Raw genomic sequence first — 72,089 nt, forward strand, 5'->3', positions numbered from 1 at the left:
TGGTGCTAGGGATAATGTTGCTGCGCATAACCAGCAGACACCCATGCCAGGGATACATGGTTAATATACTTGGATAATAAACAAACAATAAATCACCCAGTTGACACTAGCACCGCCTCCAAGAGCAACAAATACAAATGGTATATAAACAAAGTTTGTTCTTGACAAAACAAAGGTTATTTGCTGTGGATCTTGGCATGACCAGCCGATTAATGAAGTTGGGCCTCCCTGATCACCCGTCTGGCTGAACTCCAGGCTAAAGTGGTGTGTTGCCAGAAAACATATCCGTAGATATGCTCCCAACTCAACCACCACGATCCCATCATCCAACATTATCACGGCCAACAAAGTGCCCCCATTAGCATTCTCATAGAGAATGTTTACCCCTGGGTGATGCACCTCACGGCCAACAAAGTGCCCACAAAAGGGGAAACCCGCTGTCGCCACTTTTCGATTAACAGCGACAGACCCTGACGGGGATGTACACCTTTGTTAGAGAAGGGAATACTTGGGGGGGACAGGTGTGGAATTAGATCTGTGGCATTGGCCACTGTTATGCCGAAGCCAACAACAAATACATGACTTGACTTGAACATGTTTACATGCTCATATACCACGAAGGTTACGAGCATGTCTGTCCCGAGTCCCGTTTCTGGATGCCAGTGGCCTGACTCGGGGCAGAAAACTTTAGGGGACAATTTTGATATTTAAATCTAAAATAACAAAAAGTGGACTTTAATATAAATAAATAATTTGTGTACGCTTTTCCAAAAAGGTATCACTAATAAATACAGAGCTCTAGAATTTTAATTTAAATTTAAAACTTTAGTCGCATTTGATTGGGCTTCCTAAAGATAAATTAATATACTATACTTAATTTTACCAATTAATTGCCCCGTAGTCTATCTGAAAACAATCTAATTAAAATTAGCTCCACTATTACATAATAGTGGAGCTAATTTTAATTAGATTGATCTGGGAAAAAAATGGGGGAGAGTTTACCATGAGGGGGGGGGGGGGTAACCCGCGCCCAGGAAGTTATGTTTAGTGGTTGGGTTATTAAAAGAAAACAAGGAGGGGTGTCAATCGTATCAGTAACCTTGGCCTGGGCGGAAAACGGGAGGGGGGGGGGGGGCGGGAGCCGTTCCCGGACAAACCTAACACTCCCTATGACCGAACCGCCTACGCCTAAGCGTCTACCACCTATTTCCGGTGACCCCCCATACAACCCCCCCAGTGCCCTCCATCTCGACACCCCCCCCCCCCTTATTAGGTAATAGTCCAACGGTGGTGTTGCTAGGAGAGCAACACAGATCAAGTCCATCGCTGGTATTGTTGAGAGAGGTGTAGTTGGAGGAAAGTTTTGCGTCTGGTGAGTCGTGGAGAGCGAAACGTATTCAGTCGATTCACATACAAATACATGAGCGATTTCGATCCCAACAAACTGGAATCTTATCTCATGTATTACGACGTGAATTCGTTATATGCGAAATGCATGACTGATCCATTTACACAGAGCGAGTTCATGTGGCTACCTCGTACCGAGGTAGAGCAAATCGACTGAACATCTCTCGATCCGGAGGGAGAATATAGGTACATATTGGAGGTAGATCAAGAGTACCTAAGGGAATTGCACAAAAATCACTCTACCTTACCCGTTGCTCCTACCCACGAAAGAATAATAGTATCATATTCTGATTTCTCCTCTTACCATAAACGTCTCTTAACTGAACTAAGGGTCAAAGAAGAGAAACCCACAGGGGCAAAATTATTTTCCACACTTAAAGACAAAGACAATTATGTTATCCATTTTGAAACTTTAAAATTGTATTTACATTTGGGTCTTCTGCTTACAAAAATCCACAATGTATTAAAATTTAGACAGACAAAATGGATGAAACCTTACATCGACTTCAATATTCAAAAAAGAAAAGAAGCGACAGACGATTTTTCTAAAAATTTGTTTTAAGCTGCTGTGCAATGCTGTCTATGGAAAACAACTTGAAAATTAATTGCATCAGAACATAGAACATCAGAACAAATTTTAAAAGTGTCAAAATTTTCTCTCAAAATCTTGTCGTTGTTAGCATGGAGTAAGTCAGCGTTACTTTAAATTAACACGTTTCGGTCGAATCGGTCTACAGGCTGGTAGGTACTGGGTTCGGATCCCAGTCGAGGCGTGGGATTTTTAATCCAGATACCGACTCCAAACCCTGAGTGAGTGCTCCGCAAGGCTTAATGGGTAGGTGTAAACCACTTGCACCGACCAGTGATCCATAACTGGTTCAACAAAGGCCATGGTTTGTGCTATCCTGCCTGTGGGAAGCGCAAATAAAAGATCCCTTGCTGCCTGTCGTAAAAAGAGTAGCCTATGTGGCGACAGCGGGTTTCCTCTAAAAACAGTGTCAGAATGACCATATGTTTGACGTCCAATAGCCGATGATAAGATAAAAAATCAATGTGCTCTAGCGGCGTCGTTAAATAAAACAAACTTTACAAACTTTGTTTCGGTCGAGTTTACGATTTTAGAACACGCCAAACGCATTTTGCTTTCTTTTCACAACGATGTCATGTGCAAGGATGTTTTAAAATAAAAATAAATTAACATTTTTATAAAGATTTATTGCTCCCAGAACATAGGCAGTGAACAGGTTGGGGAGCCGTGGTCACTGCCTTACAAAGTACATATTTAAACAATAGTATCTAAACAAAATATGCTATTTAAATATGTTAATGCTTTCTATGATATTTATAAGACGGAAAGGGCGAAAGAGAGAGAGAGAGAGAGAGAGAGAGAGAGAGAGAGAGAGAGAGAGAGAGAGAGAGAGAGAGAGAGAGAGAGGGGGGGGGGTGGGTGCAACAACAGCAGTAGATAAGTGTAAAGAAGTTGTGGGGATATTGAGAGAGTATAAGGAATGACATTTTAATTAGTACTCTATTTCCAAGTGAACTTTCAAAGCATTATTTTTAATTAAAACATTCTTTCAAAGAATGTTTTATAGGGTATCCATTACTTATGATAGTTGCAATTTTTGTAATGAATATATTTTTCTATTTCAAAATTATTTTGTAGAATATTTTTCGCGGCACTAACATGTAAATTTCTTATTTGGTATTTTCATACTGTAAATATAATATTTTATGTTGATAGTCAGCCAATTTACAAAATTACCTTTTGTCGTTGTTGATCATGCCTAACATAACGATGTCTCTACTTAGAGTAATATTAATTCCAGTTTCATTTCTTATCCATTTTTCTATTGCTTCCCACAAATAATGTACTAAACTACATTCAAATAGTAGGTGTTGTATGGTTTCAGGTGATTTGTTGCAAAACTGCAGGCATTGGAATCAATATAATTAATCATATTTAGAAATGTATTAGTTGTAAGAATTCTGTGTATGATTTTATACTGAAACCAAAATAGCGTTGTGCTTTTGACAGATCTAAAGGATAGAATGTAATATTTTCCCCAATCATACATATCGTAGATATATCCTTCTTTAGAATATGTTATTTATGATTTTGGAATGGTGGTTTGAGCGTTCCGTAAATCATATATATGTTTGCAACCGTTCTGATCTTTGAACAAAACCTTTAAGTTATATGGAAGAACAGGATTTTGTAATGCTACAAAAACATCATCATTTAAATTATCTAGGTTGTAAATGAATGATTTTATAACACTGACCAATGAAGCATATTCCAGAAAATTGGTAATTATGTCGTATTTCTCTGTGAACTGTTCATATGTTAGAAAGTCTCCTTGTTCATTCAACAAATCGTTAATAAAGATAATACCTTTTGAGATATATCGTTTTAGTATAAATGGCTTTTTATCTATACATATTTTACTGTTAAACCAGATATTGATCTAGAGAATCTCATCTACGTTTACTGGAATTTGTTTTTCTTGTATCCTTAACCAACTAACCAATGTGTCTCTCCAAAATGTATTTTTTATTGAACTTTTTTTACAGTATAGAAAATGGTCGCCATATGTAATTAAATCACGTGCTGATATATTTGTAGAAGCTGCGAACAAAACGGTCCATTTTGGGTTATTTAAAAATATCCGTCGGATCCACGAACTTTACAAAGCGGTCAAGGAATATGGCGACCAACTAAAACGTCATGAGCGACACAGATTCTGTTTTTTATCAGAACTCGTCCCCCGTGGGAACCCCTATTCGTGACCCCTATGATTACATGCAACAACATCTGTTTCGCTTTGACACTTCCATCTCTCCCCAAGAACATCCCCTGTATTTCAATGATAGAAAGAAATCTCTTGGCATTATGAAGGACGAAGCTCGCGGAAATATTATAAGAGAATTTGTAGTGCTTCGAGCCAAAAATTATTCTTATCTTGTTAACAAAACTCCAGGTGTCACAACAGAAACAAAAATAGCCAAAGGGGTACAAACAAATTATGTAAAGAAAAACCTTCATCATCAAATGTTTAAGGAATGTTTATTCGATTACAAACAACCAAACTTAGTCAAATTCGCAGTGATCATAACGAATTATATACAATTCGCGTAAACAAAATGGCTCTCACTCCATTGTATGACAAAAGGTATTTGTTAGATGATGGCATCTCACCGGTACCCTATGGATACAATCCCATCGCATAAAACGTTTAGACATTATCTAACATTTAAGAGACAAATACAATTTTATAAAAGTTTAAGTAAGGTGATTAGCAACATGAAAACCAGCTAGTGCTAGTGATGACTACCACAATCAACCACAAGCCATCTGCATCCTTGTCAATTCAAACCAGCTACATCAACGGGGACTCGACCATTTGTGATATTTATACTGCCAATATCGAGTAACTCAAAGGTATATGATATATTGCATGCATACTGTCAGAGGTAGTGTTAAGATGCGTCCATGCGTCCCTGAACGCATTCCAGACGCATGTTTATTCCACTATTTCATCATCACCACGTCCTAAGTGATCTGGACGCATGGAATCAGTTAGCCAAGTCCAACAATCCGTCACTCATAATCTCGCCATGATCTCCGCTATCGTTCCCACTATAAACCTATTGTAAAAAATGAGTGAAAATCACTTTCTTCTCCTGATCGTCTCATGAAATTGGCAAAACGAGTCTATATTTTGAAAGGTATACAGGACGCTTCGGTTGATTACGGTATATTCTCTCAGGCCGAAATGCCATCGGAAATCCTCGTGTGGCCAATCTACATCATAATCAATGGGGATTCCGTAAGCAGAATACGGGCTACGTTACTAACACTGAAGCCGTGTTAGCAGTCGATGTCTACCTTACTATAGTGGACAGGTGAAATGTCACAATAACTTAATTATTGCGGCCACTATATCATCAAACTACATCAATGTATCACTATGCGTCTGAACATTGATATAGTTTAGGTATTGTGTGGATTTGTTTAATTATTTATTTAAACCATTAACACGACTATCGAAATTAAAGTCTACAATCTGACGTCATTATGACAGATTGGCCACACTGATATTGGGCAATCGGAAATCCTCGTAACTTCTGTCAAAACAGAACCGAGTTTATTAACGTATTTGAATATTCCTACAAGCGGAGAGATTTTCCCGTACAAACAAAACAGTCTAAATTAGATATGCATCACTAATTGTTTATTATGATAACAAATAACTAAACTATAACAACATAATATCAATACGATAACCAAGAGAGTAACAAGCATCGCACCCCTATTTGTAAATTGAACTTGCCCGACATCAGACCAAGAAACAATCATGGCCACCAAAGTTGTTCACTTCGAACGATCTAAAACGCAATTTTTAAGATCATTAAAAAAATAAATAACGAACTCGTACAAGACGTGGATATAAAAGTTGTTAATTTTTCTAATTTGGAATGGTACTAGGACTAATGGATATGTTATATTTTTATTTATTGAGAAAACATCTAAAATTTACTTCTGGTAATAAAGTATCATGGGTGGACCAGTTTCGGTAAGCATGAGCATTCGATTCTAAATCATATCAATATTTATAAATAGATCATTGTTATTCAAATAGCTACCTTTTTATTAGTATTTCTACACTTCAAATGAGCACTAAACTGATCTCTATGTAGCAAAGATCACCGCACGTGCATCAAAAACTGTAGCATGCATCAGCAGTAAATATTATTAACTGCGTAACCTATTTCAGTGAGTGAAACGTTTAGTGGTATAGCTTACAGCCAAAACTTTCCAAGACAAAACTGTTCAGTGTTTAATCAAAACACACGTTGTTCAACAAAACATGTACTTATAATAATTTATAAAACAATATTTTAAATATTTTAAGACAAATTACAAAATGGAGTCCTCGAGAACCAATGTTAACTGACATTTTAGGAAAACGAATATAACAATTCTGATGTCTTGCAATTGTGTTAAAAGTGGAACAAATGAATAGTTATAATGGTAAAATTGTCTGGTTAAAAAATATAAGCTGCATTCTAAGTTTTAATAAATATAGAAACAGATATACAGAAATGTATTTATGTTAAAACATATAAGGACCCTATATTTTTGGCAAGTATCTGTAAAGAGAGTTTTGCCAGCAGACGCCGTGACAATCATGTGACTTCGATAACGAAATAACAGTACAGTTAAGAACAGACAAAGATAGTTTTTAAAAATACGTTTTCTTTCAAATATCAGTCGAAAATCATAGAAAAAAGGTATTAAGAAATGTGCAGTATTTATGAGTGGGCTAAGTTCGATCTTGCTTTCTTTGCTCGTTTTAACCTTATTTGTACGAACATTTCTGTGAATGTGACAGACATTTGTTTACTTTCCTCATGCAAAAGTCAACGACGTCAGAAATCTTCAAATGTATGTACTCTTAAAGGGACATTCTTGAGTTTGCTGCAACTTTTAAGGTATTATCGACTAACCGAGCCTTTTTAACGATTGTAATTACATATCAAATATATTTTTCTGCATAAAATATTAGTGGCTGTATATTAAACATGTTTCTGATCGTTCTAATATTTTTACTAGGTTAAATTTAATTTTATTTCCTAAAATATTATCTTTTCGTACGTACGAAATTATTTGAAAACAGAATCCAGTTTGGCTCCTTACAAATATTAAGACGACCAGAAACACATTATATGTACAGACATTGATATTCTAAACAAGAAAATATATTTAATTTGTAAGTTTAATCGTAGAAATATTTTATTAGTTGGAAACATCTTACAATGCAGCAAACTCAGGAATGTCCCTTTAAGCATAAACGATGAAACCGCCGAAACAAGGCCCTCACCGAAACAGGGCCACGGATGCACCTGTTTGCCAGTCATAATTATATCCATTTCCAGGAAAAAACAGTTCTAAAGTTAGTGAAGGTGATTGTCAAGCATCTCATGTTAGGTCAGGATGTGACTTTCAGATGTATAGTCAATAGTAGAGTAATTCACATTAATTATTTGTTCAATAAACCACTAGTAGGCCTATTTTACTTGAGTCCAATAAGTGTTACTTTTATTCTTTTTTCATGCCAACTCAGAACTGGTACATGATGAAATCAACTTTATTGACTGCACAACTGTTAAAGGGACACGCCCTAGTTGTTAACCATTACGCCGTTGTTTTTCGCTATTAAACCCATTTTTCACATAAAATTGCACTTTACTTACCGTTTATTATTTAGAATATACATTTCCATTCACCTGAAGTGTTTTTTGGTAATCCTGGTGTTTGTAATACCACAAAATGCATTTTTCGTATTTCTTAAAAAGGGACGTGCCTCTGAGAAAAAACCGTTGAACAGACAAGGTCTAATCTATTTTTAGAGGGGATATTCCCATTTCAATGTCACAGACGTTGGTATACCACGTGACAGTTATCATTTTGGTTCGGTTTTCTCGTGCACGGTTCGCGCAATCAACATCCGATTTGTTGTCGTTTGCTTGTTGCTCATTTGTGAGGTTTTTCTTCACAGTTCGTGAACATTTTCATTAACAATAAAGTTCACACACACACACACACACACACACACACACACACACACACACACACACGCGCACGCACGCGCGCACAAAACGTTTGTGTTTAATTATGAAATACTGGCCCCATAAGGGGTATGAGACTGTGTATATAAAAGATCCCTTGCTACTCATGGAAAAAATGTAGCGGGTTTTCTCTCTAAAACTATCAAAATTATGTTTTTCATCCAATAACCCATGATTCATAAATCAATGTCTTCTAGTGATGTCGCTAAACACAAACACACTTTCACGGTCAGTGTGCATACCATAGCAAATGTATTCTGCTACTTGAGACGGCACGCGTCGGTATGTCTTTTGCAGTTCACCTGGTTTCATAAACACTCGGAGAGGCGTAATAAAATGTCTTTGTATGAGGGCTGATGAAGAGGTCTGATAAAGTACTCCTCTATTATAAAGCGAATGAATGAATGGCTGAATGAATGGCTGAATGACGGCAACAAAGAAAACGTCGACAATGTGCTAAAGAAATACAAATGAATGAAAATCATCACACACGCATTTTGTCTGGCGACATGAAAGCCTCACTTTAAACCAAACAGTCAGCAAACAGTTACAGTCCTTCCCCACGATGATGATGATGATAACTAGTTTAACGTGCCCATATACCACTAGGGTTTCGAACACGCCCATCCCGAGTCCGACCTCCGATAAGATCGGTGGCCTGACTCGGGATGGAAGGGGGGGGGGGGGGGGGGTGTTTGAAACTGGGCAGAAATTTGAAAATAGCAATTAGTAAAGAAATTAATAGATAAAATAATAAAAATAAAAAGGTTACAAGCCAAAAATAAAAAAGAATTGACTGCTCGGTCGAATATTTATATAATTTGGAGCATTTTAGAAGGACAGTCCAAAATTAAATACGAGAAAGAAGAGAGGATCGGACTATTTAATAATAAAAAAAAAAAAAAAAAGTAATTTCGACATAAAATTTTGAACGCAGATCTAAACGTTTAAAGTCCGATCGATATGTCCACGCGAGTGGCCTCGCTAAGGCCGTTTGGGTGCACAGCATCTACGAGGAGGTGATGATGTTCCTCTCCTCAAAGTGAGGCACCAGTCTCCTGTAGCTGTGGGTGCTAAGGCAGTGGACCATCTGTGGGTACTGGGCGCCGGTGACGATCTTCATGATTCTGTGGATGGTGTTGTTATCCATGTCATGGCTGAGGAATCCCTGTCGGTAAAGATCATCCCGGCGCGACGTCACTACAATAGCTTCCACTCCCCGTAGTTTGACCGTGTGGATGGCGACCTGGTGGCCATCGGGAAACGTCTTGAAGTTTTCCTCGTAGACCCCGCCTGGTAGTCTGTCGGGGTCCGTGACGTCTCCCACCAAGTACTTAGAGTACTGGCCTTTGATCTTCCGCGCTGCCACTCTCCAGTCACTCGAAGAGGAAGTAGATGGCCGCGTCTTGGCTGGTTGGTCCCCCGGCGGGTGGGGGTCTCGACGCAGACGAACAACGAGCGGGAACAGGTGACGCTGGTCGCGGTGCACTGGTTGGCTGCTCCACTTCCCACATCTGCACAGTCGGTGTGGCTGGTTGGCGAGTCGCCTCCTGTCGCTCCGTCCGGATTGGTCGTGGTGGGGGCGGCGACGCAGACGGGACCGCCGCTGGCGGTTGAGCCGCCAGCTTTGTCCCCGCCTGAGCCGCCCCTGGCGCACGTTTCCTCTTCCTTGTTCTCTTCCTCTTGGCTGTAGCCGCGTCCCCATATACCAAAGTCACGGTTGCCCGTGACCCGGTGTACGCGACGCGGTACTCTAGCAGCAAGCCATAGCTAGCCATCAATCCCCCCAGATGGGGGGTGGGGGGGGGTAAGTCGAGAGCGCACGAAATTACGTCCAACTTCATTGCTAGTTCGACTGAGAGTTCCCACGAGACATATTTTAACGGCTATTATTTTGGGTTTCTAGAATAAAACACTGTGAATACAAAAATACAACAACACAATAGACGTTATACAATGAAGCCAAAACCAACACCAACGTCACTTACACCTGGCCTATACATATTATTATTATTAATTGTTGTTGTTTCTTTGCTTTTATTTGTTTGCCGACACCAATTTGTTTGGTAATATGCAATACATTGAATTGAATACACCATGTTCGCACACCTGCACCCAGACCATTGTTTCCTACACAAAGGCCATTGTTTTCCTATCCAGGTCAGACACCTGTACCATGCCCATTGTCTCCTACACAAAGGCCATTGTTTCTTACCAAGGTCAGACACCTGCACCCACCTATACAAAGGCCATTGTTTCCTACACAAAAGCCCATTGTCTCCTACCAAGGTCACGTGATCACGGGAAAGTAGGTCATGGCCCCATACAGGCCCTAATACTACTCACAGTGTCAGAATGACCATATGTTTGACGTCCAATAGCCGATGATAAGATAAACAAAAAAATCAATGTGCTCTAGTGGCGTCGTTAAATAAAACAAACAAACTTTACTTATTTTTAACAGGTATCAGACGACGACCAAACAAAACGAACTGCAAAACACGAACTGTAAACACGAAAAGCTACATCTGTGTGCACCACTTTGTACAGCTCCACTCGGATCTTGTCACAGCCAGCTGTATTTAATTAAGGTAACCACATTTTATTTTTATGTATTTTTTCCAGTTTGTCTTTCTTTCTTTATTTTTAATTTTTATTTATTTATTTATTTGTTTATTTATATAGTAAAGATAACGTGACAAAATATAAATTGATTCTTGTCTTTTCTTTTTACAGGTATAAGACTAGAAAGAGAGACCCCAAATGCGGTAAGCCCACAACAGCTGGTGGTGAATGGATGTGAGTACACAATACCCAGCGTGATGGTCGTCACGTTTAGTGAATGAACGTTATTCCACCATGTTATGTCATACTTTATGCAATAAACATGTTCTATCAGTGAAGAAACCAAAATAAACATCGACCATTGAATGGATTCAATGACAATAAAATAAAACATCTATATATTTTATACGGATGAAAAAGAACTGTGAAGATTCCATTATGGAAACGACTTGTGACATTGTCATTTTAAATAATAAGCAATTTACTTGTTTTGTGTATCATTTAAAATCAACATGTTGATAACATGAAATTAAAATAAACGATGTTTGATGCACAACAACAACAACAATGTACACTGTGTGCACATTTATTCAAGAATGATATTAAACTATACAAACAGCTTCCAATGGATGGACATTTATTAATAACTTTCAAGAGACATTAAATGTCTCTTTTTATTAAATGTCATCTTTCCAGGTGGGCCATGTGCGGCCTTACGTTTTAAATATAACGTATGATCTTTGAACATTTCGTTTTTGTTTTCTTTACCAGAACCAGTTTGTTCAGGTTTAAACATTGTTTTATGAACATTCACGTCTGTAATTAAATTCACAAAGTCTTTATATCTCTCGGGTTGCTTTTCTTAAAATTAGCTCTACTGGTCTCACCAGTAGATCTAACAGCATTGCGTGGACTCCCATGTCCAGGTGACATTTCATCTATAAATAGCAATTTAAGTATCGACCAATTACACTTCGCCTTTTAGAACGTTATTCGGGAGCATACAAATTCTAAAAATAACGGTCGAAACTATTTATTCAATAGGCGAACTTGTTGGTCTATTTCAACATTGGAAAAACAGGGGGGAAAAGTGCAGTAATAAACTCTGGATGGTATACTAGTATAAACAGATTTTATGGCTATACCATCACGTTTTTTTTTCGTTTTGAAACGAATTTTATATAAAATTTTATATTGAAATTATTTTCCGGCATACTTCGTAATTCACCCGAATCATTTCGTATACCCTCGGCATAATCCCGAATGTTTTCAAATTCTTTTCAAATCACTGGCATGATTTTGCAAGTAAGGTTTTGATTGGTTGAATGAAAGGTCAACTGGACATAAGCTCCAACGGGCTGCTGTTAGATCCACATGTAATAGTGGAACTAATTTTAATTAGATTGCTTTTCTTGCAATAAAATTTGTTTTAATAAGCCCGCTTCATCCGTCAATGTACTGTGGTATGCTTCTTTCATATGCTGTACTTCCATATTTTCACCTTTAGATGAACCAGTGTGATGGTATTAGTACTGACTTTATTTTCATTCGCTGACTGATTCTTCAAAAGTTTCCGGTATGTCTCCCTCGTTATCAAAATCATCGCCTTGCTCATTGTGAATAGGTTCCACACTTTAATCTTAGTTTAAACAATATTTATTGCCGTCAAAATGCGGTTTGGGATTGGCCAACAGGCAAGAGCCTATATTAAGGCCTCTCCCTACATTTATAAATACAAGTTTGATACATCAAGATGACAGAAATAGTATAATAATTTAAATAAATTCAAATTAGCTAAGATGAGAAGAATGGAAGAGAGAGAGAAGAAAGGAAAAATAAAAATAGATAGTTGATATGATATTATTTAGTCACAGTTGGGAAGGGAGAAGGAGGAATAATGAATGGTTAGTTATCGAAACGTTTGCTATTAATTATAAAGTCTTGAACAGATTTAAATATAACACTATTTTCGTGGGTAATAAAATTTGGGTCACCAAATAATAAAGTCTTGCAATTAAGATTGTGATATTTTGACAGATGAGTATTACGAATTACATTATATAGTGGACAATAACATAAGAAATGTTCTGCAGCTTCAATAAGAAGTCCACAAGTACAAAATGGACTGTCACTTACGTGTCTTGCAAATTTATGACCATTCAGATCGCTAGTTCCCAAGCGGAGTCGACTATGTAATATCTGTTGCCTTCTGTCACCATCGTAAAAGTAGCACGGTACAATTGGGTCTGATTGATTTAATTCTGATTTAAATCTATTTAACGATGAAGAATTCCTAATATCGGACGTTATATTATTCCATAATTTAACTGCGGAAGGAAAAAAGGAATTCGCGAAAAGTTTAGTTCGACAAAAGTATGTAAGGAGGCGATCTACATTACGAGTGTAATATGGTTTTTTTGCAGAAATGGGGCGTGGTAATTGTAATGTCAAGAATGTGGGGAGCAAGTTATTAGAAAGTTTATACATCATACATAGTTTATGGCGACTTCTCCTTTTTGATAAAGATATAAAACCAGTTTCGCTATATAGTAACTCATGTGATGTTCCCCGAACAGAACCACAAATTGTACGCAAAGCGTCCAAGTGTATATTTTCAAGATTGTATGCCTGTTGGAGACTACAATTATCCCAAAGAATATGGGCATAATCAAAAATGGGAAGAATAAATGATCTATAGATTTTTACTAATGATTTTCTAGATAATCTATATTTAAAGGATCGAAGACAATTTACCATTTTACTGGCCTTACTTACAATATTTTGTATATGGAAATCCCATTCCGCAGATTTCTGGAATGTAAGGCCCAAGTGTTTATGGACGTCAACCTCTGATACTTGTACGTTGTCTAAAAATAACTTAGGATTGCTGGGTTTTTTAATTTTTCGGCTAAACAACAAGGTTTCGGTTTTTTCGGGACTGAACTTAACAAGCCACCGTTTAGCCCACTTGTTAATATGCTCTAAGTCAGAGTTTAAAATATTACAACATAATTCAGGATTTTCAACAGTAATAAATAATGAGGTATCATCAGCGAACAATCTAATATTTGAAGTAATCTCATTAACAATATCATTTATATATACCAAAAACAAAATAGGACCAAGAACAGAACCTTGCGGAACACCTGCGGAAATGGGTTTAGTATGAGAGAAATGGTTTTGTAGTACTACACATTGTCTTCGATCAGATAAATAGCTTTCAAACCATAATAAGTGTTTTCCCGAAATCCCAACAGTTTCTAATTTATAGATCAGACCCTTATGCCAAACTCGATCAAATGCTTTGCTTATATCGCAAAATACTGCTCTAACTTCTTTCCCTTCATCCATAGAATGACAAATAAAATGATAAAAATCAATTAGTTGGTTAACAGTTGAATCGCCAGGAATAAAGCCAGACTGGAATTTTGTTATGGTGTTATTTATTCTAAAGAAATTGAAAATGTGCTTAAAAATGCATTTTTCGAAAAGTTTGGAGAGATTACTTGTAAGTGAAATGGGTCTATAATTACTTGGTTCATGAATACTACCCTTTTTATGAATAGGATTTACGTTAGCAAGTTTCCAATCTGAGGGGAAAATGGAATGGTGTAATGATAGATTAAACAAGCGTGTTAGAGGGTATGCAAGTTCTTTAGCTAGTAACTTAAGTAATCTATTACTAATAAAGTCGGGGCCGGATGATTTGGATGTATTAAGGGTGTTTATGATATCTTCTACTTCGGATTGTACTAGCTCTATTTCTATAAGTGGATCAACTGTAAGGTCTACTGTCGGAAGCTCTCCTTGCGGGCAGTGTAAAGTAGATTGTTTAATAAAGAATTCATTAAAAACATTGGCTATCTCCTTAGGATTATCAATAACGTTACCATCGACAAGCAGCGGTGTTATAATTAAACTAATACTCCCACGATTTTTAAAGTGAGAATTAACAAGTTTCCACCAATATTTTGTACCAATATCGGTTGAACTGTTAATTTTATTGTCTATTTTCTTAAAATATTCTGATTTGGCTTTGCGTACCTCCGATATTACCAAGTTACGTGTTTTCCTAAAGTTGGCCCAGTCATTAGGAGTATTATTGTTTTTAGCTTTATTGTGAAGTTTATGTCTTTGCCGCATTAATCTTCGAATGTTGCCATTCATAAAAGGTTTATCTCTAGGTCGGACAGTAACTATTTTATAAGGAATAAATGTTTTCGCTGAATTTAATAAAACGTTAGTTATATTTGTCGTTATTGTATCAATGGACTCCGATTGGAAAATGTTATCCCAGTTAAAACTTGAAATAAATGTTTTTAGACCACAAATATCGGCAGAATGGTAATCCCAGATAGTTCTTTGAAATGCATGTATTTTGTTCTCGTGAGGTCTAGGACCAATATGAAGCACAACTGGAGAATGATCACTACAGAAAGGAGTAAGAACATTGGAAGATACTATGTATAATGGACAAGAAACGAATATCAGGTCGAGCGTACTTTTACTATTTTCTGTAATTCGTGTGGGTTCTTTAACTAATTGGGACAATTGAAATCGGGCACACAAATGATCAACTTTAGGATGGACACGTTCGAAAACGTTTGCATTAAAATCACCAATCATAATGACTTTGTTAATAAGATCATCAATACCACTACTAAACGATTCTTCAATTAAAATCCACGATTCGGTAGTACTAGATGGTGCGCGATAAAAAGTACCTAATAGGATTTCACATTTATTACGGTTCAATTCCACCCAGAGAGCCTCCAGACCGGGGACATCCATATCTTCTCTATGTTTAGATATTATATTGTCTTTTACATAAACCGCTACTCCGCCCCAATTATTATATGTCATATCCTTGCGATATGGTTCATGAAATCCTTTAATAATAATATCTTGATTGGAGATGTTAGGGTTCAGATGGGTTTCAGTGATCGCAATTACATCAAAATCGCACATTTCCGTTTCAGTGAGATCTACTTTTGGCAGAAGTCCATTCGCGTTCAGGTGGGCAACAGATATACTAGATGACACCGTAATGGGTGGACCTGGATTCAAATGGACATCACCAGATAAAAACAATTGTAAAAGAACTAAAGTTATACCTCGTTTTCCTAACAAACTACAACATAAATAAAAATACAAACTCATCAGATCGGTAATCAGTTTGCCGCATCCAAAACTATGGTGCAACCCTACTCTTGCCCGGTACACAACTATATCAACCGACATCAAGTAACAATATTAAAAATAAACTGTGAATGGGCAAGGCAAGGGGTTCACCTAATATGAAGCAAAATATACTAATAGATATACATGGCAGCAAGCTTGACAAAATTCTGGTACATTAAACGTATCAAATACTATGTGCATTATCTTATAATCAGCAGCGACGCAAAACCCACCTGTCAATAAAGCAATCTTATCATAGACAACTTCATATGTGTTTTTTTATCTGTAACCATTCAAAAAGAAAGGGGAATTTAGAGTAGAAGATACGACAGAATAAAAAAGCAGATAATAAAAAGGGTAAAACAGTACGTATAACCACAATTATGAAATGGTGTGGTTCGTAGCATTTAATTTTAAACAATAATAACATTACTAATAAAAACAAAAATTATATATACGTGCGACTATAATCATAAATGCACGTAAACTCGCTCACACAAATCCTTTGGTGTAACGCAAGGGTATTTTCAATACATACAAGCAATGAACATGTGTAGTTGTAAACATGTATATACACACTTCCACGTGCTCGCACACCCACGTGCTCGCACACCCACGTGCACGAACCGTCAAAACGGTAGGACTTCACCAACCAGTCAAACAATAACCAAGTATCGATACACACACATACGCGCGAACGCACACATATACCCAGCATGTCGTTAGCACATATTGCGGATAATTATATCTGCAGTAAACAATATTTATTACAACAATATATCCTTTCACATCAATCAGAAAATTACCTTTGTTGTGACATTGATATTTGAAGTTACCAGATTTTCTAAATTAACTGCACGAGTTGCCAAGTGTGGATGGACAGAAGGACAAATGACAAGTTGACAAGCTTGACTGATAGACTGGTAGTTCAAACATATTTATCACCGTCTAGTCAGACACTACGCATACACGGACAAAACAAAACAAAACTCCACTCAGTGGCTCACGCGCTTTCATATACACATACTATTGATACGTGGTACTAATCGCTGTCAATTTAACAATACAACCTGCATACAGGAATATCCAGTGCAATAAAACTAAAAAATTAACACAAACGTAATAGTAGCCGATACATTTGGTATTGGATTAATTTATTATCCGAGTGTCATGACAAATTGTCTATTTACACCACACACTTAATACATGTATTTCAACTGTCACGTATCCCTCGTGTGTGCATACATCATCAGTATTTGAAAATTAGATTAATATTCGCAGATCATAGATAGGGCAACACAAATTAGTCAACAACTCGGGTGTTTGTGGGACTGTCGTTGCGACAGTGACCTACATGGTGAGACGAAAAACATGTCACTGCTGTTGGATCCAGGTAAGCATACTTTCACTTTCAGAAATTTTGTCAGCTGATCCAGGTTACGAATAATTTCTGGTTTTCCCGCTTCTGTATGCTTAACAAAGAGTTTGCCATCAGTTGACCAACATTGAAATAGTTTGCCTTCTCGTCGGAGCTTTACACTTTCCATGAAGAGATGATGTTTAGTTTTAGTCATATCTTCGTTAATGAAAATCTTGCTTCCTTCAGGAGTGGCGTAGTTTTTTAATGTGGATCGGGCTTTGTAGAAGCGTCTGCGTGCTTGGTACGATACAAACCGGACGATTATTACAAACCGGACGATTATTGCTCGGTGTTTAGTTTTTGAAGAGGGGCCCACCCTGTGGGATCTGTCAATCTCCCATTCCTGAAGATCAATTTTTAGTGTGTCATGGGCCAGGTCAATAATCAATTTATCAGTATTCTCCGATTCAGTTTCCTTTATACCGGTCACGCGTAGACTGTACCGACGGGTATATTGTTCCAAGTCATCTATTTTTGCCTCCAAATTGTTATTTTCATTAATAAGGTCGGAATTTTGTAAACGTAATTTTTCTATTTCGACTCGCAAAGGTTTATTCATTTCTTCCATTAATTGACGGATGTCAGGCATAATAACATTTCGAAGTTCTTGAGCAATGAGTACAATATCTGATTTTGTCAATACAGACTTTTCTAGGGTGGTCGTCTTCGAGGGCGGGGATGTATCCAGATCGGAATCCATATCAGTTATGTGTGGTTTCGGTCGTTTATCTTGCGAGAGCTGTAGTGGGCTTACATCTTTACGTTTTAGATCACCGCTGGCCATTAACAATCAACCTAGTCATACACAGAGCAGTGCACCGATGAGTGTAAACAAAGAGAAAGATCAGTCGGTAGTGGAGGCGTAACACTAATGCGCTGTGCACGTGTATTTTAGTGCTCGTGACGTCACCAATCTATTGTTATATCATTATTGCATTAAAACAAACGTTTTACAAACAAAACGAAGGCAACACGTATGCCATAGGAACGTAGGCAATATCCAACAAGTTTTAACAGCTACAAACCAGTCCTAGCTTAAAGTTAACAGTCACATTGTCTGTTCTTCATGGGAGCCAAAATCGACCATTCTTGTGTGTCCGCCATCTTGAAATCTTCACTTTAATCTTATTATTAGAATGTCATAAGTGCTTCTATATACAGAGGTAACAGAAAGTGATGTGATTTTATCAGCTGAATTTTAAGTTTCCTGTTCACAGCTTTGCTGATCTGTATCGACACAAGTGGTTTTTATCTCTCTCTGATATAGGTATCTTTCCACCTAAAATGTTGAAAATCACTTCAATTGTTCGGGAGATGCATGAGATAACAGTGCCTGTCTCTGTCTAACATTACCTTCTTTAAAGGAGACCGGACACCAAACCATATATACGGCGTAATGAATTGTTTGCCGTCATAAACCACAACACGCAACTACCGAGCTCCCCTTATTGACTAAGTTAAGCGTGCCAGTCTTGGTTGGGTTTTTTTTTCGCCGATCTCCGATGTTTGCCGAACACTGTCGACAATTGATGAGCTAGACCCGTGACGTCATCGATGAGAGGAAAACTGAAGAAACTACCAAGCAGCATGGACGAACTTAGCGATTCGAGTAACGAAGAATTGTGTCCAGCTTGTGCTAATGGCATCAAACCGTATCAGTTTGAACCACTTATCAGAGACTTTTCCCCAATCCTGGAAATGTTGTCTTAGACAAAATTCGGATGAATCAACTGCCGACGAAGACGAGGAAGCCACACGGTCATAGACTAGCATACAAGCATTTTTTTTAAATATATTTTTTTATGACATTTTTAATGTAAACTGAAGCAAATGGACCTAATTAGAAGAAAAGCACACACAATTTAATAATATTTCATCATAAATCTTGTTCAGCATAGATGTAAATATGACACGTCAGTGGATATTCCATAGGCCGATTTCGCAAATTTGCAAAAAGCGTCCCCTCCTCACCAAAGCAAGATATAATAATTTAACAAAAAACTTTGTTCTCTTAACTAGTTACCCTCCAAGTTTTAATGTGTTTGGTTAAACCGTGTATTTTTAATTATTAAGAAAATGTGTTACCAGTCTGCTGAAACTGTCCAAAGCCGGGTACAGAAACAGAAATGTTGGAAAATATTATACTGTTGCCACATACTGACAATCACTTTACAACTAATGTCTTATCGACAATATTATTATGTAGTCTTTGCATTTATTAATATAAAATACAACAGACCCGTAGGAACTGGGGAGGGGCGGGCCTAGGGGTTTGTTCTCCATCACACACTCTAGGATGAAAATGTATGTTTTAAGTTTGTTTCCCTCACCCACCCTCCACCCCTACTGCAAATATCGTTCCTACAGGCCTATACAAATGTAGATTATATGTAGAGGGTGAGGTTAGGAACCAGTTCCTTTTATCTTTAGGATTTTGTAATCATGATTTCAAACCAACTGTTTCAGGTAGTTTGCTCCACATACTGACATAAAACACATTTGTTATATACTAGTATTGGAATAAAATAAAAATAATTACAATATATCCAGTGTTATTTTCTTTAATCATTCATGGAGGAAGAAGGAAGTCCTGATGAAAATATATTACAGGTAAAACAAAATAATATATGATGTTTATTCCATGTGGTAACTATTGTTAATTTTGCTTTAAATTGCTAGATGCCAAAAGTGATTAATTATATTAATACTAGGTGGCAATAAAAACGCAATCTCGAAAATGATCATGGTTTATTTTATTATACGAGATCCCACAAAAATGAAACTGATACCACCAGTGAGACCAACCACTGGCCCATCTGACTGGCACTGTCAGCCGCCAACAGTGAATCGCACATAACGTCTCTGGCGATGTCAACGTCATGGGGGTCAGTATTTCGTGTGACCTCCATGTGCTGCGATGCACGCCTGCAGCCTCCTAGGCATGGACATGCACAGGCGCCTCACCACACGTCGTGGGATGGCTGCCCAGTGATGCTGCAATGCCTGATGCAGCTCAGCGAAGTTCTGTGGTGGATTCGGTTGGTTTTGAACACGACGTCCCAGCTCGTCCCACATGTGCTCTATTGGGTTCATGTCCGGGAAAACTGCTGGCCAGTCCAACACAGTGACATGGTGGGCACGAAGAAACGCCTGTGTACGCCTGGCAGTGTGCGGCCGAGCGTTGTCTTGCTGGAAGACGAGCCTGTTTCCGCCATGCCGTCTCATCAATGGGAGGAGGACCGGCCGCAGGATGTTGTCGACGTAGTGTTGCGCATTAAGGTTTCCCTGTACCACCACGAGTTCGGACCGGAAGTCAGCATTGATGGCGCCCCAAACCATGACTCCGCCGCCCCCGTAGCGGTCCCTCTCCAGAACACAGGCCTGCGCGACACGTTCTCCACGACGGCGGTAAATGCAACGACGTCTGTCCGTGACACTCACGTTAAATCTCGATTCATCCGAGAAGATGACATCTCGCCATCTCCTGGGTCGCAAATGCCCACCATTCCTGGCCCATAAGAGTCTTGCTTGACGATGTCTGTGCAGGAGGATAAGGCCACGGTAGGGTCGGTGGCAATGCAGTCGTGCTGCGGCAAGACGTCTCCGGACAGTTCGGGCGCTGATGAGTCGTCCCCTGGTTCCCACTTCAGTCCTGGCAGTGCTTGCGGCTGTCAAAAACCGATTGCGCAGGTGCCGCAACCATATGTTCCGGTCCTGTCTATTGGTCGTTACGCGTGGTGTGCCCGAACGACGGCGGTCATTGACGGTCCCTGTCGTCTGATATCGGTTGAGGAGCCGATTAATGGTTGACGGGTGCACGTGGAACCGTTGTGCTACCCGCAATTGCGAGTTTCCGGCATTCAACAAGCCAATGGCTTGATTCCGATAGGCGTTGTTCAACCGAGGCATCGTGTAGGAGTGAGATACTCATTGCCACCCGCGTGTTCTGAGTGTGCCCGGGTATCAGGAAATCCACGTGCAAAGTGTTATTTCGCCAAGTGGTTGCGTGTGCGCGATTTACCAGATAATGCGTTTTTAGCGTTGTTCCCCTTATGTTGGGAACAGGCCGGAAGTCGACCTTTACATGCTGCTGAAATAATGTGTACCACTGTACCATGTACATTGACGAATAGCGTCAACGAAGTCCAACCGGAACGTATATTATTTTGACAAAAGGAAATTGCGTTATTAATGCCGGCTAGTATATATTTTATGGTAACAGTCGAAAATTAGACGACCAATTGTTTCAACCTCTGCCAAAGGTACCAGGTTTTCTGCCAGAAAATAAGTTTAGGGTACGTAATAAAACAGGCCCGTAGGAATTGGGGGGGGGGGGGGGGGGGGGACGGGTGCCCCCCACTTGGTTACTTTTCTTTATCACATGAATTTTTGCCATTGTAACCAAAATCTGATGTAGAGTTTATACCCGTCCGTCAGTGCCCCCCCCCCCCCCCCCCCAAGTCGTTCCTACGGGCCTGAAAAACTAAATATATTCAAAGGAGTATATTGGGTGGTTATAGGTTTGAAATGTTTTTTTTATTGAACATTTTATTTCATGCAATTTTATAAATTTTAAACAGCAATTATGTTACTATAATCTATCGAAAAAATAAAACATTATATATATACACATTAATTTTTGAGATGTTTTAGTACATACATGTAAGTTTACCCCCCGCACCCTCTGGCAGAAACCCAGGGTAGGTGTTAAAATAATTATTTGGTATAGAGTATTTTTAATGATATACAGAAAACATTGAAAAGTACAATTTTATTATGCTTTAATAATCGACATTAGCTTTAAAACTAATTAACCATCAATCCTTCTGGCCACAGTACATATGTTGTTCCTGCCAAAGTGTTAGCATTTTAATTTTAATGACAACATACTGAACTGACTATAAACATTGTTAACTAACGTAATAATTCACGTTTTGAAGGTGTTTTGTTATAAGGTTAACAAACCAACTAGATCAAGAGACGTTAGTATGGAGTCGTTATGGGCTGTCGGTGAAAATTAATTTGGTAATTATAGGTAAATAAATGTGAAGTTTAAATATTCGTATGTGAAAAAATTGCAATACCTTTATTTAATGTATATCTTAAGTACACACTTGTTTTAATTTTCACATTGTAAATGTACCATAACCTGCTGTATTTAGTTGGTGTAAACGACAATAATGCGTCCATGTTTTAAAACAACTTTCGTTTTTTTGGAAATCGAAACCATGATGTCGGCCGGTTCTTGAGATGCATTGCTGTTACTGTTGCAGTTAAACACTGCGCAGTTAACCATCATATAAATACGTCGACAGTATATAATAACACTAATTATCTTGTAAATTAAATTTCCGATAAACCTGGAGACTAAAAAAAAAAGAAAAAAAAAAGACGACTTAAAAGGCACAACCAAAGAATCAACATGTGTACCGGTGTGGTATGACATACGGCCCGGCGTGATATGTTGCGCGGTGCGTTTAACTGCGCATGCGCGAAATATGCGGGCCAAGTCTCATCACCACCTGCATGACAAATGGACTGCCATGACATATGGCCCGTTTGTGGTTGTTCGGGAAAGGCATGTAAAATACTAAAATTATGAGATCATTCATGGTTACTGTGTGTGTGTGTGTGTGTGTGTGTGTGTGCGTGTGTGTGTGTGTGTGTGTGTGTGTGTGTGTATTAGTGATGGTATAAATTATTCAGAAAAATAAGACAAGAGGTTGAAGAGCTTAATAGACAGTTTTTCTCTTATGTGCCAAGTGCGAATATCAGTTGGTGGAACACCACTAAGCTTCGTTATTGTAAATAAATGTTTAACAGGTCAGGTCAGGTCAGGTCATAGGGCTTTACGTGCACATTCAGAACAAGCTGTTGTAGCGCACACCTGTCCTGGTCCTGTCCTGTTTAACATGTTGCCTTCGTTATAAATATCAAAATTCTCTCGTAATTTTTTGTCTCATTTAATTACTACTGCAGGCAAGGTATTGTCATACTAAATAAATCTACAAATGTCAAGCTTCGCTAACGCCGATGCATTCCACAGGACTTCACACTGTGTTAATTGATACACAGTGGTGATCCTGGATTGAATGGGTACTACACTACTAGCATCTGTGAAGGTGTGACTAGTGCTTATTTCTTATACATTGTCACTGTTGGTTCACTGATACCGATTTTCAAAAAGGTTCAGGCACATCACCTTTGACTGAAAGGTGTTGGTAAGTTTAAGATGGCAATTTTCAGTAAACATTTCATATACAAATTTCATGTCTGGATAAAATTAAAGTCGCCCCCACCCCCAATTTTTTTTTTTTTTTTTTTTTTTTTTTTTTTTAAGAATAATCCCTGGAATTTTCATATAATATAATATATGTAATGTTCACTTCACATGAAAATTGTGTGTAATCCCTGATATTTTCAGTTAAGCATAATACATGTTCCTGAAATTTTCAATAAAACATAATACCTGAAATTTAGTCAATTATATACATATTCCCAGTTTCATATATCACTGTATTGAGGTTGCCCACTGGTAAAGCCTGATGCATGGTCAATCTTGGATTGATCCATTTCAGTGGGTCATTGTGCTATTTCTTTTTTCAGGCTGTGGTATGTACTATCCTCTCTGGGATACTGCATATAATAGATCCCTTACTGCCAATAAGAAAGACTATTGTGTAGGTTTCTTCTCTTATTATCTGTGTGGTCCTCAACCATATACCTGACGCATTATAACCGTAGTTAAAAATATGAATGCGTAGTGCAATACTACATTCCTTCCTTCTCTCATTGTAATTGAATTCTCTCATCTTATTAGGAACCTGAATACAACTTCTTCCTTAAAAGTTACAATGTGTAATTAAGAAATAGAAATGTGTTATGACCGTCACAAAACTAAAGCTAAGAGCCAGGACAGATGTAACAACATTGATAAAAAAAAATTTTTATCTGCTGCTAATAACTGTTATATTAGTAAGTATTTCATAAAGAAATACAAGTCCATTTTGAAGTAAAGATGGTTAGGTAAGTATACCTAGGCTTGTGTTTTTATAGAATCTAGGAAAAAATTACTGGTAAATAGTCAGAAAAAAAAAACACAGGAAAAAAGTCACAACTTTTAATTAAAATATATTAGGCAATGAAACAGTTTTTGTCAAAGTTCTTTGTTTTCAATGTTGGTGGTTCCAGCAGATGTTCCACCCAATGCCACAGAGAAATGCTGCCAGTTTTGCGGTCCTTGAAGCCACAATAGGAAGCCATTGTTTTTAATCTACCCTAATCAGTAAGCTGGACCCAGGCATAATTAACTCTAATCAAGAGGTGTCCCTAATCACCGCCCTGCAGGATACGAAGCCTCTTTCTTTAACTTAACCTAATTGACCCAGCCACTCTACAAACCCACCCTATCAATAAGTTTAACATGTCCCCCCCACCCCACCCCCACCCTCCGCATACTTTGATGCCACTTTCTTTTAATTTAGCCACATTCAATACTCTGCAAACTCGCATTTTGTTATATAAAAATTGTGACTTTTTTCCCTGTGATATTTTTTCTGTGACTTTTTTCCAGCCACCGTTTTGCTACTTCTGTAGACCTATAGTTGGGTAAACAGAGATTATCTGTGATCTGAATTTCAATAAATGTTTACAGCAGCATAGCTCTCGCACACTAAGTCCAGTAAGAAATCACAGCTGATGTCATTCCAAACTTTCAGACTAGCCTCGGTGGCGTCATGGCAGGCCATCGGTCTACAGGCTGGTAGGTACTGGGTTCGGATCCCAGTCAAGGTATGGGGGTTTTAATCCAGATACCGACTCCAAACCCTGAGTGAGTGCTCCGCAAGGCTCAATGGGTAGGTGTCAACCACTTGCACCGACCAGTGATCCATAACTGGTTCAACAAAGGCCATGGTTTGTGCTATCCTGCCTGTGGGAAGCGCAAATAAAAGATCCCTTGCTGCTAATCGGAAGAGTAGCAGTAGTAGGAAACTACCGTTTCTGGGACACTTTCCCCCATTGGATTAACATAGGATAAACCGAGCCTCTCCCACCGAGCCCCCCGCGAGCCTCTCTGGCGAGAGGCGCTAAAAATAGATCGGAGTTCCCCAAGCTAAAAATAGAACCTTCCCTTCATATACTAACTTTGTTTTCCCCATATGTGATATAGACCCCCAAGCAAGTGTTAAATAGGGAACTCCAGATTCAACCACTCTAACTAATTTAACAGTAAAAACAAAACGCAGTGCCATACCTCCCAACCGTCCATCGATTCGAGCGGGACTTGTGTGGGCTAGCGAAATTTTGGGTTGGTTTTCATTTATTTCCAATTACAATCTCTGGTCTCTCTAGAGACTACTACACATATATAAAATGGACACACATAGGGTTACATCGATAGGCCTGAAGGGCAAAAACTATCTACAATGTGCAATGATTGTTCTATTCAATAGCTTGAACGTCAGAGGCTCGTATCCAGGAATTGAACTTCTTGGGCCAGTGCAACCACTTGACATAGTGCTGTTTGTTGACCCCTCGACCTCTCGTGTTTAGGATTTTCTCCACTTTCCACAGGTCGTCATCTTTGACGTCTACTTTCTGTAGCTCCGACTGGTAGAAAGTGCCATGGATTTCTTCGCCATTATAGTCCTTCACTCGATACAGAGGTAGTCCACCATGTAATAGGGTTTGGCTAATGGTGAAGATTTCTCCTGTCCACTTCTCGTCATATTCCCGAGTGAATACATTTCTCAGATGTGAGAGTCTCACTTTATCTCCAACCTTGAATTGGAAACGTTTCTTCTTTGTTTTAACATCTTTCTCTGGCCAATACATTTTCCACCAAATGTTGGTTTCCTTGCCTGGGCTCACTTTGGCTGGAGCCATACCAATGGTTCTGTGATAGGTGGAATTATAGCTGTTGGCAAATGTCTGCAGATGATCGATGTACTCGTAGTCCTGTTTGTATGTGAAGTATCTGTACAATCGGGTCTTGATGGTTTTTAAGACTCTTTCTGCCACTGCGGCCTTGGTTTCGTTGTTGGTGAGCAGATGCCGAATGTTTCGTTGTTTAAGAAGTCTTTGAATGTCTTTTGCTCTAAACTCCATACCCCTATCTGTGCGAATTCGATTGGGTTGTCTACCTTCTTGGAATACATCTTCTAAGGCTTTTGCCACTGTCAGTCCTTTTTTGTCTTTCAAGGGCCTCAACCACAGATATTTGGAGAAAACATCGATTACCACCAACACAAAGGTGTAACCACGATTATAGTGTGCAAACTTTACCATGTCCATGAGATCGGCCGACCACTGATCATCAATTCCTGTGACCACGATTCTGTTCCTGGAAAACGTTCTTCTGACTGGACGATGTAAACTGTATGACTCCTGTTTTTGCAACCACTTTTTGATATTGTTCTTGCTAATGACGTATTTCCCGGCTTTTCTGACGTATCTATACAGTTTGTCTGGACCAGAAAAACTGGCCGGGTTGGATGGATCATAATAAATGTCTTTCAAGTAATCTTCCCACATGATCCTCACACTTCAGTAGTTTCAGCATCAATAACAGTTATTGGCAAAGGAGACGCCTTATATACAGTCTAGTCTTCGGTGTCTGATTCCTCTTCCTCACTTTCAGATTCATCGCTGTCTGATTCCTCATCGGGTATTTCCATGTGAGAAATAACTTTTTCAGCCACCCTCTTCAGGAGTGGTTTGATTTTGTCTTTGAGTGTCGTGTACTCGGCAGTGCTTTCCATCTTGTGGATTCTGTCTAGAATCGGTTTCATCAAAGAAGGTCGAGAGAAGCAACGAGTGAACAGCAATGCATTTGCCAATGTATTGAAATATGTCTTCTCCCATTCCTTGGCTATCTTTCGATCCACCCATTCTTCAGACTTTCCCTTATCCAAGTAGTTTTGTCGGTCTTCACGCATATCCTCTTTGTGACCGTTGTAGACTAGCTGCCACAGATAATCCAGTCCAGCCGTTTCCCACTCATCATAGGTGTCATCATGCCTTTCTTCCACCTCGTATCTAGCTCTCTTTGCAGGAGGTTCCCCTCTGTTTTCGGGACACCATGTTTTCACGTGTCACTGCAAATCGTGCATGTCTTGAAACATCACTCCACAATCATCACAAGAATACATTTCTGGGAGCTCTTCTTCACACGTCTGCTCACTTTGAAGGTCTGAATAAGAATGACACGCTTCTCGACTGTTCTCTCCTTTTATAGACTTTGTCAGCTCTTCTCCAGGGGTGTCGTCCTTTTGATCCAGAGCATTAGATCGTAATCTTTCTGTAGAGGGTGTCAACGGCTTCAGATCAATAAAGAGATAACCGTATGGCTCTTTCACGGCATCTTCATATGGATGCATGAACGTTTGGGTATTTCCTGGGTACATCTGGCGTGCCAAGGTCATCACTTGTTGCTTGTCGATGGGGTTGTTGAAAAGTGCCAGGTAATGACAATTTCTTCTTTGTGTTGGATCCTTGCTGTTATAGAGGTTCTGGTTGATGGCAATCACGGAGAGGTTTCGGTGGTGACTTCCTTCGGTGAACAGGTCGGTGATGCGTGGGTCTTTTCCAGCTGTAGACATCAAGTCGTCCAACACGATGAGATTTCTGACTCTGGGGTCTAAATAATGATCTTTTTCAAGATCCCCAGGTATGCCTCAAACGAATTCCACTCGAGCAACCAATTTAATCGTATCATAGAGAGGCTGCCATCGTTTGTAGAGCCAGATGATGCGTTGGGGAGGTGGGTGAATTCTTCCATCTCTCAGCAGTTTGAACACCAAAAAGGTCTTACCACACGACGTGGGTCCCGACACGATCATGGTGAAAGGATGACGCAAGGTAGTTGGTGACAGCGACGGCAGCTGCTGCGGCGGCGGCGGCGGCGGCGGTGGCGGTGGTGGTGGCAGGTCATTAGTATGTTTATGCTGAAAGTGTCTCAACATGACGTCTCTCCTGGAAAAGTTCTTCCCACATTCTGGACAAGTGTTCTGATACATCTTGACACCTCGACGGTCAGACTCGAAATGAGGTTGACGTGAACGTCGCCCCTTTATATAAATGACGGTGGTGGCATTTTTAGTCTACATTATCCGGTGGTCCCAATGTTTTATGCTGAGATGTGATAGTGGCCATAGGCAAGACTGCTTATGCCATCAGACAATAGATACCTTTTGTCATCAAAGGGAGATAGCCCTAACTTATTCAGTTTGATGTTGTACAGTTGGTGGCTATAGCTCCTGATCTGAGTCATGTTTGACATGTGTATGCGTCTTTCAAAGAGACACTGTTTGTAATGTTCATGCTTTGTGTGGCTTTTGATGACACTCTTCTTGATCCCTTTGGCTGTTTTCTTTTCCACCAGAAATGAGGGAATACATTTTGGATTTCAAACCCACAAACTCCTGGATAGGGAGTCCATGAGTCTCATCCTTCATTTTACCCAATACTTTCTTGTTCACGGTACTATACAGAACATGGTCAGTGGGATACTCTGAAGTGTCAAACAGATTGGAGTCCTGTAACATGTCTTGGTAGATGTCATCTGTCTGGATGTAGTAACACAACGAATCAGTGTCTGTGAACAGGAGTTGAGCTTTGGATGCATACTTGGTCTTGATGTAGTTATAGTGAAAATCATACATTAAGATTTTCGAAATGTCCAGAATGGCGAAACCCACATAGATCGGTCTGTTCAAAATCAGCCGTTGCTTCTGCACGTGGATGGCCACCAGATCTTTGTTGAAAATGCGAAAGGCATGAAAAGTGGGTTTGGCAATGATCTTGCGAGCGCGTTTTGAATTGTTAACCAATTTCACGTCCACGTGCTTCCTCAGGTTCTCCATCGTCTTGCCAAAGACAGAGTTGTTCATCAGTTTGAAGAACTCTTTTTCAAAATCGTTTTGGGCACATTTGCGTCTGTTTGTATTGAAATCGATGTAGGCCTTCAACCATGGGCTTTGTTCAAAGGCCAACACTCGATGGATCTTAGTCAGTTTCATGCCCAGTGAGATATACAATTTCAAATTTCGGTAGTGCACTACATATCTCTCCTTCTGTCTCAAGTTTGGGATCAGTTTCTCTGTTGAAATGCCACTCATATCTAGCTCTTTCAGAAGCTGGGAAGCATAGGGAGATAGCATGTCTTCAGTCACCGTCATTTTCTCTGGAGCAATAGGATACTCGTTATGGAGGTCGTGTAGTTCTTGGGGATAGTCAAGGTCGACTTCTAAGATGTATCCTACAGATGCATCATCGGGTACCTCGGTATATGGGGATCATCTAGCCACTGGAACCCAGACACTGGAAGGGCTTGTGACATGGCCCACCCATAAAGGTTGTTGGCATCTAGATAAGCAATATAGGTATTGGGAAGATCAGGGTCGTGGTTTGGGACCTGGTTGTTGTTAGCTTTGGCATGACGATGGGATATCATGGAGATTCCACCCCTAAGTCCCTTTTCGATGAAGAGGTGCATGTCGATGTCTGTAAGAAGTTCGAGTTTCACACCAGTCATCTTTAGGGCTGCCTGCCATGCCAGACCTGGAGACGTGTAGAAATGAGCTGGGTCGAGTCCATAACAGATACCCCGGAAATTTTCAAAAACGTCTGCTAGAGCCAAAACATCTGTTGAAACGTACAGATCGTGGTACTGACCGAGGTCTCGGATGCGAAATTCCTCCCATACTCCTTGGGCATGAGCATAGTTCTCGTCACTTATGTCTTCATCAGTTAGGGAGCTTCGAAAGGCTTCTTTGGGTGGGAGTTGGGTCTCTAAGAACCGAGCTTCAGAATCAAAGTATTCGTATGGGTAGACCTGCTTTCTCAACAAAAGGGGCAGTTGATCTGCGCCGAAATGTTGAGTCATGTGGACAAACTTAGAAGGTCCTTCCTTGGCCAGATTGCTTACGAGTTTCTCCAAGGAAAAGTTCATAAACTGAAAGGAATCGATAAAATCCATGCACCCTAGACTGAAGGAGATGTACTTTTCCATATTGTTGGGAATGCAACTGATGGGTTTACTCTGAATTTTTCCTATGGCCTGCATGATGAGATGACTGTCATAGCCTCTCAAGTTATGGAAAACAACGGGAATGCGCCCAGTAAACTTGTAGTTGAGGTTACATTCACTGTGGAATGCACCCCTAAACTCTCCAGTAATGTGACAGTGGTCCCTGACTGGATTAGGACCGAGTGGCGCCTTACATATGTGACACTGCGTGGCCGTCTTGAATGATTGCCAATCTCGTCCCCTCATCACCATTAGCTCACACTGTTTAAATTTCTCTTCTATCTCCTCTTGTTCTTTGACCATGCACTCGACAAATTTGTCGGTGGCGCCTAGGCCTCTATAGGTGACAAGTGGTTTGCAATGTTCAGGTGACAAGCCAACCACTTTATAGGCAAACCCAGAAGGGACGTGTTTAGTCATTTTCTCAATGGAGGATGACTCTGGGCTTTTTTCACATCTTGAAATAGGCACTTGGAGGCATTCGAAATCAGCATAGACGATGTAGGGAACTTTGAGTTGTTTCCTTACATTCTTGTAATATAGCCATTTGTCTTCGTCTTTGGGCATGTCAACCTTCTGCGGACCATGTGTTTGACAATAAACAAGATGATCATCCAAAATTCTCTGTTTTGTGAACCCCTGTAGACAGTAAGGACAATAATGATGGCGATGACCATAGCTTTTCTGATCAAATAGTAGCCGGTTCAAGTCTTTGATCCAGCAAAAATGTGACTTTTTACTGTTGGCGATCATCAGCAGGTCCACGTGCCTTTCAAAACGTTGTTTGGTCACGTGGAGTGGGTAGACTTCGCCTCTTTCGTAACCGAACACGTTGATAGAAATATTGTTCTGCCTTTCAAACCGGGGAATATCGACCAGTTTAACGGGGAAAGAAATGCCAGTGGTGTCAAGTTGATTGACGTATTGAGCATACTTAGCCACCCGCTCTGCATGTTGTTTGACGGGGTATAATGCCGCCAGGACCGACCACATGAAACACTTCTGGTCCCGATTCTGAACATTGACGATGGCATGCTTAGCTCTCAATTTGATGGGGAGGGGTGTGTAACTCGAGCCTCGAAGGGGTCGGTACCGAGCCATGTGAATGGTGAGGTCTACCACCTTATCCACCGTCCAGTTGCTACCCTGCCTTTGAAATTCGATGAAAGAAGTATAGATCTTTTTAATCGATTCCTTCATCCCTTCATCTGGGTCTTCAAATTTAAGAGACGTTTGACACTTGCCTCTGAAATGGGGTTCCACCGTTTCCACCACCTCACCTTTCCGCCTGCTCACCTTTACTTTGATGGTCAGGTACCACTTTAGCTCACCTCGATCTTTGATGGCTTGCTTCAGCACCTTCTTGACCTCGTCGTACTTTCCCTTCAGGAATGTCATGGGGTCGTATTTCTGTATACCTTCTCCTGGGATGGTATGAACCTGCATAGTGCCTCCTAGGGCTTGAAGGTCACACGGTGAATCGACAGGTTCTTGATGCGCATCCCATTAGTCGTTTAGAACATGTGGTTTGGGGTTGAGTGGGGTGCAATGGAGCATATGGGTGGGTACATCACGAAGGGTGGCCATCACAAGGAGGGTTACCTCGTTCTATTTTTAGCTCGACTGGGAAACCCCATCTATTTTTAATGCCTCTCGCCAGAGAGGCTCGCGGGGGGCTCGGTGGGAGAGGCTCGGTTTATCCTATGTTAATCCAATGGGGGAAAGTGTCACAGAAACGGTAGTTTCCTACTACTAGTAGCCCATGTAGTGGCGACAGCGGGTTTCCTCTCAAAATCTGTGTGGTCCTTAACCATGTCTGACACAATATAACCGTAAATAAAATGTGTTGAGTGCGTCGTTAAATAAAACATTTCTTTCTTTCTTTCTTTCCAAACTTTCAAGCCAAAACAAGAACTCTTGTTGAACATTATAATAATAGTTTATTGCATTCACAATATATATAAATTTCACCGATAGCTCTGGGTGAGTAGAAAATGTCTTTAAATTAATTATATTAAACTTCTAAATATTTTACAAATCCATTTATTTTGTAACAAAATATCAATTATTACATTAAATTATTATGCCAAATGAAAATTGCCAATTGTTTATAAAATTTGTATTTGACAATAAAAAGCAGGTTTTATATCGATAAATCCCCATGTCCCAATTGCTTGAAATAATTTTGAAAGTTTGTATTCTGATGTCACCGGTAGATGTCGCTCGAAGCACAACAATGCCTACGTCACGACAAATTTCACAGACTTGGGGTGCGTTCTTTTCACCTCTCCTGGACATGTTCCAACTGTTCTGTCCTGGTTGTATCCCCTCTCCTGATATCGTAGGACTTAGCAAAATTATTGGTTTTAAGGGTTTGTAACGTTTTGTATTGAGATACTTACTTGTCTGAACTTTATTGTTACTGAAAATGTTCACGAACTGTGAAGAAAAATCTCACAAATGAATAACAGCAAATCGGATGTTGATTGCGCGAACCGTGCACGAGAAAACAAACCGAACCAAAATGATAACGGTCACGTGGTATACCAACGTCTGTGACATTGAAATGGAAATATCCCCTCTAAAAATAGATTAGACCTTGTCTGCTCAACGGTTTTTTCTCAGACGCGCGTGAGTTTTTCAGAAATACGAAAAATGCATTTTGTGGTATTACAAACACCAGGATTACCAGGATTACCAAAAAAAAAACTTCAGGTGAATGGAAATGTATATTCTAAATAATAAATGGTAAGTAAAGTGCAATTTTATTTGTGAAAAAAATGGGTTTAATAGCGAAAAACAACGTCGTAATGGTTAACAACTAGCCGTAACTTGGGTGTGTCCCTTTAAGGGTGTGTGTCAGTGCCGACTTGAAATGAACTTCCAGTCTGACGTTACCACTTTTGATCAGATTAAAATACGTACCATCCGTGAAAAGAGGTTTTAAATACGTACAGCATATTTCCCAATTCAAATTGCAGTCGAGATATTGCATTACCCGAATCGTCTCACCAGGTGTTGACACCATCGTGACGGTTTTACTCACAATACAATGCATTGCTCTTTTCAAACAACTTACTATGAGCTAGAATGAGTGTTCATCCTCAACTTGCACACTTTCAAGTATACGTCCTGTAATTCTACTTTATATTCTTAACCGGCTTTTCCCGACATGAGACAGAAGGCTGCATTGTTTCTAAACAGTTTGATCGCAACACTAATGTTATTCACCAAACAAAGTCGCATGGCAAAGATATCTTCGTAAAGCGGACCTTCTAAAGTGACACACTTGCTTCCAGCAATGTAACGTCCCCTGGCAATAAGTCCATCGTTGGTACCAGTTTGCGAGTTAGTACTTTCTTTGTCGGCTTTTTGACAAATCTACCCAATGATATAATAGTCCGTTGCAACCATGGGCAAGAGGTGTAGTCTATTATGACATCCGTGGCACGCTCCTATCATTATTTTCCAAACAAAAGCATTTAAAAAAACACATTAATAGACGCTCGTGCCGTGAATTGATTGCTCTTTAAAACATATCACTTCATCCATTGCGCTTCCGAAGCAAACTGATCTCTAAATTAAATTCAGTTGTCCAAATACTGCACAGTGGAGGGTAACAAATTAAAACAAAATAATCAATAATCAATCTTTGTTCGAAATGAGTTGTGACGTTTTTGTACAAGTTCAGAATGTACAACTCAAAAATACATATCGCTTTAAAATTTTCGACGAAAATCACTCTGACCAGGTACACTTCTGAAAATAATTTCCCAAACAGTGATAGCGCCATATAAAATATTCAACGAATGTTTTTATAATAATAAACAAAACATAGGTTTTTTTATCCAAATAATGATGGAATCTAAAATGTTCAATGAAATTTTTTAATCTCAATATGCTTTTTCTTTCGTTCAACCAAATACACTAATGTGTTAATGTGAAATACTACTATGTCACACCTTGTTTAATATAAACATATAATGTTTTTTGTAGGTTTTTTTTTTCAACAGGGCAATAAACGTTCAAGTTGCACGTATTTTAAAACTTGTGATTTTAAAGCCTCGATCCACTTGGTCGTCTTAAACATCCGTCTAAATAATCTCGACATTGGTAACCATGCAACACGCTTGAAGGTATGCGACCTGTGTTTGGGAGTCGTTGCGTAGCACATTCATCCAACTCTGACCAAGCCATTGTGTAGTAGTGTTCCACTTATTCCTTATCAGTCATGTCTCGACATGTGTGAACTGCTTCCTTGTCGAACATGCACCCAAAACATAGTCCACTGGACAATCGTTTGATAGCCTTTGCTATTTCCATACTGTAACATAATGACAGGAGAGATTCGATGTAAAGTTTCATATCGGCAGCGTCCACCTTGTCTATGCAATACGTTGGTATTGTTTTCCTAATAATCACACGTTTGGACTGCTGTGCATCATCGTGGTAGTTGGTTTTGGTATCTTGTACACATTCGGTTCAATCTTTAAACCCCAAAGGACATTCTCTGATAGTATTTTCTGATAAATGGTCTGGTAATCTCTGTTGGCTTGGCCTAGGTATTTAACGTGTCCATGTACCTCTATGGTTTAGAACACGCCTATCCCGATTCCGGCTTCCGATAAGATCGGGGGTCTGACTCGGGACAGGGTAATCTCTGTACGTATTTCCATTTAAAATAACACTGCTTCTCCATAATGAAGTACGCTGCCACTATCCAGACTCGACTGATTACAAAGCCAATTAACAATTGTTTCTAAAATCTAATTACGTTATTGAAATAATTAAAAGACTAATGATTGGTTACAACAGAACAAATAATAAGGCTGATTGTTTAAATATAATTTGGAGCATTTTAGGACAGTCCAAAAATAAATAAGAGAAAGAAGAGAGGATCGGACTATTTAATAATATTTAAAAAAAAGTAATTTCGACATAAAATTTTGAACGGAGGTGGGGGGGGGGGGGGGTCAATTTAAGGTGGGCGGAATTTGGAAAACGAATTTAGTTGTTAGGTCAAATACCTAAAGCCAAAATGAGCTAATTTCATACTACTCATGTTTGGAAAACAATTAAGTCCAAAGAATAAAATTAGAGTGCTCGACCGAAAGGGTTTTAAAATGATTTGAGCATTTTAGACGGGCTGCCAAAATAAAGTGCGTCGGACTGTTTACAAATAAATATATAAATAAAATACAATAAAAAAAATAAAATGAAATAAAATTTTGAATGCCGGCCAAAATTTTTAAAGTCCGACTAAGCCCTTGGAACGGTTGGCGACTACGAGGACGAGATGAAGTGCTTCCCGTTGAACTGCGGCACCAGTTTCCTCCACCGGTGGGCTAGCAAGGTCTTGGCTAGCTGCACGTAATGGGCGCCGGCGATGATCTTCAGGATTCCATGGACGGTGTTGTCCATTTCTCTGAAGAGAACTCCTTGTCTGTAGAGTCCATCCCGTCGCGACGTCACCACAAGTCCAAACGTCCCGTCCCCTAGCTCCATGTCGTGGATCCCGACCTCAGTGCCGTCTGGGAAGCGCTTGAATGATCCTTCGATGACGCCTCCCGGCGGAGTCCCCCGGGGTGGGGGTATCGAAGCGGACATAAGCGGACGGGTTGGAACGGAAGACGCCGGCCGTAGAGTCTCGCACATGGCGGTGTCCAACAATGGCGTCGACTCGTCGAGCTGGTCAGTCTGCGTTGAAACAGCTGGCTTGTCGTGTCGTGGGGGTGGGGGCGGCGACGCAGACGGAACCGCCGCCAGCTTTGTTCCCCCCTGTGCCGCCCCTGGCGCACGTTCCTCCTCCTCGTTCCTCTTCCCTTCCTCTTCTGAGTGACCGCGTCGCCATACACCTAAGTCACAGCTGCCCGTGACCCGGTGTACGCGACGCGGTACTCTTAACAGCTTCCCGTAACTAACAAGCTGGTCCGGGCAAGTCGAGAGCACATGAACATACGTCCAGGTTCACCGCGTGTTGTCAGAGAAGTGATTGGGTAGAGGTGAAATATAATTTGTATAAAATCATATTAGCGCTGTGTATATACAAAGAGTGATTGATAAGTTCGTGGCCTAAGGCAGAAGTAGATGAGCTGCACATGTTTCACTGAATTCGAAGAGATCCGTCTGCTCCATGACCGCTGGACTAAGTGTGTTAATGTAGGAGGGGACTATGTTGACAAATAACTGTATTTGATTTTCTAAAACTGACTCCTTCTACCCTAGGCCACGAACTTATCAATCACCCCTCGTATAAAGTAACGCTATAAATACTAGTATTTATCCAAATCGTATATATCTTGAAAAAAAGGAAAGAATAATAAGACGAACATCAAGTTAAAATAAGTTTATTCATTTTAATACAACTCTTAAAATACCATTTTAATAAACTGCAGTGCCACTTCCATCATTGAGGTGAAATCAAATTTGCAAAATCAATTACACTAATGCTGTATAAAGAATTAATGTTAAAAGTATTTTAAAACCAAAATCATTTTCAAAATATGGCAAATAACAATTTAAAACGAGTTCATTCATTTTGATACACCTATTTCTAATAAAATTGCCGCTAACAAAAGCTTAACAAACCTCATCTTTTACAAACATAATATATATATAATATTGCTGATTTTTTAACAATTTACCCGAGAGAAAAAAAAATCAATACCGAACCGTGGAGTGGAAAACACGGAGGTGGTCGTATTGATTTTCTCGAACACCTGGCCAGTGTCATTCATACAACGACCACGTGTCTCGCGCCGTTTTCCGTATATGGTATTGATTACTGTCCATTGTTCTAGCTTAATGAATGAGCTCATCAACACTTGCATTAGTGCACACAGTCCGTCGACCTTTCCTCTACGCTGCTGACGTGTGACGTCGTGCATACATTTGCATATTAATGAATTATCGTGCATACTAATGAAATCCTGCCAGTGGCCACGTTTACCCTACTATTGGGATGTCAAACATTTGGTAATTCTGGCAATTTGTTTTCTCTCACATACTGGTTGCTCCAGTCGGAGACGAGGATCGTTGACCACTTGGGTAAAAAAACGATGTCTGTAAGTTTATATAGATTTTAATCATCATTTATTTTTGTCGACATTGGTCTCATTCTCCGTGTTGTAGTGTTACTACAGTCTGTCCCCTCATTCTATAAAAATGTATTTTGTAAATGATTTCAGTTGGGTTTGACGTAAGAAGAAAAGTAAAGTGTTTTGGAAATAACCAAAATTTTATTTTACTATTTGTGTGTTCAATTTACAAATTAGTTGGCTCATGACTAAATAACTTGTAGTAAATTTCATAGTATGAAAACAGGCGTTCCCTGTGGGATGGACTATAGGACTATTTCTATAATTTCAGGCTCATTTTGGATATTTTGTAGTTATTTTATAAATTGTTTTGAATTCTTGTGTATAGTATTTATTCAAGAAAATGATATATGGGCATAATGCAAATATATCCAGCAGACCTAAATTTGCATTAATTACCTTGATTAAGCAATGTTAATTAATGACCCCGTCATGTAGGTGACACAGTATCATGTAGTGACAAATTACACATCATGTAGGTGACATCATGTCATGGAGTTTAAATGTATAAATGTGATGCAAGACTGGAACACATTTTGATGATGCCCAATAATTAAGTTTCCTATTATGTGTTATCACTGTGCATTCTCATTTTAAGTGATCTGATGAGCTAAAGATAACATTGTAGGTGTCGACACCATGGTTGAGCAATACCAAGTTTTCATTTTAGAAGTATTGTGCAGTGTTCTTCGCTTCATCCTTAAATAAAGTATCACCTTTATGGTAGTTGTGTTAGTTATATAGATGTAAACTATTAAAATATATCAACACAATAAAAGATTGAAGTAGTATATTAACTAACTAAATACAATCACAGACGTCACGTCATGTTAGGCAAACAGATGGCCACACAACTGAGGTAAATGGAATGCATAAAACATTTAACTAAATGGCACATTGGCACAACTTTTTGACGCATACAATAATATAAATATAATTAACAAAGTTGCATCAGTTTTATTTATATATATGAAAGTCACGCTGACAGAAATTATTGCACTACGACTTGTAGTGGATGCTACATTTTAAAATGTATTTAACAATTAATATACCGGGATACTACCCCAGTTACCTATAGAAAACGAAAAACATCTACTATGCAATGTAATAAAAAAATTAAAACATTTACAGGAATCAGTCAACCACTGACACAGTAACTATAACATAATAACACCTGATGAATAGTACCATGCTGGCTATTTAGCACCATTTTAATACCTGGTTGGCAACACAATAGTGTCAAACACTGACATATTAATCTAACAAAAAATAACACCATGTCAACCTCGGGCGAGTGCTCACCCGACTGAGCAAGATCCCGCCCTGAAATTGGTAACACTTCCTGCGTTTGTTTCTGGGCATAGTAACACATATTGGTGCACCAAGAACATAACAGATACTGCTTTGCTGCTCCCAGGATAGGTCTTCTATATTAGGCCAGCAGTAGTACGGTGTGCTCCCCTTTGTGGTCATGAAGCTAATGGAAATTTCATTGGAGAGATCATCTGCAAATTCTTTAATCTGAAACACACACACACACACATATTATATATGCTAACTGTTACTACAATTAGTATTCTTGGCAGTAAGTATATAATGTAGTTATGTATATATGAGATGCCAACTACATATTATAGTACCGTAATGTGAAACTTGTAGCCCTAGCCCTTTTACCTTGCAGTAGGTTCTTTGTTCCGGATATAAAATATGTAAAAGATACAGTGGGTGTGTTAATTATGACCAGCAGTATATTTGCTTTAATGGTGTCATAGACTTTATAGTTATCTGGGTGTCATTAACACAGTTTTGTACTCGGTTGACTTTTACCAGTCCGATGTAGTGTTTTCCTGCTGACCACATAATCCCCAACATCTACTTTGGTACTGGGAGATGCTTCACCATTAAATGACTATGCACTGGGAGGTGGGTTAGGAGCTGCTTCATGCTGAAGTACTGTGGTTTCACCAGGACCACTTGTCTCTGCGATGGGAGGTGGATTAGGTGCTGTGGCTTCACTACCTGACTCATCACGGTTACGTGCCAATACTTCTGGCTGGACATCAGCTTGCATCAAAACGTCTGCCTCAGGGATGGGATGCATTGGTGAAGCTTGCTGAGCAGGAGGAGCTCTTAGCGATGGCATCTTCACACTGTGAGCACCTAAACAGTTACAGTGTACTGGTGTAGAGCAGAAGCAGGATAAGTCACGCACAGAGATTATTCCTGGTTCGACTGTTTGGACTTGGTGTAGCTTCATGGTTCCAGCTATTGGTCTGATATCATGACACTGTTTTATATAGGCATCATTTGCATCTATGTCCTCTTTGATGAGGAAGAGTTGGACTTTAGTTCGGCTGGCAATAACGTCATGAAATGACTCCGCGTCCTTGACAATGGATCCAGTGTTCACAGCTCCATCTGCTATGCGTTTAATGACACCTCCAATGGCATCTGCTGCCCCCTTCCCATGTCCCGCTTCATAGTAGTTCCATGTACAACCAGTAAGTCCAAACTTCTGAATATGGCTCACGAACAGGAAGTGTTGTTTATTCCTGTACTGCGTAGTAGGTCCATCACTCCAAAAATGTATGACATTTAATTCCGGATATGCTGCTTTTACATGATCAATTGCAGGTTTCATGTGAGCCCATATGGCTGCTGGGTTATGTCTATTACAATCCGATATGCTGCAGAATGAGATTATTTTTTTCTGCTATATAAGCAACTCCTGTGTGCAAAGTTATCTGATTATTTGAAGCACCAAAGTGGACCGATTAAATGGCACGATCATGACCACATGTATAGTTTTCTGAAAAGTCAACAATGATGGTACATGCATCTTCTTTCTCCTTGATTTAAAGATATGCACTGAATTGGTGTTTTCTGACCATCAAGTACCAACACAACTTGGGCAATATTGCATCGAATTCATGCTGTAGCTTTATGACTGTATCGCAAATCCTCTGCTTCACCGTGCGCTGCACCCAAACGTCCTTGCCCTTAATCATCCTCTTCTCCTTCACAGTGGCCCACTGGTGCCATGCCACTGTGTTCGTCAAATCAAAGACAGCCGCATTAGTAAACGTAAGTTTGTCTTTGCACACATTACACTTCCTTTCAAAGCAAGCTCTTTCTGGATTTTCGCAAACGGCTGCTTGAACACAAGTATCAACAGTATTTACGCCAAGTGGCAGACGTTTCAACTTGTGTAGTCTGTCAATCAACATGCGGTCATTCTCGTGCAGCTTGCACAGACATGTCTCGCGGTCTTGATTTGTTGGTGCTTGGACATAAAACGGCTTTAACTAGCAAAATAGTGAATAGCTAATTTGGTTATCAGGATTTTCTATAATGTACCTATCATGTAACCGACCAAGAGTGTTTGTCAGTAGTCGTCGTTGTACCTTCATACCACTCTTTGACACTGTGTCTTGTTTACTCGTTGTAATCCTGCTATTGTCCTCTCGAGTAAAGAACCCCTGCGTCAGTAACAGTCAACCTCGACATGCATAAAATATATAGATATTCATACATCAATACATCCTAGCCAGTGCTAGATTTGACCACTGCTTTATGCAAGTAAGTTGGATCGACCGCGTAGCTTGTAGGCCCCATGCATATGGTTCGTTAAAGAGCATTCTGTGTTTATTCTGAGCGTTTGTGGGTTCATTACAATTTGGGATGGGGGTCGTAATTTAAAGGCAACATCCTGATGACGTCATAATTTGTTGATCTTGAACATTATCCCATCCAAAACATCTTTATTGTATCTTGTAGGGGATTCTACTAGCTTCATTTTGATAGGTAAAATGCTATGATATATTGATATATGGCCAATTTATGTTAAATTTGGTTTCCTGCTACACAAAATATTCTGTCACTTTTTCACCATTTTGATTTTGTACACGGTCAAATTTCTCACTTGTTGCCAGGAATCAGAATGTCGACCCTGATTTTTATGATGGCCCAGATGGTCCCCTCACCAACGACGAAGGGTGATATAGGGGACCTCTCATGCATTCAAATAGTTCATAGCTCCAGGAATAACACCTACAGTTTGTTAATCCAGCTAAACAGAAATAACCCAAAGACAAACTACTTTTCAAGCTCGCTTTAATTTAGTTTTATAACTAGTGTGTTAAAATCCACCTCACTCCAGTGTGATGATTTCTAAAACAGTTCTTATTCTAAACATAGTGAGATGTATGTCATGTACATTAATTTTTTTATGATTCCTGCTGCGACTTATGCCAGGGTAAGACTATCAACTGTCACGACGGAGTTTGCCAACTCGACAGTTGCGTTGTAATTTTCCCCCACTCCCATCCACAGGTACCCCCAAACAGGAACCCAAAGTACTAATACTATAGTTACATATTTACAAGGGTATATACTCTTTATTGTATAACATAACTATAGCACGCTCGGCGTTATTGGTTGGAGGTACCTGTACTTCCGCCTTACGACGGGTGCGCTTAGATTAACAACTAATCAGTTGTAGGAGTTATATCCGACAAGAATAGAAATGTAGGCTTCAGACTAACAACTAAGTCGTGAGATCGGCGAGTTGGCGAACATGTCTTGACAGTTGGTAGTTTTAGCCTAGCATTATGCCAGACTGCCGCACCACATCTGTTTCTTTCAATACGCCATACGAATTATTAACTGTCAATACAAAGCCTTGTTCTTGACAACCGACACCGTTCAATGTTTTACAGTACACTAACTTGAGTATAGAATTTTATTCATATAAAGCTGTATTCTAACCGGACGCGTGCAACGCGAGCGATGCTATCATAATTATATCCTAACCAGATGTCACGTACTATTAACCAGGAGGAATAACAGAACTCGGAATAAATTTAAACCCTAATTTATTTTAAAACAACATATGTATATATACATATAGAATCCCCACACACGCTTTCATACTTTCTTTCAACCACATACTCCACACACCATTCTCTCACCCCAACCCATAATACACAAAATAATGAAAAAGAAACCAAATAAAACAATATTATGTCGTCACACAATATTGTTTATAAGTTAACCAATAAAGTTCAAACTTCAAAGCGTTGATGCTTTAAAAAAAATATATGTCTGATTTACTAAGTTAAATGAAATCATAAGTCGTTTTACCACCATTATTTAGTCTGAATAAACTTCAATATGTCTTAAATCACGATATCATTTAAATCACCATGTTTCAACATCAATTTCACCATGTTCTCATTCCACTGAGAAATTCACCATGTTCTCATTCCACTGAGAAATCCACCATGTTTTCATTCCACTGAGAATCCACCATTTTCTCATTCCACCGAGAAAGCCACCACAACCATATCACGATCCACTTTCATTGGTAATATCAGGTGATAAAAACTACAATAAATTTTTTTCCAATAACTACGTTGTACTGTACTTATTACACAATGCACAAAACATAATTTTATACATTCAATAAAATAACAAATATATATATTTACCCACGCTCTTCTACCAGCTTTTAAAACACCATAATTCTCTCTGTCAAAATGTTCATAAGTAATTCATAATATCAAATGCACTCCTTTTATTCCATAAAAACACCCAAGCTACACTGCTTTCACCGCACACCAAGCTATGCCACAATCTCTCTACTTTAATTAAACACTCTACTCCCACATTGCTTAAAGTACACTAACAATGAACTGACAAGCTAACTAAATGCAATGTTCTGGCTTGCCCGTACCCAAAACACACAAATAAAACCCAGTGACTCTGTAGCTCATTAATAAAATATACACCACCAATATATACACCAATATATATACTACATATTACCCTTGACTTGTGACACCAGACGAGACCGTAACGACAGCCTTCAGTTTGAAATTGTTATTAACAGTCGAAGATGCCAAGTAAAATTTGTCTGATTGGTTAATATAATTTTGTCGAAAAATAGAAACAATTCCAATCGGTATAGTCTTATAGTCTTGCGCGCTCGACTAAATTAATCTGGTGCATCAATTGAAATCAATGACTTCTAAAAAAAATAAAATAATAATGCTTTAGAGTTTTCTTTTTACCCCCATTCGGAGTCTCTTTATTGGTCCTCTACCGGTCCAACCAGAGGGGACTATAGCTTTCATCTCCGTCCTGTCCATCTATCCGTCTGTCCCACATATAGTTTCTGGGAGGTTTTTTTACGAAATGCATCGAGATATTAAACTGTGATTATTATTTTCGGACCCAGTGATGTGTATATACATCCAGATAGTGTTACATACCCTGTATATAGTGAAACGAAACCCAGAGTTCACTTCATGTGACTCGGTGTTTACAAAAAGGATAAATTTCCACGCCAGGTCCGGCCACCCCTTTCGGTTGTGGACTTCCAAAAGGTTCTACAAATTAATACATTTTATAATAATGGTTTGTCCAGTAATCTAACGACCTGCCACAAGGTTAACCAAAACACAACAATTTTAAAACATTTATTCAACACAAAGACAAAGAGCTCTTAACAAAATACTGTGGACATTTGACAAGTTATACTATAATATTACCCTGATATTTCCGACAAATATACTTATTTGAAAGTTCCATACCAAATAAAACACCGGTCTACATGAAAAACTTATAATATCGGTAATTTAGGCTACAATTCCTATTGCAAATAAAATAGTCCCTATCAGAAACTATCAATTTGATTTGAAAGATGATTTACACCAAAATCCCAAAACTACAATTCTTCCATGTTACAATTAATTTCCGCAACAGCCCCTATTACAAATGTGAATATCCCACATAAAAATTCAACAATTGGTTTGAAAGCCGAATTATCACGGAGTTCACTACACCTCCCAAACCTCAAACAAACATATATCGGAAAACAAATAACTAAAATTTATCTGCATGTTTAGAAATAATATTTCCAAGAAAAGTAAATGACGTGCACCCCCATGCACAACCAACAAAATGACAACAATTCTTTTACTAACAATGTACACCGATTAACCCCATGGCTAGTAATAAAGCATATGGAAACGGATAGAGAGAGAGAGAGAGAGAGAGAGAGAGAGAGAGAGAGAGAGAGAGAGAGAGAGAGAGAGAGAGAGAGAGAAACTCTAAAATCTAGGCTTTAACACACCCCTAAAACATTAATTTACCCAAACCATAATAACTTACGTGTTGACCCTATGAAAACACATCAGAAAGTAAAGTTCCAAGTTTGACCACACGGGCAACACGAGGACGAAATCGTATCTCATTGGTTCATCCCAAGTAAACAGTCATATAAAAATTATTACCCATAACAATTACGCCTAAAATTCACCAAAATATTCTATTATTACTACAATAGTGTATCCACTTAACAAAATAACAAAATTAATTTTAAAAAAATACAAATGAAAATATATATTTACTTCTTGTTACATTACCGTAAAACCTTTAAATATTACCCTACTTAAAATTTTATCTTAATAACAATGAATTCCATGTTTTTATCCCAGCAATATTATTCAGTTAGTAAATAGTGATTAGTATAGTTAATACAGAAGAAATAGAGAATATAACAAAATAAATTTACAACTAAAAAAAGAAACTAGGACAGAAAAGTTAAATGGATAAAAACATGGTTCATGACATTACCCCCAACTACCTCAAAAGCTACGCCCTCGTAGCTTAAGTCTACAATAGAAAAATAATAATGATAATAAATAAAAGTAATTTTAAAATATATATATTTTGTCAATATAACGTAATTTAATCTAAATTTTATTATTTTAACGTACCTTCTCTCCTCTTTAAGAATCCATTCGAATTTATTCACAACCACTTTCTTGTACACCACAATCTTTAACTTCCACATAATAAATTTACTCTATAAGGGGTACTTATATTTAGTCCACTTAAAATCATATATTCTACAACAATATACACACATACATATACATAATACACACAATACAATATTCAACATATTTGACTTCTGATACATTTTCACCCAGAGATACTCAAACCTGACAAGCATCAAATACTCAGATATCAGCAAGACATTCAGCTGTCTTCAACCCAATAGTGTATCTAACGTTTTAACAAATCTGCCTGAGTTCAACCGATTTAAACACCAAGTTTTGTGACAGCAGATATTCCCTAATAATAACATATTTCAATTCAAAATAATATCTCCTCATTGCAACCTTTCCCAAATGAACCCCATCAATTAGTAATTTTTCGCTGAGTATTCGCTTTCTTGTCACGATACTACAAGAACCTGTTAAAAAATGTCTAGCCAACGCCAGATTCAGCCGTGCCCTCCTCGAATCATATACATCTTTGTGCACAGACCGAAATCGAGTCCTTGGAAATGTCTTCATGAATACCATCCGCTTTACACCCCTTGAAAACAATAAGTCCACCAACTGTTTTACTCCTGTCATAAAAGACTCCAATTTCCAATCCCTTTGATCCAAATCATTCCCCCCAATTTGTAAAATTACTACCTGTGGAATGTAATATTCACAAAACATTTTATAGGCTTCATCAAACATGGAATCTAGTCTTCCTCCCGATCTCCCATAAAACCTAACAGTAACATCCTTCAAACCAAAGTCCTTTTTAAATTTATCTCCCCCTCCACCCCGGATTAAACTCTGCAACCTATTGACATAGCTATGTCCCATCATGGCCACTTGACCTTTAACCCAAGCCATATTAATATATACTTAGCTGTTAATAAATGTTCTTTCCACTTCTTAACCTACAAGATATTAATAATTATTATTACCACAAATTTTAAAACATTTATAGCCTATTATATATATATATATATATATATATATATATATATATATATATATATATATATATATTAATATTCTCTTCACCACTATATCCGAAAGAAACCCTTGATTCAGTGCATTACCACAATCGACTTAAACATCTAATTGGATTTTGCACCAAACCAGTGTTTCATTCAGGTACAGAGGTCATAATTGACATACTACATGTAATTTAAGATAATATACATTCCTAATATATCCATCTTATTACCACATTCAAATTTTAATATTACAATCACATATACTCAATTAGACACATTTCACAACCATTAGATACATATATATCCTTTCAATACAGTCCATTAGTCTATATATGTACATATAAAATATTTTCACCTCCAATGCTACAAATATATCTTGTCCATATCACGAATATTAGTTATCCACGATATAAAATCCACACCACGAATATTAGTGGATCCACAATATAAAGTCTATTTCACAAATATTAATTGATCCACGATATGAAGTCCACAAATCCACGAATCACTAAGCATAATTTTTTTTCACAAACTTCTCTATGACAAATCATATTCTCCCGATTTCATCCATTGAGGTCGACGACGGCGACGACCCCTACCTAAAGAGGGAGAACTATTTTGTTCCACTGTTCCAAACAAGATTTGTTCTGAAATGTCATTGCAAGACAAAACTTGTGTATCCTCAACCTCTTCTAGAACAGTTTCTCCTTCGAAATCCTGACTGATTCCAAATTCCTCTTCTGCCAAATGTTCTAGATTAACACCTGTATTTTCATAATCACCTCCTTCGTGACAGGGTTTTAGTCTATTGAAATGCACAACCTGCCTATTTCTGCTTCCAGGTTTAACAATAACATAATTCACATCAGATAATTTCTTTTCTATCTCAAAAGGTCCTGTCCAAAACCGTTGCAATTTAGGTGATAACCCTTTCTTTCTCCGAGGTAAGAATAACCACACTTTCGAGTGCGGTTCAAATCCTTTACCAGCAGCTCTCCTATCATAATTCACTGTTTGTCTACGTTGTTCTTTTCTAACATGTTCCCTGACTAAATCGAAGACCACATTACATTCATCTTGCATATCCGCTACATGTTTTTCAGGACTTTTATTCTCACCTGGAGGAACTTCTGTCATTAAAGTTAAGGGTATATTTACTTCTCGACCCAACATTAACTTATTTGGAGTAAAACCCGTAGTTTCACGTACACTTGTTCTATAAGCCATTGTTACTAATGGTAGATGAAGATCCCAGTCAGATTGATCTATTTCTACATAGGCACTTAATAATTTTCCAAGTGTTCTATTGAATCTCTATGATACCATCGGATTGGGGATGATAGGCCGTTGTACGTGTTTTATGAATCTCTAGAATTTTACACATCTCCTGAAATAAGCATGATTCAAAATTTCCTCCTCTATCAGTATGAAGCATCTTTGGTATACCAAATCTTGAAAAGAATTTATAAACCAAAACTTGAGCAATAGTCTTTGCTTCTTGATTTGGAATAGGATATGCTTCTACCCATTTTGTGAAGTAATCTCCCACCACAAGAATATATTTGTTTTCTCTATCAGTTTTTGGAAATGGACCAGTGATATCAACGGCAATCTTTTCCATAGGTTCCCCTGACCAGACATTTATCATAGGAGCTCTACTACATGGTATTGGGGTTTTTCTCATCTCACAAGCTTTACATGTCTTTACCTATCGAATTACATCACTTCGCATTCCTACTCAATAAAAGTGGTGTTGTAACTTCCTTAGGGTTTTATTTATCCCAAAATGACCTCCTACGGGGGAATTATGTGATTGTTGTAAGATTTGCCTCCTAAAACTTTCAGGAGCTCTCAAAAGTAACCTATCGACATCATTTTTCTCACTATACCATCTCCTATACAGAATGCCCTCATGCATTTCTAACTGTTCCCACTGAGCCCAGTATGATTTGAGTTTACTATTCTGACTATCCATCTTTTCAAAATTTAGTTTCACTTTATCCACTTCAATCAAATCTATCAGTATTTTCAGAACAGAATCACTTCTCTGAGCCTTCACTATTTCCACTTTTGTCCATCCGAGCTCTGTGAACACAACAGTTGCACAGATTTGCGAAATTCTACTCATTGAATCTGCATTTAAATGTTTTGTTCCAGGACGGTGCTCGATATCAAAGTCAAATGTACCTAAATATTCAATCTAACGAGCTACTTGTCCCTGGGGCTGTTTAAAGGACATCAACCACTTCAGAGATGCATGATCAGTTCTCAATAAAAATTTCCTACCATACAAATAAGGACGATACTGTTTCACTGCTTTCAACATAGCTACTAGCTCTTTTCAAGTGACGCTATAAAAAAAATTCCGAATTTGAGTGAGTAGCACTAAAGTAAGAAATAACTTTCTCGTCCCCCTGCTGAATTTGAGAAAGTACTGCACCAGAACTAAATTCACTGGCATCAGTATCCAAAATAAAAGGTAACTCAAAATTTGGATATGCCAAAACAGGTCTTTCTTGCAAAGCACTTTATAATTTTTGAAATGCATCCTGACACAAATCTGACCAGCTAAATCTTACATTTTTCTTGGTAAGGTCAAATAATGGTCCAGCTATCCTAGAAAAATCCTTAATAAACTTTCTATAGTAAGAGCATAGCCCTAAAAATGTTCGAACATGACTTACAGTTTTTGGAACAGGCCACTCTTTAACTTTCTTAACCTTTTCAGGGTCAAACTTTACACCATCCTTCCCTACCACAATCCCAAAAACAATACTTCTGTCTTAAACAAACTACACTTTTGTGGTTTCAATTTTAGTCTGGCATTTGTTAAACAATCTAACATTTGTTGTAAACGGACTAGATGCTGTTCAAAACTATTTGAAAATATGATTATGTCATCAATATACACCAGACAAGTTTTCCAATGCAATCCTGCAAGTATCCTTTCCATTAATCTCTCAAATGATGCTGGTGCATTGCACAAACCAAATGGTAACACATTAAAATGATATAATCCTGAACCAGTAGTAAATGCACGCTCAGTTAACCCAATTTTCCAATAACCCGATGCCAAATCAAGTGTGGAAAAATAATGAGACCCAGATAAAGTATCTATACTCTCATCAATTCTTGGTAAGGGGTATGCGTCTTTTTTCGTTACTCGATTTAGTTTTCTGTAGTCAATACAGAATCTCAATGTACCATCTTTTTTTCCCACCAAAACTATAGGTGAACCCCAAGGACTATCAGATAAACTAATTATGCCCTCATCTAACATTTTATGCACTTGTTTTTCTACCTCTTGCTTCTTAAATGGTGATATGCGATAAGGTCGTTGTTTTATAGGCAGAGCATCCCCTGTTTCAATATCATGCAAATACTTATCACACCGTCCTAATTTCCCATCTTTTTGCATAAACACATCTGAATTTCCTAATAAAAATGTCTCTACTAGATCCTTTCTATCATCTGGAACTCCCTCCTTGGTCTCTTTAATTAGCTCACCTAACCATTCATCAACAGTCTCTACCTCAGGATCAGAGTCAGTCTTATCGTCGATACAGGTTCGTATGGGACACGTCATTCCTAAATGAGAACCCTTCTTAATTTCAACTTGTGAGTCACCAGATACATTTATCAATCTCAGTGGAACTAACCTATCACTCCCACAAGTTACCAATGCTCTAGCAACCAATACTGATTATATGGTCTTCCTCTTTTTCTAACTATTCCATTAACTACCATTTCGTGACCAGGAGGTATTATATATGTTTGAGAAGCAATTACTTTGCAACACTGCATAGGTGAATTTTCCATACATAATTTCACTCGAACTCTACCCAATTTCAAAATGCCTCGTTCCAGATCAATAATGGCAGAGTTTTTCAATAAAAAATCCACACCAAGTATTCTATCTCCTGCTATATCCACCACCAACACCTCATGCTTATACAAATAAGAATTAATTTCAATATCAATTACTGCCCGGCCCTTGACGATTAAATGGTCACCATTTACAGTACGATATTCCTTAGTTACTGGTATTAATAATGGTTGTTTCCCTGAAAAGAGTACACCAAAAAGGTCCCCATTAATTGGTGTCACATCTGAACCTGTATCTAGTAGAAAACAGACTCCCTGATTGTTCACCTTGGTGTCTACATACAGTACATTATTTTGGGCACCTCCTGACTGACCAGACCAAGATGTGCCCCTAATCTTGATCTCTTCTAGTTTAAAGGGCAGCTACTCTGTTTATGACCATGTCTATTACATTTGTAACAGGTACCTTTAAAATCTGGACTCATTCCTGAGACTCCCCATGCCACATTAGATCTCCCACCAGTTGGCTCCTGATACTTAACCTCATTATATACTCTAGGTCTAGGTTGATAACCATCCTGATTGCCGAAAAACCATTTGCATTGGAAGAACTTTCCTTTATTTCCAATCGTCTTTCCAAATCTAATATTTTAGACTGCAGTTTTTTTAAGTCAGAAGCTGAATACTCTGGTTCATTTACCACCGTATTTACTTTAGAACTTTCTCCATCCAATCTTAAATAACTCTCTTTATTGAGTGCAATATTTAAAGACTCATCCAAATCTCGAGGTTTTTCTCTTCTCAATTGTTTCCTAATGTCCCTGTTATCAATAACATCAATGAAATGTTGAACAAATATCTCATTTCTGGTACGGGCATCGGCATGAGGATAAACCTTTTTCACTAATCTAGTAATCCCACTAGCTAGCTCAGTTAAAGATTCACCCTTCCGTCGGGTCCTGTTTTTTAACTGTGCCCAGTATACCCCAATATCTCTTTCTGGATCAAAACGATTCAACAAGGCGGTAACAATGTTACAATAATTCTTTCTATCATTGACACCCAAATCAGTAAATACCTGCAAAGCATTACCCCTCAATTGAACTGCTAGAAACTGGCAAGATTGTTCTTCAGACCACTGATTAATTTCTTTACACATTTCAAATTGAGTGAGCCAGTTCCTGAAACTAGACTGCCCCGAATAAACACCTGGCATAACTATTGGTTTTTCAGTACGAGCCACAGGTACTGTCCTATTCCCCTCATGTATGTGTCTATATGTCATGGGTGTCTCAGGAATAGTAGTCAAAGTTGGTTCATATAAACCATTATTATCTACCCCAACATATTGAGTATCTCTGGTTGGGCCAACACTAGTTTCCTCGACATTATTTCTATCCCTAATTCTTTGTCTAAGTAACCTCGTTGATTGTTCTATCTCTCTCTCTCCATTTCCAATATCTCATTCATCAAATTTCTTGCCATCCTATATATACAAAACAAATTATTTTTCTTTTAAACTTTTTTTTTTTTTTAATTAATTCAAATTAATTTTAGTTCTTTTTGCTTATTTCAGATCTATTTATAAAAAAAAACCTGAACTCATTTAACAATTTAACCCTACTCGCAGCGCCAATGAAACGAAACCCAGAGTTCACTTCATGTGACTCGGTGTTTACAAAAAGGATAAATTTCCACGCCAGGTCCGGCCACCCCTTTCGGTTGTGGACTTCCAAAAGGTTCTACAAATTAATACATTTTATAATAATGGTTTGTCCAGTAATCTAACGACCTGCCACAAGGTTAACCAAAACACAACAATTTTAAAACATTTATTCAACACAAAGACAAAGAGCTCTTAACAAAATACTGTGGACATTTGACAAGTTATACTATAATATTACCCTGATATTTCCGACAAATATACTTATTTGAAAGTTCCATACCAAATAAAACACCGGTCTACATGAAAAACTTATAATATCGGTAATTTAGGCTACAACTCCTATTACAAATAAAATAGTCCCTATCAGAAACTATCAATTTGATTTGAAAGATGATTTACACCAAAATCCCAAAACTACAATTCTTCCATGTTACAATTAATTTCCGCAACAGCCCCTATTACAAATGTGAATATCCCACATAGAAATTCAACAATTGGTTTGAAAGCCGAATTATCACGGAGTTCACTACACCTCCCAAACCTCAAACAAACATATATCGGAAAACAAATAACTAAAATTTATCTGCATGTTTAGAAATAATATTTCCAAGAAAAATAAATGACGTGCACCCCCATGCACAACCAACAAAATGACAACAATTTTTTTACTAACAATGTACAACGATTAACCCCATGGCCAGTAATAAAGCATATGGAAACGGAGAGAGATAGAGAGAGAAAGAAACTCTAAAATCTAGGCTTTAACACACCCCTAAAACATTAATTTACCCAAACCATAATAACTTACGTGTTGACCCTATGAAAACACATCAGAAAGTAAATTTCCAAGTTTGACCACACGGACAACACGAGGACGAAATCGTATCTCATTGGTTCATCCCAAATAAACAATCATATAAAAATTATTACCCATAACAATTACGCCTAAAATTCACCAAAATATTCTATTATTACTACAATAGTGTATCCACTTAACAAAATAACAAAATTAATTAAAAACAAATACAAATGAAAATATATATTTACTTCTTGTTACATTACCGTAAAACCTTTAAATATTACCCTACTTAAAATTTGATCTTAATAACAATGAATTCCATGTTTTTATCCCAGCAATATTATTCAGTTAGTAAATAGTGATTAGTATAGTTAATACAGAAGAAATAGAGAATATAACAAAATAAAATTACAACTAAAAAAAGAAACTAGGACAGAAAGTTAAATGGATAAAAACATGGTTCATTACATTAGCTAGTATTCAAAACTTGTGGCACCATGTTTCAACCATTTCTCAACCGAAATAGTGCAACAACTGGACACACAAACTAAAAATGTATAACCTACCGTACTGACTAAATCCCGATTGAAGTACTTGCATCATTATGAACAAAATAAATCTTCCAACGACAACATAAATATATATCCCGCCATTTTAAATTTGCTAAATGAGAGGGAAGCAACTCGCCCTGCAACAAAGTATTAACTTAATGTGCGCCCTGCACTACTGTTCATACGGCCACTATTTTTTGACCAAAATGAATGGTTGAACCTGCTATAACGGCCACAAAAGTACAATGGACAGTTGAACTTGCCAATACAGTCACAATATATGTACACGTATTGGCCTATCCCAGTCACAATATAAAGTTATTGTTTTACTTAAGTTAAAACAAAACGGGTGCATACACCAGTGCATCATTAATCATATTTGCATCTTTTATCTGTATGATATGGCCAGTCATTTCATTTGAAAGGCGACTTGGTTATTGGTTAAAATAAGGCTTGCATTGAACGTACATATATATTTGACTCGTCAACACTGACAGGTAATGTATTCCAAGATGTGTGATTGCTGCGAGTAGTTGCGACAGTTTGCCACGATGTTTGTTTAGCCATTACACACTGGCAAACTGGCCCTTTTGTTAATGTATAATGATTTCTTACCTACAACCGTCTGCGTTTTATAGGTAACAAAATGCAGTGGAAAGCAATCAAAGATAAATTACTTTTTAAAAAGGTGCACGAAAGAGTGAGTTTCCACAAAACGTATTAAATGTGTGCTTTGAGTAATATTAAAAATAAGTTTTTCTGTCTGTTATTTTATATGTTTGTGACGACTGTTTATAGGCCATTCTCCCAGTAGTTCTCACTTTGTATAGTAGTACCTTTGTAAAAATAATGTTTTTAAAGTATGATGTTTTATGGTCATGTCTTATCTCTCGGGTCAGGTAAATGTATTTCAAATTTAAGCAGCGATCTTTACACAGGATTTTATTATTTTTATCAACTTTTTTCCAGGAACAGGGTCTGATAGCAATGGCTGTCACGTTACGGTGTTGACATACTTTGTTTTCTTTTAATAAGAAATCGAAATATTTCATACGTAATGAACATTTACTGATTAATATTTTTGAGTAGCCCATCTAAGAGCAAAGTAGCATGAACATATATAATTTGTTTTAATAAGGAACACTAAGAAAGCTGCCAGTTGCCACGCAAATGGAATGTTGGACGCAATTATTGCATGTTTACACAATAAAATGGCCACAAAAAGAGGAGTGCAAAGGAATATTTGTTGAGCGACACCTCAGTACATTTTAAAGCTATTTCTTGTTGAACATGTGGTTATTTAGACACTTGATCAAACTCGTAACGTCATTATGTAAAGGTGTTGAATGTTACGGTGTTGACAAAATTTAACAAAACACACATTTTCATCTCATTATTATTGATTAGCTAAGTTGAATTACCAAGTTACCTTCGTAACATTTAACATTTGTTCATAAATTTAGATGTCTTTGTGCTATAAAAAATACTCTGTGAGTTTTTAATTAATGTTTAATTATTTAAGATATGTTTATCTCAGTTTCCTTACATTTAACAATTTAAGGGTGGGTAACGCATTATGACACATTTCGAGAGAATGACTCTTATACTTTATGCATTCCAGTTTAGTGGTGGGATATTTTATAGCAAATTATTTTATATGAGTTTTCCTTTACCTGTATATAACAGCCACATTACCAGGTCCCTTGAATGGCCGTTATATACAGGTACGACTATATATATATATATATATATATATATATATATATATATATATATATATATATATATTGTGTGTATGTCGTATTTCACTATTGCATACATAGATATTAACGCACTGGCGCAGGGAATAATTAAATCCTTTCTGGCCTCACAAATTGTATCATGACTTTGCTGGGATTCAAACATGTGGCATCGAATCGCCCGCAACTTGCAGACTTGCCACGATATATATATATATATATATATATATATATATATATATATATATGTATATATATATATATATATATATATATATATGTATGTATGTATGTATGTATGTATGCACTCAATTCCGTACCTTGATAGAAATTCAAACCGACAATAGCTTCCAAAGTATGCTGCATCACAAAAGTATTTTTTCATTTTTAAAGGCATATTGTCAAAGACCATTCACCTATTTTATATCCCAACAAAGTATTACTAGAATTTTTTTACATTTGACCTGTCTATAGAAGTACTTTATTCAACCATACACATAACCACTATATCTGAACGACACAACTGTCATCCGAGATCAAAACCGCATCTCTGAACAATGCAGAGTCGAATGGGCATTTGGCAAATTAATAGACATTCAATGAATCTCTATCTAGTGGCTCGTCTATAGAAGGACAGCCACTCCTAAGCAGATCCTTTACTAGACAATTATGTTTGATATTTTGTAAAAACGACTGATTTATAGCGACGGTTCATAAACATATTTGTCTGATGTACTACTAGTATTTTGGTTTGAAATGACACTGGTATCCCCCATAAATCTTGAGATGACCTCTCTCTCTCTCTCTCTCTCTCTCTCTCTCTCTCTCTCTCTCTCTCTCTCTCTCTCTCTCTCTATATATATATATATATATATATATATATATATATATATACACACACACACACACGCGCGCGCGCGCGCGCGCAAACACACACTCATACCTCGTAGCACGTTGACAGTACACACAGCCACTTAGAATCCTTGATCTCGTCGTGAACCGACAGTGTTACATGATGTCCGAGTTACCGATGTCGGCTAAATCTGTAGACGTGTATTGCTTTTGAAAATAATCCTTTAGTCATTCAGTTAAAGGATTAACTTCGAACAATGAAGTATACTAGTTTTATAACATTATGCAGGCCTTACGCGAGGTAAAATCATAGAGCGAAGTCACTTCTCTCTGAAACATTAGAGAGGGCGAAGTTTTTAACAGGAGGGAGACTTGACTTTTTAATCTTAAAAAAAATTAAATACGCAAAAATAAACTGCAGCTGGAAAGTACTAATTTAATCGTTTGGACTCCATTGTCTCCTAACCGTTCGTGGACACACTGGACGACCATGAGTGCCTACAATCTGACTCGCCGTCTCCGTAGCCGTCTGAAATCAGTTCCGGGGCTTTGTGAGACGTATGACTCTATCTTGACGTGGCAACATAACGCGCGGAAGCCCGCTCTCAGGACAATCAGCTAATCTTCATGTGGCTCTGAGACGCCCAACTAAACGAGCTATCGTTGACTCGTGTACCTCAAATTGCTGGGTGACACGACCTTGCGATTACTCCTGCATAGTTAGAGCAATAGCCCTACCCCTATCAGCTGGCCTCAGACCACAATTAATTTCGCTATATGTGTTTCTATATAGCCTTAGTGGCTATAACATTTTTATTAATATCAGCAGGCCCGTGAAGTTTTGTATGTACCTTTGCCTGCATGGGGGACACATACCCTGAAAAGGACAACCCCTGTTGTCCAGCTCTTTCTCCCAGCATATTGCTTTAAACAGACACACCCTCTAAACCAGGCCGGAGTACACCCATTTTACACAAAAAGCACTACTTTTGCATGGGCCGGAATTACCACAAACAAGTCTTCAATGTCAGCAAGTTACACATGTTTACAAACTACATGCTATCCCCTGTCACTTCAGTCAAACAGTTGCCACTTCATAGTGTCTGCCATGAAATAATCACAGTCAAACAGCAGACTACTTGCGCGGGTGAAACTTCCGGATTTTGGACAACCAAATGGGAAGATAACTGTAATCTGAGGCCTATCAGTCCATTTTTTTCCCCTAAAAACTGGCCCACACTAATGCATTCCAATGATATACATATTAAAGCAATGCTCGGTAAGTATCGGTATGTCACCTTTAAACTGAGAGTATACAGAGGCTGTGTTAAAACACCTACCACAGTGCCTTGCATGGCCAATTTTTAGCAATGGAAACTTGAGGGACACCAACTTCAAAATGTAACTACTTTATCAAATTTTGGAATTTCTTCATACAATGAGCAGCTATTTTTTCTTCTACATATGTTCTATCTGCACAGTGTTGTCTTGGAAAGATTTTGAAATATTTAAAGGAAAAAAAAATGAATCATTAGATTTTACTTCATTTTTAATTAAATATTAAACTTAAATTTAAATTTTTGAAAAACAAAAAAAATCTAAAACTGTAAAATTTTGCATTTTAGATATGATAAGTGGAGGCTTAGTAAAGATATGGTGACTGAATTCATGATACATTATTAGAAATGTGTCAGAGGGATGGTGAAAGTCACAAAATTGGGGCCATTTGCAACAAATGTTTTACACACTAATTTCAGGGAAAATTAGACATGATAGGCCTCATATTCAATTTTGACCTGCTGTATTTACTTAATCTACATCATTTACTGTATTAGACATGTAGCCACTTTGTAAAAGGCAAAACAGTCCATATAAATGCATATTAATATGAATATGCCCTACAGATATTACTTAGGTATACACCATAATATTTTTTTTTTGTTGACAACTTTGAAAATGAAGATTTTGTTACAAAATGCTGATATAAATCCTACCAAGAGGTACTTGCACCATATTTTTCAGTTTCCAGTGACAACTGTTAACAAGTGTAGTCATGTGCCAGTGTCTGGGATACCTCAGTGTAGTATTTCTTGATTGGAAGGATGTTTGTAGTAATGACCACTGAATATGGATTATGGATTATTCTGCCATATGTATTACAAGCCAAATGTTAACCTTTTTGGCACATTTTCTGCAATAAACTTGACAAGTATACCAGCATCTGATTACTGAACACAATAAATACATTCAGACAGCATAGAATATTAGCCTATTAGATTTTCTAAGGATAAAAGACCATTTTTGAAAATGACTGAAGTGTGTAATTTACATAAATGTAGGTGAAATGTATTATTAGAGTACTTAATCTTGTTTAAAAACTGTATACTATTTATTTAAAGTGTTTAATTACATTTAGTAGTGATATATTCATTATATTTAGATCTTCTGTCCAATTGCAATAATTGAGAACTCATTAAAATTCAATATGTAAAAAAAATTAAAATCACAATATTGACTAACAAAATCCAACTTTTGCTCTTTTTTACCAAATTATTAGCTCAAAACTGTTAAAAAATATTGCAACAACCTGTAGTAACATCAGAGGTCATTTTATGCTATTTTGGAGGATACTGAAATTTAAAAGTTGAAAATCTTAATTTTAATTTTTAATAAATTAAAAAAAATGTTTTTTAATTTAATAAAATATTTAGAAAATAAATAAATTAGTTTTCATATTCCTTGTGGTATGCACAATCAGTCTGTGTAATTTCACCTCTCTGGTTATAATACTTTCATCAGAATCAAGCATTTAACCGGTGTAATGTGTGAACTATATCAGGCCTCAGACCACAATTAATTTCGCTATCTATAGTTCTATATAGCCTTAGTGGCTATAACATTTTATTAATATCAGCAGGCCCGTGAAGTTTTGTATGTACCTTTGCCTGCATGGGGGACACATACCCTGAAAAGGACAACCCCTGTTGTCCAGCTCTTTCTCCCAGCATATTGCTTTAAACAGACACACCCTCTAAACCAGGCCGGAGTACACCCATTTTACACAAAAAGCACTACTTTTGCATGGGCCGGAATTACCACAAACAAGTCTTCAATGTCAGCAAGTTACACATGTTTACAAACTACATGCTATCCCCTGTCACTTCAGTCAAACAGTTGCCACTTCATAGCTGTCTGCCATGAAATAATCACAGTCAAACAGCAGACTACTTGCGCGGTGAAACTTCCGGATTTTGGACAACCAAATGGGAAGATAACTGTAATCTGAGGCCAGCTTGTAACATTGGCGACATTTTGCTTTTCATTCGTGTTGAAATGAAATGTTGTGCACTCCATGTGTACTGTTCAAAACTTCGATGTGGTATGGAAGAAGACGAAGTTTGTTCTGTTTAACGACACCACTAGAGCACTCTATGTGGTATGGTGTTCCAAGTCCATAGCATGTGGCAGTAGCCCGGATGCACGCAAATCGGTACACAAATCGGTAAAAAGCATGCACCTTCGCATGTGCTCACAGTTGACCCAATTTTAACCAACAATTCTTTAGACCGTAAAATACGGTAGCTATATGTCAAATGATACCACATGTGGCATGCAGGGTCTTTTTTTTTTACATACATACATACGTACATACATACATGGGACAATTTATGTGGCCAGAAAGGATTTAATTATCCCCTGCGCCAGTGCGTTAATACCTATATATGTAACAGTCAACTTCGACATACATATACAATATATAGATATTCATACATCAATACATACTAGACCGTGCCAGGTCTGCCCACTGTTTCATGCACGTAAGCGGGATCGACCGCGTAGATTGTAGGCCCCATGCATGTGGTTGAGTAAAAGAGCATCCTTTTTATGGATGCCTCAATAGCTCAGAGCGCATCGTGGCTAGTCTTGCAATTTGCTATAAAGGATTTAATTATCCCCTGCGCCAATGCGTTAATACGTTAATACCTCAACAGTCAACCTCGACATACATACAATATATAGATATTCATACATCAATACATACAGAGAGAGAGAGAGAGAGAGAGAGAGAGAGAGAGAGAGAGAGAGAGAGAGGAGGAGAGAGAGAAGAGAGAGAGAGAGAGAGAGAGACATACATGGGACAATTTGTGAGGCCAGAAGAGATTTAATTATCCCCTGCGCTAGTGCGTTAATATCTGTGTATGTAACAGTCAACCTCGACATACAATATATAGATATTCATACATCAATAAATACATACATAAAACATACATGGATACATATATAGTCAAACAGTCGTACTTCGATAACTCAACCTTCGATCTCTCGAACTGAAGCGAATGTCCCGGCTGAATTGCTGACATAATATATATATATCAAAGTGCTGTAAAAAAATTCCCCAAGCCCCAGACAGGGGATTTTTTTTCTGGAACACTATTGGGGGGGGGGGGGGGGGGGGTGTTATTGATTTAAAAAAAACGAACTAAAAACCATTTTTCCTTTACTTTTTTCCCGCAATTTTTTCATTTTCAAATTATACAACCAGACTAATATTGTACGGGGCCGAGGGATAATTATTGATTTACAGTCACTGTTTTAGTCACCGACACCATATAACCATAAATAAAATGTGTTGAGTGTGTCGTAAATTATTGACAATAAACACATAACTTGATAACTTGTGCACAATCCTTTTGTATATATATATGAATATATATTAAATATGTTTTCAATCAGTACACAGACTGTTCTTGCCTTAGGAATAAAATATTATACTGAAATTTGTGTATTAGATGTCAATCACTGGACGAATACAGGTGCTAAAATTATTGAACGCTGTGTATATCGTCGAACGGCGTCAGCTGTCCGAAACTACACATTGATCAACTCGAACGACTTGCTTAAAAGAACAAGTGTTTTTGATGCGGCAGTCTAAAATAAGTCATCTCATAGATCAGCAGAAAATGAAGGTGAGAAATTTGACAATGTTTAGAATAACAATTGTTTTATAAATCATCACATTGGGATGGGGTGGATATTACCACATTTTATTCATAAAACAAAATTAAAGCGAGCTTGCAAAGTAGTTTTGTTTTTTAAGCTGGGTTAACTAATGTTTCAAAATAAGTGACTACGTTATAGTTTAACTGTGGGCAACCACAGAACTATTCTGTTAATAATAATTTCGATTTATGGACATTAGAATTTGTAAGGAAATAGAAATTGTTGCTGATGTTAAATATCTTGGGCTTGTGTTGAGTAAATCTGGATCATTCAAAACTTTAAAAAAAATCTATTTAAGCCAGCCTCAAAGTTTATGTTTGCAGTACGACCAACCTAACTGAATGATTATTCCAGAATGTTCTAATCTTTTATTTTGAAGCGCGTGAATACACTTTTCAAAAATGCCATTTTTTTTTATATATTTACAAAATAACAAAATGAGCATTGTTTACGGTTCATGTCTGGCTTTCGGAATTTAGGCTACCTTTTAAATAATCGTGGAGAAAGTAAAGGGGTTCTATTAACCTTAGGCGTACGGGCTCCCATATTTGTAAAAAGGGGGATGGGGGGGGGGGGGGGGTTACACGAATTAATCTGGATTGCAACATTTATTCATATCAGCAATAAAAGTTAGTTTGTTTTGTTTAACGACACCACTAGAGCACAATCATAGGTTATTGGATGTCAAACATTTGGTAATTTTGACTTGTAGTCTTAAAGTAGCAAGGGATCTTTTGTATGCACCATCCCACAACAGGATAGCACATAACACGGCCTTTGATATACCAGTCGTGGTGCACCGGCTGGAACGAGAAATAACCCATCGGGGTTCACCGACGGGGATCGATCCCAGACCGACCGCACATCAAGCGGGCGCTTTACCTCTGGGCTACTATAGACTGAAACAAGAGTCTATGACGTTGCAATGGGGATATACCCTTTAAAAATAAGACTAAAGCTCGTCTCCATAACCGTTAGTTTTCAGAGGTACATGTACGTGCGTTTTAAAATATGAAAAATGCAGGATGACCAGAAACACTTCGGGTGTACGAAAATGGATAATCTAACAACAAAATGTAAGTAATTTGTGATTTCAGTTATAAAAAAAACGGCCTTAAAACATGTATGCAGTTTGATGGTAATTTGTAAAGAATTTTCTTTTTAATTTACACTGAACCCACCCCTCCAAAAAAAAAGAAAGAAAAAAAAAGAAGAAATTATTTGAGATAGTATGGGTTTAAAATTTTAACTTAATGAAAAAACTATTTTTATGTCAATTTTATCTTTATTCGTTATGAAGCTACATGCCCATTCATTGGTTCCCTTTTGACGCAAAATGACAACAGTCTCAAAATTGAAAGGACATTCCTGAGTTTGCTGTTATTTTAAAGATGTTATCGACTAACATAGACTTTTTAACGATTGTTATTACATATCAAATATATTTTTCTGCATAAAATATTAGTGGCTGTATTTTGAATGTGTTTCTGATTGTTCTAATATTTGTACTTGGTTAAATTTCATTTTATTTCCTAAAATATGATTTTTTTCGTACGTACGAAATTATTTGAAGACAAAATCCAGTTTGGGCTTCTTACAAATATTAAGACGACCAGAAACACATTGAATATATAGACACCGATATTCTAAACAAGAAAGAATTTTTAATATGTAAGTTTAATCGTAAAAATATTTTATTAGTAGGAAATATCTTACAATGTAGCAAACTCAGGAATGTCCCTTTAATGTTTTCTGCCTCGGTACAATTTAATAATGTGTGGCTGTGGGTATGGGTGAGTGGGTGTGATGGCACACTCACACGTGTGCGTTTAATTTTGATACTGTAAATGCTACAGTAGTAGGCTACTTATAATATAAATATCGAAAAATAATCTGTGAAAAAAATCATACCAAACATTTTACAAAAATATACGATGTATCATGTTACAAAGCATAAAAGAGTACTTATTATTTATTACAGTAATCTTTGGACGGTTACCTCATCATGTAAGTCTTGGTGTCAAGACTTTAGATCTGATCTGTTCTTATTTCATGTTCTATGTCTTCTGCTGCCAGATCTGTAGGTCGCTCCAGTTCTGTGAGTTTCTTTTTTTAACTGGCACCATACTCGCCAGACTATAAAATCGCAGGATAACACATACGACACTGGCTGGAACGAGAAATAGACCAATGGGCTCACTGACAGGGGTCGATCCCAGACCGACCGCACATCAAGTGGGCTATCCAACCGCTATATCTTTATCCATATGACCAGCATGGTAACAGCTCGCTACGTTCACATCTGGTGTAGATGTCAATATTTCCACGTTAATTGCGTTACCTATCCCACAGAATCTCACTTGACTGCCGGTAACCTCGACATGCATACAATATATAGATATTCACACATCAGTACATAGAAGCCACTGTTTCATGCACGTAAGCGGGATAGACCGTGTAGATTATCCATGCATGTGGTTGAGTGAACGAGAAAGATATTTACGTGCACATTCAGAGCAAGCTGTTGTAGCACACGCCTATCCTGGCCAAGGCCGGTTCCCTCTGTCCAGGACAGGAAAGAGTTGGGGGAGGGTTAGAGAAGGGACGCCTGCACTGACAAGTGCAAGGGAGCACCAGCAGTCCAATGTTGGTGACAGGCGGGGTGTAATTGGTGCTATGGAATTTTGAAAGTCCCGTAGGATTATGTCAAAGAGGAAGAGGTGCGTGTTTACATGAAGGAAATTTGGCGCAATTTTGATGGTCGTTCTAATTGAAATAGTGAGGAGAGCCAATAGGTTTTGCTTTTAGTAGTCCGAAAGTGGCTCTTTAACTCAACCTTTTTATGGATGCCTTAATAGCTCAGAGCGTGCAATTTGCGGGCGCTTCGGTGCCACAAGTGCAAGTCTCAGCAATGGCATCGGACAATTTGTGAGGCCAGAAAGGATTTAATTATCCCCTACGCCAGGTTAATACCTATGTATGTAACAGTCAACGTCGACATACATACAATATATAGATACAGAGCTCAAGCTAGGTCTAAATTTTAGGGAGAAGTGACTTCTCCCTCCAGACCTTGAGAGGGAGAAGTTTTCAACCAGAGGGAGACTTGAATTTATTTCTATTTTTTTACAGTAATAAACAACAAAAAAGCAATGTACCACGATAAACATTTATTTTTAAAATCGACATGATTATCATATGCATGTATACAAGTACATTTAGTATTATGAAAACAACTTTTATTTTAATGTACAGTGCAATAGTACCACATTTCTAAACGGTGTCTTAATACATTAAATAATGAAAATAAATACTATAATAGGCATTGTCCATTTTATTTCCGCATAATATGCTGTTGGATTTTTTTCCTTCAATTCTATGAATGACCCACTTGACAATGTCAATCAAAAATAAGAAGGCGGTCTTAGTCCGACAATATAATTGACCAATCACGTAGCTACAAACATAAAATTAACATAAAGACTACTTACATCTGGCATGTCGATCATGGTTTGTTGTTTTTAACGGTGTTCGGTGTCCTCGGGCGTATGCATTCTTTTTTGTTGCTTTTTTACAAACTGAACAATGCCATAATCCCTTTTCGTCCTGTTGGTACCAGCTGAAATCTGTTTTCTTGTATATCTTGTTAAAACTTTTTGGCGTTTCTCTCTCCAAATAATCTGTTGCCTTTCGCTTTTTACTGGAAGTTTCTCTTACTGGGTCAGCAGTCGTTGACACACCTAACCAGCCTGTCAACGACATATTTGCGGCTAAGTAATCATTATAATAATTTACTTGCGTTTTTATGTTAAACTACGTGAAGCCCTTTTTGTAGACACTGATTACGAGTTATTACTGTTTATAAGAAACAAACTGTATGGACGATATGATCCTAAATACCAAATTACGGTTCATATACTCTTCAAAAAAAGAAACGCAAAAGGGTACAAATGGGTTATAACTCCGATTTTATGTTTCCTACCGGTTCATGCTTTGTGAATATAAGGTCATTGCATGTCCCAAACACATTCCCACGGTTACATTCGATAAAACGCAGCTACTGTAAAATAAAGTTTCAAAATGTGAATATTCGCAAAAACGCAGCCACGTGCAAACCATGTCACCACTGCACGTGCGTTGTCTGCACGTGCAACATGAACACCGACAGTATAAAAGTGCAGGGTGTTCGCTTGCCTGGCCTCTGTATCTGGCCGACAGTTGACAATCCAGGACATGCCACGTCTCAGTGAACCGCAGAGAAACAATGCCATCGGCCGACTAGACGCAGGCGAATCCAGAACGGCCGTTGCCAGGGCATTCCATGTGTCCCCAAGCACCATCTCCAGACTGTGGGACCGTTACCAGCAACATGGATCAACACGTGACCTCCCTAGATCCGGTCGACCACGGGTCACTACCCCCGGGCAGGAACGCTACATCCGGGTACGCCACCTTCGGGAACGATTGACTACTGCCACCTCCACAGCCGCAGCAATACCAGGTTTGCGCAGGATATCCGACCAGACCGTACGGAACCGCCTACGTGAGGTAGGAATTCGTGCCAGACGTCCAGTTCGAGGTGTCATCTTAACACCACAACACCGTCGACTCTGATTGCAGTGGTGCCAGATTCATCGACAATGGCCTCAACTGCGATGGAAACAGGTGTGGTTCAGTGACGAGTCCCGATTTCTGCTCCGACGTCATGATGGAAGATGTCGCGTGTATAGGCGTCGTGGCGAACGTTATGCGGCAAACTGCGTGCAGGAAGTGGACAGATTCGGCGGGGGTAGTGTCATGGTGTGGGCAGCCATCTCACACACTGGCAGAACTGACCTGGTCCACGTGCAGGGCAACCTGAATGCACAGGGCTACATTGACCAGATCCTCCGGCCACACATCGTTCCAGTTATGGCCAACGCCAACGCAGTGTTCCAACATGACAACGCCAGGCCTCACACAGCACGTCTCACAACGGCTTTCCTACAGAACAACAACATTAATGTCCTTCCTTGGCCATCGATATCACCGGATTTGAACCCAATTGAGCATCTATGGGGCGAGTTGGACCGACGCCTCCGACAGCGACAACCACAGCCCCAGACCCTGCCCGAGCTGGCAGCAGCCTTGCAGGCCGAGTGGGCCACCATCCCCCGGGACGTCATCCGTACTCTGGTTGCTTCAATGGGCAGGCGGTGCCAGACAGTTGTCAACACACGTGGAGGCCACACCCGGTATTGACTCCAGATGACCTTGACCTTGGTGGTGTGTCCTATCACTTACTCACAATGGACTAGAGTGAATTGTGAACAATCCTGCAACATTTGGTAATTATCGGACTCACCATTCAATAATTAAATCAATTCTCCAAATGTTACGACAATGTGGTTTTGCGTTTCTTCTTTTGAAGAGTATATGATTACAAGTACATTCTTTTATTTTCCTTTGTATTATCTTCAGAGACCGGGATAATTAGTCCTTAATTACGCATGTCGCCATCTCCAAATTCCTGGCCAGTCACCCGTGAACGCATGTTGCCAAGCATGTGGCCTCTGTTTTGACAGGGCGACTTTGTTGTCGCTCCAGACACACGACCAGCGCGAAGTCGGCGAGATTGGGCGCTTGGTCGCGTGAGCCCTGTAGATATCCATACATAAGTACATACAGGGCCGTACCCTCCGGGGGGGCAGCTGCCCCCCCCCCCCCCCCGAGAATCTTGTCCTTTTTTTTTTTTTTTTATATATCTCCAGTAATAGCATAGAAATTTTTAATCTTTATAGTATGTTAAAAATTATTTATAAAAGTTAGTGCCCCCCCCATGGATTTTGGTCAGGGTACGGCCCTGACATACTAGCCAGTGCGAGGTCTGCCCACTGTTTCATGTACGTAAGCGAGATCGACAGCGTAGCTTGAAGACCCCATGCATATAGTTGAGTTAAAGTGGGATCGACCGTGTAGCGTGTAGGCCCCATGCATATAGTTGAGTTAAAGAGAATAATTTTTATGGATGCCTCAATAGCTCAAAAGTTATCGTGGCAAGTCTGCAAAGTTGCGGGCGATTCGGTGCCATAGGTTTGAGTCCCAGCAACGGCATGGGACAATTTGTGAGGCCAGAAATGATTTAATTATCCTCGACATACACACAATATAGAGATATTCATACATACACACATACATACATACATACATACATACATACATACGAAAAACCAAGTTTCCTTTACTTTTTCCCTGCAATATGTTCATTTTCAAATTATACAACCAGACTAATATTGTACGGGGCCGAGGGATAATTATTGATTTACAGTCACTGTTTTAGTCACTGACGCCATATAACCGAAAATAAAATATGTTGAAAAAAGTAAAATTTGTTTTATTTAACGACACCACTAGAGCAAATTGATATTTTATCTTATCATCGGCTATTGGACGTCAAACATATGATCATTCTAACACTGTCGGAAAGAGTAGCCCATGTAGTGGCGACAGCGGGTTTCCTCTCAAAACCTGTGTGGTCCTTAACCATATGTCTGACGCTATATAACCGTAAATAAAATGTGTTGAGTGCGTCGTTAAATAAAACATTTCTTTCTTTCTTTCGAAGAGGGCCTGGATAACTTGTGCACAATCCGGTTGTATATACATGACTATGCATTAAATATGTTTTCAGTCAATAAACTGGAATACTGAAATTGGTTTAATAGATGTAAATCACTGGATGAGTACAACTACTAACAACAATGGATGCTGTTAAATCGTTGATCGGCGTCAGCTGTTAGAAAGAAGCTTTACACGTACACGCGCATTGCTTAACTTGAACGACTTGCTTAAAAGAACATGTGTTTTTGATGCGGCAGTCTAAGATAAGTTACATCATAGATCAGCAGAAAATGAAGGTGAGAAATTTGACAATGTTTAGAATAAGAATTGTTTTATAAATCATCACATTGGGGTGGGGTGGATTTTAACATATTTTGTTTATAAAACAAATTTAAAGCGAGCTTGCAAAGTAGGGGTTTTTGGGTTTTTTTAAAAGCTGGGTTAACAAATAATATGTTTCAAAATAAGTATCTAAGTTATAATTTAGCTGTGGGCAACTACATAACTATTCTGTTGACAATTATTTCGATTTATGAACATTAGAATTTGTAAGGAAATAGAAATTGTTGCTGATGTTAAAGGGACATTCCTGAGTTTGCTGCAATTTCTAAGATGTTATCGACTAACACTGTAACAGAGACTTTTTAACGATTGTAATTACATATGAAATATATTTTCTGCATAAAATATTAATGGCTGTATATTAAACGTGTTTCTGGTGGTTCTAATATTTTGTACTAGGTTAAATTTAATTTTATTTCCTAAAATATATTTTTAATCGTAAAAATATTTTATTTGTCGGAAACATCTTACAATGCAGCAAATTCAGGAATGTCAAAATGTATTGCATTTAACAGAAATGGAGCGGGACGTCGTCCAGTGGTAAAGCGTTCGCTTGATGCGCGGTCTGTCTAGGATCGATCTCCGTCGGTGGACCCACTGGGCTATTTCTCGTTCCAGCCAGTGCTCCATAACTGGTGTAACAAGGCCGTGGTATGTACTATCCTGTCTGTGGGATGGTGCATATAAAAGATCCCTTGCTGCTAATCGAAAAAAAGTAGCCCATGAAGTAGCGACAGCGGATTTCCTCTCTCAATATCTGTGTTGTTTTTAACCATATGTCTGACGCCATATAACCGTTGAGTGCGTCGTTAAAGGGACATTCCTGAGTTTTCTGCAATTTTTAAGATGTTATCGACTAACAGAGACTTCTTAACGATTGTAATTACATATGAAATATATTTTTCTGTATAAAATATTAATGGCTGTATATTAGACGTGTTTCTGGTCGTTCTAATATTTGTACAAGGTTAAATTTCATTTTATTTCCTAAAAAATTTTTTTTTTCGTACGTACGAAATTATTAGAAGACAAAATCCACTTTTGGCTTCTTACAAATATTAAGACGATCAGAAACACACTGCATATACAGACACTGATATTCTAAACAAGAAAATATATTTAATATGTAAGTTTAATCGTAGAAATATTTTCTTAATCGGAAACATCTTACAATGGAGCAAACTCAGGAATGTCCCTTTAAATATTTTTGGCTTGTGTTGAGTAAATCTGGATCATTCAAAACCTAAACAAAATCTATTTAAGCCAGCCTCAAAGTTTATGTTTGCAGTACAACCAACCTAACTGAATGATTATTCCAGAATGTTCCAATATTTAATTTTGAAGCGCGTGAAAACACTACAAAAATGCCATTTTTGATACATTTACAAAATAACAAAATGATAACTTTTTACGGTTCATATCTGGCTTTCGGAATTTAGACTACCTTTAGATAATCTTGAAGAAAGTAAAGAGGTTTTAACCACAGACGTACGAGCTTCCATGTTTGTAGGGGAGGGGAGGGAGGGAGGGGGATTTTTACCCGCATTAAACGAAAATGCAAGAATTTGGATTGCAACATTTATTCATATCAGCAGTAAAAATTAAAGTTAGTTTTGTTTGATTTATTCATCATAGGGTATTGGATGTCAAACATTTGGTAATTCTGATATCTAGTCTTAGAGAGGAAACCCGCAAATTTTTTCCATTAGTAGCAAGGGATCTTTTATGTACACCATCCCACAGACAGGATAGCACATAACACGGCCTTTAATATACCAGTCGTGATGCACCAGCTGGAACGAAAAATAACCCATTGGGGTCCACCTACGGGGATCGATCCCAGACTGACCGCACATCAAGTGGGAGCTTTACCTCTGGGCTACTATAGACTGACACCAGAGTCTATGACGTTGCAGGTAGTACTAAACCAAATAACTTCCGGCTGGGTCAAAGTTCGAGGTGCACCCAACTTTTGATAGAGAAGTGAACACCACAAGTCCTGTGATTGGTTATAAATGTGAGTGTGTTGGTTGTAAAAAAAATTAGTTTCATCTGGGCTAAAAAAGTATGCAATTTTATTTCATCTAGTACCACTGTGTCAAGTAGCCTTGTGCTTGGAACATGCATGGGGTACCTGTAAAAAAAAAGTACTCGAATTTTGTGCGGAACTAGGGTAGTCATAGACGCTACCCGTTATCTCAGAAATGAGCAGCTTGACACCCACTTTTTTGTGATTCACTTTAAGGGTGAGGGGTGGTAGTATTTATATCCGTGGCGTCTATGTCGATTGATACGTTGCAGGTAGGAGTTTTAGCCACATATGTTACTATTGTCGTCTGTGGGATTTGATTTGGTAGTATACATCCTGCAATGGGGAAATACCCTTTAAAAATAAGACTAGAGCTCGTCTCCATACCCGTTAGTTTTCAGAGGTACCAGCGTTTTAAAATATGATAAATTTTTAACCCATACTAAAGAATGAATGAATGTTTAACGACACCCCAGAACGAAAAATACATCGGCTGTTGGGTGTCAAACTATGGTAAATGGAAAATACAATTGATGATCAACATCAATATAAAAAGTCCATCAGTTAAATAAAAACACAGTGTAAAGAACTGTGTAAAAATACAAATATCACAGATATATAATATTAAAATTTAGAATAAAAGTCAGTATCACGTAAAAACTGCAATAAAAGTTCTGGATGGAATCGAAATAATTCCATCACATTTCTTTGTCCAAATAAATCTTTTCGAGTTGCTGACAAAATGAATGAATTAATGAATAACCCATACTAAATGAAATAACAAAGTTTGAAAAAGAAATCCTTTATAAATAAAAATGTTTCTTTACAAATTACCATTAAATAAATAAAAAACCCGGCCTCAGTGGCATCGTGGTTAAGCCATCGGACTACAGGCTGGTAGGTACAGGGTTCGCAGCCCGGTACCGGCTCCAACCCAGAGCGAGTTCTTAAGGGCTCAATGGGTAGATGTAAAGCCACTACACCCTCTTCTTTCTCACTAACCATTAACCAACTAAGAACTAACCTACTGTCCTGGGCAGACAACCCAGATAGCTGAGGTGTGTGCCCAGGACAGCGTGCTTGAACCTTAATTGGATATAAGCACGAAAATAAGTTGAAATGAAATGAATTAAATAATATACAGATTAAATCTCAATATTAATATAGGGGTGAAGACAAAATGTTACAACAGCCAAGGTTTGCAGCTTGACTTGCATTGTCTCTGAAGAAACATATAATGGAGTACAAAGAGACTAAAGGTAGGTCTGCGCGTGCTTTATTTAACTAATTTGGAATGGCAGTCCCCTTTGTGGCCTCGGTGGCATCGTGGCAGGCCATCGGTCTACAAGCTGGTAGGTACTGGGTTCGGATCCCAGTCGAGGCATGGGATTTTTAATCCAGATACCGACTCCAAACCCTGAGTGAGTGCTCCGCAAGGCTCAATGGGTAGGTGTAAACCACTTGCACCGAACAGTGATCCATAACTGGTTCTGATCGTTCTAATATTTGTTCTAGGTTAAATTTCATTTTATTTCCTAAAAGTGGTTTTTTCGTACGTACGAAATTATTTAAAGACAAAATCCAGTTTGGTTCCTTACAAATATCAAGATGACCAGAAACACACTGAATGTACAGGCAATGATGATCTAAACAAGAAAAGATATTTAATATGTAAGTTTAATCGTAGAAATATTTTATTAGTCGGAAACATCTTACAATGCAGCAAACTCAGGAATGTCCCTTTAAAACTTAAAAAATTTATATATTTTTTAATATGTGAATTTTATCTTTATTCATTATGAAGCTACATGCCCATTCATTGGTTCCCTTTTGACGTAAAAGAAGTGGGTGTGATGGCACACGCACACGTGTTTTTTTAATTTGGATACTGTAAATGCTACAGTAGTCGGCTACTAATAATATAAATATCGAAAACAAACCTGTGAAAAAAATCATACGATGTATCATGTTACAAAGCATAACAGAGTACTTATTATTTATTACAGTAATCTTTGGACGGAAATCTCATCATGTAAAACTTTAGATCTGATCTGTTCTTAATTCATGTTCTATGTCTTCTGCTGCCAGCTCTGTAGTTCGCTCCAGCACACACGCGGTGTGTTTTGTCACATTCGATTCAGTTCAGTGAGTTTCTTTTTTAAACTGGCACCATACTCGCCAGACCCTAAACTTAATGGTCGCCCAACGGGCTATCTTTGTAAAATTCTTAGTCGCCCGTAGCCAATAAAGGTGGCCACGGAAGACTGCTAATTTTAAACCCTGCGTTCTGCTTAAACACTAAGGTCTACCACTTTAATTTGTTATTATAAACTTAATTTTTTTAACAACACCACTAGAGCTCATTGATTATTAATCATCGGCTATTGGATGTCAAACATTTGGTAATTTTGACTTATAGTCTAAGAAAGGAAACCCACTACATTTTCCCATTGTATGCACCATTCTACAAACAGGATAACACAGAATGGCACAGAATAACAAAACAGATCCACTAACGGGGATCGATCCCAAAGATTGGA

At 38.2% G+C, this 72,089-nt stretch overlaps 1 protein-coding gene across 1 annotated transcript; it reads right to left on the reverse strand.

Annotated features, from left to right (window-relative positions):
- Window positions 1-29,465: 29,465 nt before the first annotated feature.
- On the reverse strand, window positions 29,466-31,682 carry LOC121383785. The gene has a single exon (XM_041513882.1). The coding sequence runs from the start codon at window positions 31,680-31,682 to the stop codon at window positions 29,466-29,468; it is 2,217 nt and encodes a 738-aa protein (XP_041369816.1).
- Window positions 31,683-72,089: the final 40,407 nt, after the last annotated feature.

This window comes from Gigantopelta aegis, chromosome 10, assembly GCF_016097555.1.
Source record: "Gigantopelta aegis isolate Gae_Host chromosome 10, Gae_host_genome, whole genome shotgun sequence".
In the NCBI taxonomy this organism is placed as follows: Eukaryota; Metazoa; Mollusca; class Gastropoda; order Neomphalida; family Peltospiridae; genus Gigantopelta; species Gigantopelta aegis.

Coding starts and splice junctions, on each gene's coding strand:
- LOC121383785 (XM_041513882.1), bottom strand. CDS start 31,682: ATGCAGGTTCATACCATCCCAGGAGAAGGTATACAGAAATACGACCCC.